The following is a 60498-nucleotide window of genomic DNA, read 5'->3' as shown; positions in this document are numbered from 1 at the left end:
AAGGACATAAGAGGACTTAGGAAAATAAACTTTACATGAATAATTAAAAAAAAAAAAAAAAAAGGAAAGGAAACTATGTCCACTCCAGACATCCATTTGCATCCTGTTCTGGGCACTTAGAGCTGGGCATGATGGCACATGCCTGTAATTCCAGCGGCCTGAGGCGGGAGGATCATTGAGTTCAAAGCTAGCCTCAGCAACTCAGAGAGGCCCTAAGCAACTTGGTGAAACCCTGTCTCAAAATATAAGAAAGGGCTAAGGATGTGGCTCAGTGATTGAGGCCCCTGGGTTCAATCCAGTACCAAAAAATAATGATGACTACTTAGGAAGTACTTACCCTCAAGCCATTTGCTGGCACTTCCAGTTTATAAAGAAGGAAGCAGAGTCTTGGGCCAGGAATCCTGAGTTCTGGTCTCCTGTGCTGTGGATTTCCTCACATCAATCTGGAATTCCTATCTCTGTGTGTCTTGGCCCAGATAGCGAACCCAGTGGATGGGAGCACTTGGGGTTTGACTCTCCTATCACCAGGGCTCTTCTGGTACTCTGCCTTATGGGGATTGTGACCTTCTTGTGGGAGGGCTCGACTTTGCTGACGCCACCACAGATTCAGTAGAACAGCTATTACCACATGGAGCTTGTGCCTCAATGCACAGGGTCCTAAAATCCAAAACCCTGAGTCTAATTATCCAGTGCTGTGTAACAAACACCCCCGAATTTGCACCTCAATCATTTATTTAGCTCACAAAATTAAAGTCTGGACTTAGCAACTTAGCTCAAAAAAATAAAAAGGGCTGGGGATGCAGCTCAGTGGGAGAGCTCCAATCCTCAGATTAGCAAAACAAAAAGGTATACTCTGACCAGAGTTTAGCCAGGAGGATTTCCTCTCGGTTTCCACTCTCCTACTTCTGAGTAGCCTCTGTTGCACAGTGGCCCATTTATGTTCATAAACATAAAAGTTTGCTTCTGTTTTTGTTTTTTGCCACTTCATTCCTCCCAGAGCCTCATATTTTAGCTTGACTGGAGAAAGGTTTGAGGGCAAAAGTTATTAGTGATCCTACAACACTTTGAGAAATGGGGGAACAGAGGAGAAGTCTTGGGGCTGCTTCGCACTGGATCCCAGTACGTTCTGTTGTGGGGTCACCATACTGAGCAAACCCTAGGGCTGAGCACAAAACCCAGAGGACAACCAGGTAAACCATTTGAAGGCCTAAGCCCTGCAACAGGGGTTAACTTGATTAATAGCATATTTTCTGGCTTCTTTCCTGTTTCCTTCATCTCAGCATCTGCTGCTGTGGAACACCAACCCCAGGCAGTGGTGCAAAGTGGAACAGTCCTGGGCATCTGTGTCAAGGGCTATTCTCTGATCCTCTGCATGCTGAGATGGTCCAGTTGGTCCCTCAGCCCTGCCAGCTGGACCTCCTCTGTTGCTCCCAAGTTATCACCTTCTTCGCACCCCTGCCACCTCCACCAGGATCCACGCCACAGAGCTTCCCAGACTCCCTTGCACCTGTAGCAGCCTCCTTCTCTGGTCTCCCTGCCTCCTCCAGTCATTCCCTGCCTAGAAGGTTTTTTTGTTGTTGTTTTGTTTTTTTACTTTTACTTTACTGGAAATTGAATCCTGGGGTGTTCCACCACAGAGCTACACTCCCAGTCCTTATTTTTAAAATTTGAGATGGGATCTCACTAAGTTGCCCAGGCTGATCTCGAATTTGCAATCCTCCTTCCTGAGCCTCCAGAGTCAGAATTACATGTGTGCACCACCACACCTGGCTGGAAAATCTTTTTCAAAATACAATCTGGGCACCCCATTCTCCACTGGAAAACATTCCAGGGCTCCTCATGGGTCTTGGGATGAAATCCTAAATTCATAATACAGCCTGAAAGACTGTACCCAATCTACCCTGCCAGCTTCTTCAGTCTCAGGGTTTGGCACTAATAATGTCCATCATAGTGCCCCTGCATGAGCCAGTCTCTTCCCTCATCACCTGGCTAGCACCTACTCATAGGTCTTGTCCTGATTGTAGTTATTTTTACTAGGAGACATTTCTAATGCCTGGCATATGCCTGGTACACAGTAGGTACTTAATAATTAGTGAATGGCTGAATGAGCAAATTTATCCTTTTTCTAATGCCATCCATGACTCCTAGAACTATGTATGACCTTACCTAACTATCCTCCTCCCATTCCCAAGCCTACTTCTCCCCTTTCTGAGGTTCCCAAAGCACCAGTACTTTCCGTCCACATTCATTCATTTTTTTTCAGGGGTGTGGTAAGGGCAGATATCTCTACTAGAAGTGCTGCTCACAGGCAATAAGCCAGAGGTAACTCATAGCTCAAGTGATCCTCCTGCCTCAGCCTTCTGGGCAGCTAGGACTATAGGCATGTACCGCCATCCAGCTACAAGTAATTTTTAAGTGCCTATTCTGTATTATAGGTTCCAGGGGATGGATATAGCAGGGAACAAATACAGTTTTCTCTGTTTGGAATATTTGTCCCTCTTCCTTCCAGCTATTCTTTTTTTTTTTTTTTTGGTACTGGGGATTGAACCCAGGGGTGCTTAACCACTGAGCAACATCCCCAGCCCTTTTTTTATATCTTATTTGGAGACAGGTTCTCACTAAGTTGCTTAGGAACTTGCTGAGACTGATTTTGAACTCTTGATCCTCCTGCCTCAGTCTCCCTAGCTGCTGGGATTGCAGGCATGTGCCACCATGCCCAGCACCTCTTCTTAACAAACTCCTACTCTTCCGTCAAAACCCAACCCTAACACATCATTCCCTGGAAAGTGCTTTTCCAAATTCTCCCTCTCCGCTACATCACTTGTGAACCTTGTGTGGCTCATCTAGTGACAGGGTCCTAGGCTTGGGGCTACCCAAGAGGTGCAGAATGGGGAGATAGGGTCTGTGAAGAGAGATAAGTGCAGATATCTCTGCAAGAAATGCTGCTCACAGGCATGTAAGCCAGGGGCAAAGCTATGCTTTCAACTCTAGCCTCCTCCCTCAAGCTTGTTTTCTAATCCCTTAGCAACTCTGTGGAGGAAATAGCTACCAGGCACGCCTTTTATTTGCACAGAAACGACCAAGGTCACAAATCCAGGCTGAGGCAGTGCAAGGTGGGGGCATCTGAGGAGGACGTGTAGAGGGCTGGGATGTAGAGCTGGAACAGATTCAAATATCCAACCAAAGGCAACCACATCTAGGCCACTGGAGAGGGCCTTCCTTGCCATAGGTGGGAACCAGGAGCAGGGTCTGTAGCAGGCACATGGCAGGAGGTTGCATGGTTTTGCCTTCTACTTCACTGCGGCCAGCCTTCGAAAGTTCCTCCTGCTAGCTGATCCAAGTCTGTATGCTGTACTTCTGTCCCAACTCTGGATCAGTCTTCATGGGTTCTTGGGGACTTAAGTCTCACCTCCTGTCTCCCTTGATCTCCCCTAAGGTTCTGGGGAGATCACTGGTCCAGAGAGGTCCAATGGCTCTTTTGAGGCCACGTGGCAAGTCTTCTGATGGTAAGGCAGCTGGAGAGCTGGGGGCCGAGTTAGAGGAGGGTGATTTCACTGGGGGGCAGCGTGAGTCGCTTCTCCCGGGCACTGAGCAGGTTCTCCACGTGCACGGCTACCACTCGACACAGCTCCAGACCCTGCAGGGGACACAGCGAGAGTCCTGCATCCACTAACCCTTTCCCAGCTTGGTGTGGGACATGCATAACAGATGTGGTTTGGAAAGAGGTGGGGACCACCATCTGCATAGGGACCCTCATCCCCACCTCCCTGGGTGCTGGGAGGTGGCTGGAAGATGGAGTGAAGGGCTGCGGGTCATAAGAGACAAGCAAGTAGGGGACAAGATACATCTGGTGATGCTGCTGTGTGTGATCTGCATGACCCAGGGATGCTTGTTTTACCTCTCTGAGCCTCTCACAGCCTCACCTATAATAAGGTCTCTGTTCTTTTTTTTTTTTTTGGCAGTACTTAGAATTAAACCCAGGGGGACTTTGCCACTGAATTATATCCCCAAACCCCTTTCTATTTCTTTTCTTTTCTTTTTTTTTTTTTTTTTTTTTTGTTACTGGGGATTGAATCCAGGGGCACTTAACCACTGAGCCACATCCCCAGCCCTTTTTAATATTCTACTTAGAGACAGGGTCTTGCTGAGATGCTCAGGGCTGCGCTAAGTTGCTGAGGCTGTCTTTGAATTTTCAATCCTCCTGCCTTAGCCTCCTGTGTTGTTGGGATTACAGACGTGCACCACCACACCTGGTGAAGGTCTCATATACCAGGGCCTTCCTCACAAGCAGTGGTTAGGGAATCAAATCAGTGAAATTTGATTTCACATGAATCCTTTACATTTAAAAAATATTGGTCCAAGGGGCTGAGGGGTAACTCAGTGTTACAGCGCTTGCCTAGCATGTACCAGATCTCAGGTTCCATTCCTAGTACCACACCCTTCTGGTCAATAAATGGGAACAGTTTCTAATGATGGGTTGCCATGGTTACCCCTGGCACCCCAGCCTAGAACAAACCGTGACCTAGACTCAGGTCTCCCAAGTGGAGCAGGGCAGGAGAGGGCACAAGGGAATTGTGGAAAATTGACCTGGGAGTGTGGTGCACAGACCAAAGCCAATATCAAAAGCCCACCCCACCCTGCCCTGGGATTCCTAGAGTGATAGGAGCTGAGAGTGATAAAATAATAGCAGCACTTACTAAGTGTGGACTGTGCCAGGCCTTGTCTAGAGAGCTTTCTATTTAATCCCTGAAGTATCCACCTCCCTGCTTTTTTTTTTTTTTTTTTTGCATTAGAGGGTCTTCTGCATCCTAGTCAGGCAAGCACTCTACAACTGAGCTATATCTCTGGCCCTTTCTATTTTTTACTTTGAGACAGGATCTTGCTAAATTGCAGAGGCTTGCCTCAACCTTGCAACCTTCCTGCCTCAGCCCCCTGCCACCATACAGGGCTCCTGCAGTGTCCCTAAGGGGCAGTATTTAGAATTAAACCCAGGGACACTTTACCAGGGAGCTACATACCCAACCCCCTTTTTATTTATTTCTTTGGTTTTTTTTTTTTTTTTTTTTTTGATTACTGGGGATTGAACTCAGGGGTGCTTAACCACTGAGCCACATCCCCAGCCCTTTTAAATACTTTATTTAGAAACAGGGTCTCACTGAGATGCTCAGGGCCATTTGTACAAGTGCAGAAACTGAGGCCTCAAGCCATGGAATTGCTGATTCCCAGACCTCTTAGTGATAGGATTTAAACCTGGGTGGTAGGGGCCTGTAGTCACCCTGAAGTGCTCTCTGTGAAGGTTATCTGCCACCCTGGAGGCCACCTCAGCTAATGAAATGAGTGTGTGCAAGATGGGAGTCCTCCCTGTGGTCAGTCTTTTGCCTGCCCACATGCTGCTGTGTTCTAGGTTTTGCTGGAACTGTAGCCCAGCTGGACAGGTATGGAAACTGGGGTTCAAAGATAAACAGGACTGTCTTGAGATGCCCTCATGCTGCTTGTCAGAGGTAGGTGGGAAGGGGACCAGGTCTGTTGGCTGCACTCAGAAATCACCTACTCCTTGGAGCCTTTACCTCCTGTGTAGTTTGGGTCCCCTGCACATGCTCCTAGTACTGCTTATGACCTACGGAGAGATTCCTTCATATCTGAGACTCCAGGGTCTGTGAGGGCTACTACAGGGGTCTCAGTCACATCAGTATTTTCAGGGCTCATATAGAAACTGCTATACAGAGATGCTCAATGATTATGTGTTGAATGAATGAATGAATGAACCCCCCACATGTACAGGAGGGAGGTAGAGGTAGCAGCTTCCTTGCAGAGAGGGCTACAAGGAAATGGAGAAGCCAAAAAGGTCTTCAGCCAGCCAGCCAACAAACATGCATTGAGCATCTACTATATGTTAGACACTGTGCTGTGGACACAGTGTGAAGGAGACAGCCATAGCTCTGTCCTTGTATCTTGGAGGGCAAGACAGACAGTAAGTAAACAAATACCTAACTGATCTGTAAGCCATCATGAGGGCCAATGAAGTAGAGGTGGTGATTCATCACAGAGGGTCAGGGAAGTCTTCTAAGAAGAGGGGCTCTTTGTGCTGAAACCTGAGCAAAGGGAAGGAAGGAGCCCTAGGACAAATAAGGGAATAGCATTCTTGGTAGAGGGAACAGTGAGTGCAAAGGGCCTGGGGCAGAGAGTGGGAAGGCAAATATACAGGTGGTCTGGGGAGGAGATGGTAGAAAACGAGCCAAAGAAAAGGTGCTGGGGCAGGTGCGAGGAGACAGAAGGACACAACAGCTTAGAGGGCAGGTTCTGGGAAGCAATGCAGGCCCAGAGGCCAAGGCTGTCAGAGGGAGGCTCAGAGTGACCCTGGGAGCAGACAGAGCATGGGAGAGGGACAGGGAGCCTGGTCCTGAGTCACAGATTTCCAAGGGGTTTTTTTTCTGGTCCTGTTCCTCAGAGGCAGGGCTGGTGCAGTGGAAGCCCCTCTCTCTTTCCTGGGAAATCAGCCCCTCCAAGATAGGCCTGTCGTAGAGGTTGACGTTGGACCCAGATCTCCATGGGGGATGTGGCAGGCTTGACACAGCAGACGTGTGGGCCCCATCTCCAGCTCTGCCCCTTCTCTGAGCCTCCATCCTGTCTCTCTGGTAGAGTGGAAACTCTGGTCCTGCCCTGAGGGCTGTGGAACTTGGACAGGAGCCTAGAAGTCACCCATGCCTTTTTAAGAAGCAGCCACAGTTGAGAAGGCCCAGGGCAGACAGGCCTCCGTTTCCCCTATCACAGGGGAGCCCCCTTTCTCCAACCACCATCCTGGGTCCCATGATTCAGCTTCCATGCCTCAGCCTGGGTCAGCTTCCTCAAACCTCCCATGACCCTGACCATTCACCAAACTCCTATGGCTCCCTCGTACCCTCAGAAACAAGCCCCCAATTTTTCGCTTAATATTTGAAGAACTCCAGGACTTCCCTTTCCCTGGATCTATCTCCCCAGTGCCCCACCAAACTCTTCACCTTTCTGCAGAAGCCTGAGTCCTATTCCATGGTCCCACTACTGAGCTGCTTCCCTGGAAGACCACCAAAATGACCTGCAGTTCTGTTCCCTGAGCTGGGCTGGATGCTACTTTGGCCATGGCCAGGATCTAACCTGTCCTGGAGAGAAGAACCTGGTGAGTGGAACACGAGAGTGAGAGCCTGTGCGACAGAGCCAGGACCCACCTGCTCCAGCTGCAGCTGCATGGTACGCTGGGCTGCCACATCCCCCAGCGCAATCTCCACATAGGGGTAGCTGGAGTTGGCTGTGGGCCGCTGGGTCCGTGTAGACTGGATCTCCTTCAGGGGGAATTTCACAATCAGCTCCTGGGAGTGCAGGAGGAAGACAGGGACAGTCTCAATCACTGTTATCACCTCCCCCTGAAAATCAGATCAGTGGAACACAGGAGGCCCCAGTCCAAGTGTTGAATCTCTAGTGATTTCCTGTGCAACCTCAAGCATGTCACTATTCTTCTCTGGACCTCGGTTTCCTCATCTGTGAAACTAATTCAGCAAGTACAAATGATGCATCTGCTGGCACTGTTCAAAATGCTGGAGATATGGGATGTCATGGATGCTGTTGGTGTCCTGACCTTCACATCAAAGCTGCTTTCATGAACATCTGTATCCCTTTGTCTGGGGCTTGATTTCCGGCCCAAGAAACAAAGGGACCACATTCAGGGAAAGGAACAGTGATGGAGACTTAATGCAGCAGGAGGAAGCCCTGGACTAATGATTGACAGGGAGTGGTAAGTAACAAGGGCTCCCCCCAGCTGGACCGACTTCCAGTTACCCTCCAGTTACCCACATTGGCAATTCGTGTGGTAACGGGGCCTTTATTGTCTCCACCCCTTCCCTGTCCTAATTCCACCCTCCAGTGTTCCTAAAATCTCCTCCAAATAAGCCACCTGCCTTGGAATCCTCATCTCACACTCTATTTCTAGGAGCAAGCCTAAGAAAGGAGCTCTCAGGTTCTATTTGTGATGGGCTGCACTGTGACCTCTGCAAATACCCAGTGAAGCCCAAAGTCCCAATACCTTGAATGTGACTCTATTTAGGGACAGGGACTTTAAAATGGTGATTAAGGGTCTGGAGAGGTTCTTCAGTGGCAGAGTGTTTGCCTAGGATGTGCAAAACCCTGAATCCCATCCCCAGTACTACCAAAAAAAAAATGAAGTTGTTGTTATGGTTGGATCTGGAATGTCCCCCAAAGGCTCTTGTATCAAAGGTTTGGTTCCCAATGCAGCAAAGTTCAAAGGTGGCGCTTTTGGTAAATTGGATCAAGAAGGCTCTGACCTCATCAGTGGATTAATCCATTGACAGCTGAATGGACTACCAGGAGGTGGTGGAAACTGCAGGAGGTGGGAATGCATGGAAAGGAATGGATCCCTAAGGATGTGGCCTTGGGGACTACATCTCATCCCCAGTCCTTGCTCTCGTTCTGGTTCCTGACTGCCACACTTTCCTCTGCCATGCTCTTCCATTATGATGTCCTGCCTCATCTCAGCACCAAAGTAATGGAGCCAATTGACCATGGACTGAGAACTCTGAAACTATAAGCCAAAATAAATATTCCTTTTTTTAAGTTTCTTTTTTTTCCAGGTATTTTGTTACAGCAATGAAAGACTGTAACAAAAGGTGAAAAAGTTAAAATGAGGCTATTAGGGTGAGTTCTAATCCATTGTTTTTTCTTTTCTTTTCTTTTCTTTCTTTCTTTTTTTTTTTTTTTTGATACCAGGGATTGAACTCAGGGGCACTCAACCACCAAGCCACATCCCCAACCGTAGTTTGTATTTTATTTAAAGACAGGGTCTCACTGAATTGCTTAGCACCTCATCATTGCTGAGGCTGGCTTTGCACTCATGATCTTCCTGCCTCAGCCTCCTGAGCCACTTGGATTACAGGTGCACAACACCTGTATAAGAAGAGGAGATCTGAGGGCTGGGGATGTGGCTCAGTGGTAGAGCAAGGTATGCACAAGGCCCTGGGTCTGATCCCTAGCACCACAAAACAACAACAAAAGAATAAATCTGATCCCAGTTACTCTGGAGGCTGAGGCAGAAGGATCACAAGTTCAAGGCCTGCCTTCACAATTTAGTGAGACCTGGTCTCAAAACAAAACAGAAAGGATTACTCAGTAGTAAAGTGTAAAAAAAAAAGTGGGAAGAGAGAAACTCTAGATACAGAGACACTGGGAATGTGCACACACTGAGGAAAGGCCATGTGGGGACACAGCCATCTGCAGGACAAGGAAGAGACCAGAGTAGCAGACACCTTGATCTTAGACTTTCAGCCTCTGCACATGGCAGAGCAACACCCTCAGCCTGTGGTGTGTTGTTAAGGCAGCCTGAGCAAGCCTTAGAGTGTGTCACCTCACCCCCCTTCACCTCCACTCTCTGGAGTGGGTTCTGCCATTACTCCCATTTTCCAGATGGGAAGCAAGGCTCTGAGAGGAGAAGAGGATGGCTGGAGGTTATGCAGACAGGAAATGGTGGAGCTGGGCTCCCACAGCTGGCAATCTTGGCTCCCGGGGTGGGTGGGGGACCCGAGGACAGAGGGGATGGGGGAAGATGGGCAGAGCCAGGCAGAGGCCACTTACATGGGTCTCGATGCTGAGGAAGTTCAGGCCATTATGGTTGACAGCAAGGATGCAGGGGGCTGGCACGGAAACGTTGCTGCAGCTCTGGATGAAGAAGAAGGAGGAGCCAAACATAGGAAAGGCACTGAGCAGGCCTGCAGTGGGGGAGAGCGGGTGTTACCGTGTTAGGCCGGGCCCATCCATGATAGCCCTGCCCCTAAAATGCATGGCTGGCCTGAAGAACATCCTTACCTTCCTTCTCTCACCTCTCTGGCCTCTTCCTCTATCCCTTCTTCCTCACTTCCCACTCTCAGTTTGCCCAAGGTCACCCACAGTCCCACCCCAATGATGTCTTTGAGAAAAAAAAAGTCTCCTTTTGCCAGGCGTGGTGGCACATGCCTGTAATCCCAGCAGCTTGGGAGGCTGAAGCATGAGGATCACAACTTTGAGGCCAGCCTCAGCAACTTAGCAAGGCCCTAAGCAAGTGAGACCCTGTCTCAGAATAAAAAATAAAAAGGGCTGGGGATGTGGTTCAGTGCCCCTGAGTTCAATCCCTAGTACCATTAAAAAAAAAAAAGGCTCTCCTAGCAGCGTGGGAGGCTGAGGCAGGGGGATCGTGAGTTCACAACTAGGCTCAGCAAAAGTGAGGTGCTAAGCAACTCAATGAGACCCTGTCTTTAAATTAAAAAAAAAAAAGTCTCCTCTCCCAATAGGTAGGCAGCTCACCTGCCACTGAAAAGCCTTTGTGCAAAAGGAAAAACTATGTCTCCCCCTCCTCCCGGATCCCCCCTTAGTAAAGCCCCTCATGACAATACCCCCTGCATCCCCAGCTCTTACCCAAGAACTGGGCACGGGCCTGGTGGGGGCTGAGTGCCTGTGTCTGTGGCCGGTGCTGGCTGACCAGGTTGAGCCAGGCTGAGCCGGCTGTTGTGTGGTAGAGCTGAGCCGGGATGTACTCCTGGACCTCCCGCCTGCGTGTGGAGGGGACAGCGGCCCTGAGCACCTTACACTTAATCCCCACTGCACGGCAGGTGTGATGCAAAGTGGAAACGAGTGTTATGTGTCCCAGGGAGACTAAACGCTGGGGAAAGTAGAAGGGGAAGATAGGAGTGCAAGGACTCGCATGGTGCCTTGGTACACGGCAGGTGGGTGGCCCCGCCAGGGCTGGTACCACCAAGATCCCTGCTTGCAGAAGAGGAAACTGAGGCTCTTAGAAGTCCACAGAGCAGTCCAAGGCCACACAGCAACCGTGAACTAGTATGTGTGGTGGGGAGACTTGAACCCACGGCAGGTTCATCCTTTGTAGCTGCCGTCCCCAAAGAGGAGCCCAAGCCAGAGAGGTTTAGAGAGACACAGGGGTGGGGGAGACACAAGAGAGGGCAAAGCAACCACCAAGGGGCTGGTCAGAGCAGGAGGCAGAAGAATGCTGGGAGGCTGAAGAATGAGGATCACAACTTTGCCTCAAGGCAGGCTCTTTGCCTCTTGGCACATGTGAAAATATCAACATCAGTCCCAGTCCATCCCAGCTGCCCTGGGCTGCTGACAGGGCAAGATTGGAAGAAAGTCAGGGGAGCCCTCTCTCCCTGGGAGTTCCCACCCCTGGGAGCTCCCACTCCTTGGTAACATCTGGCCTTCTTTGCACCGCTGTGGTAAGAACCTCGCATCTGGACCTAGCATCCCCAGATTTAACCATTCCTGGTTCCTTCACCTACTAGCTGGCTAAACCTCAGTAAGCCATAATCTCTCCAGGCCTCAGCTTTCTCATCTGTGATCACAGCAACTCAGGAGACTAAGGCAGGAGGATCCCAAGTTTGACGCCAACCTTGGTGACTTAGCGAGATCCTCAGACTCTCTCAATATAAAAAGGGCTAGGAATGTAGCTCAGTGGTAGAGTACCCCTGGGTTCAATCCCCCCCTCAAAAAAAAAAAAAAAAAAGAAAAAGGAAAGAATAGTTGGAAAAGAAGTTAAGACAAAACATATGCAGAAAATATTTTTTTATCACTAAATTGGCTCTGAGTTATTAATGCCAATTGTCCCAGCATCTATGGTGAGCCAGAGGACTTTGGCCCCAGGGCCAGGACAGCCCCTTCTCAGACAGCCTTACTGTACAAGAGAGGATCCTGGGGGCCCGGGATGGGCAACTCTGAGGAAGGTGGGGTGCGCTGAGGGTGCCAGGGTGCCTGTCTGCTCTGGCTGATAGGCAGGTGCTTACACACTAGGCAGGTAGAAGTGGTCCTTGGCACAGTGTTGCAGTGAAGCTAGTTTGGACACCTGCTGCAGCTGTTGCTCACTGGGCCGGCTGGCTGGCACGCTGCTGAAGAGGCCCTTCAGGTAGTCAGGCAGGACCTGTGGGGAACAGATGCATGAGGGGCTGCCAGGCAGGTGCACACCCAGGTGTTCACCTACAGGGAGTGTGGAGACCGGCAGTTATTATTCTAGCTTATCCTCCACTGGTTTTGGGGGAATGACGACAGAGGCATTTGAGGGGGAGCTGTGAAAATGGTGTCCTTGGAGTTTATGAGGGAGTCCCCACAGTGAGGTAAGAAGAGTGTGGGCTAGTAAAGGCGGAGTATCCACAATGTGATGCACATACGTATCCATCAGATCCATGCTTCTCAAAACTGAGCATGCTCCAGAGTCTCTGGGAGGCTTGCAAAAACACAAGGCAGGGCTGAACCCCTGAGATTCTGATGCGATAGATCTGGGGTGGGACTTGAGGATCTGTATCAGGTTTTCCCATTCCACTAGTCAAGATGGGAAGCTTGAGTACCAGATTGTGCAGGGCAGGGCTTCAACAGCGACACTGTGTGGCCACAAATGCTAAGTGTTTGTATTTTGTACACGGGATTGCATTAGCATTGGCACCAGTTCTGCAAAAACAGGCTGCAGCCTCTAACCTCACAGACTCTCTGAAGCCCACGAGGTTCCAGAGCCATAGAGGGGCCCATGTGTGCTGACCTGGTTGTAGTGCATGGTCACATACAGCTCATTCTCAAACTTGAGTGGCTGATCCCAGAGCACACGCCGGAACCAGAGCATGTAGCCGCCATCTACCTGTTCCATCTCTGAGGCCACATCCAGGATATAGGCACGGCGGCTGAGAGGGCACACATGCTGGCCTGAAGAGAGCAGGGAGGCAGGGCTGGGTGGGGGCACACTTGTACACGCATGTAACTGTATGGAGCAAGGGCACAGACTCCAACCTATCATTCAGGTGAGATGTCCCCTCCATTAAGCCACCTCCCCTCGCTGGGACACACTTTCTTCATTAAAGGGGAGTATATTTATACAATAGGGTGCCCCGTGTTTCACTGAAACACTGATGACTAAAGAGGGGAATAACTCCAATTCAAAGGTACAAACTATATTCCATTTCTCCCAAGGAAAGGGCCTGAAGGTCACCTTAAAGAGTGGCCTGCCTGGGTCTGGGAAAACACCCTGGGTTATGCTTAAAGAAATCCCAGGCACTTTCCAGAGGAGGTTGGGGACAAGGACATGCACAACAGGACGCAGCCCATGAACACCAGTGGGTATCTTTCTGAAGACCGTCCTCAGGAAAGACCCTTGCTGGCACGTGGTATAAGTGGGAGATAGGATGGCCTGGGGTCTAAGCCTGGAAAAGAGATGTGAGTTTTTCTCCCTGAATGGACTTTTATTTTACCAAAGATGAGGGGTCTGACATGATAAGAGTCCAGAATCCTCAGGTCAAACTGACTGGGTTCAAATCCCCACTGTGTGCCCTTGGTTAAATCACTGAACTTCTATGATTGGCTGATAATGGTCCCTCCAAAAATGTCCACATCCTAATCCCTGGAACTTGGAATATGACATCTTCATGGCAAAGGGACTTTGCAGACATGATTAAGTTTAAGGGTCTCAAGAAGGGGGAGATTATCTGGCTTGTCCAATGTAAGCACAAGGTCCTTCCTAGAGGAGGGTCAGAGTCATAGAAGGAGATGTGAGGATGGAATCAGAGGTTGGTGGCCAGGACAGAGAACAATGTGAAGACTCTACACTGCTGGCTTTGGAGTTAGAAGAAGGGGCCAGGAGTTAAGGAATGTGGTTTCCTCTACAAGGTAGAAAATGAATGGTCCCCTAGAGTTTCCAGAAGGAACACAGCCCTGACTGCACTCTTTTTTTTTTTGTTTGTTTGTTTTTTCTTTTTTTGTTTTTTTTTTTCTTTTTTTTAATTGTTAGTTGTTCAAAACATTACAAAGCTCTTGACATATCATATTTCATACATTTGATTCACGAGGATTATGAACTCCCATTTTTGCCCTGTATACAGATTGCAGCATCACATCAGTTACACATCCACGTTTTTACATACTGTCATACTAGCGTCTGTTGTATTCTGCTCCCCTCCCCCCCCTTTTTTTAAAAAAGAGAGAGAGAGAATTTTTTAATATTTATTTTTCAGTTTTTCGGTGGACACAACATCTTTATTTTATTTTTATGTGGTGCTGAGGATCGAACCCAGCACCCCGCGTATGCCAGGTAAGCACGTTACCGCTTGAGCCACATCCCCAGCCCCAAACAATACATTCTTTTTTTTTTGGTGCTGAGGATCAAACCCAGGGCCTTGTGCATGCAAGGCAAGCACTCTACCAACTGAGCTATATCCCCAGCCCCCTGACTGCCCTCTCAATTCAGGACTTTTCAGAACTGTAAGATAACAATCTGTGTTGTTATGAGCCACTGAGTTTTGCTCACTTGTTACAACAGTCACAGGAAACTAATACAGCCTCCCTCAGCCTCATTTCCCCCTTTGCAAATGGCTTGTTGAGGGGGGATTAAAAGAATTTATAGCTGGGTGCCGGGGAGCATGCCTGTAATCCTAGCTACTCAGGAGGCTGAAGTAGGAGGATCATGAGTTTGAGATCAGCCTGGGCAACTTAGCAAGACATTCTCAAAATAAAAAAAATAAAATAAAAAAGGAGGGCATATTGCTCAGTGGTAGAGTGCCCTGATTCAATCTCTAGAACTTGTTGGGGAGGAGGGGAGAGGAGTTTATAGCATTAGGAGGTTTGGGGTATGTCTTACTGGTAGAGAGCTTGCCTAGCATGCATTAGGCCCTGGGTTTTATCCCCAGTACTGAAAAAATAAAAAAGAAAAGAAAAGGATTTTATGGCCTTAAATGCTTTGAACTGTGCATGGGACATAGTATCTGTCATCCCCTCTTCCTATAGGCAGGGGTAGGGAACATGGTTCAGGGCCAAACATGCAGCACATGGAAGGGGCTTTGGGTTGCATGAAAGTCCCCTAAGGGTCCTAGGCCTGGGAGGAGCCTCCTATGGCAAGAAGCAAGAATAAATTCTTGCACCTTTAGGCTCCTTCCCACAATAAAAGCTCCCTGAGAGTTGGATCTTCCTATTGAAAAGGTCCCAAGGGGCAATGAGAAGACTCAAGAGAGGTCCCTGCACTCCATGAACCCCCAATCTTATAGCAGGGGGAGACAAACTTAGGCAAAACAAAGCACAGTGGGACAGATGAAGGGCTGGGGGTGTTCAGAACACACACAGGTCCTTCCAAACTTAGGGGAGAAAGTGGCCCCAGACCCTGGGCTTTCAAGGCTGGGTGGAGGTCCCACGTGGGTAAAGGCCTAGCAATGGGAAAGAGTCTAGCATGCTCAGTTCTCTTGGCCACTCACCTCGATTGGTGACAACAAAGATCACATACTCATTGAAGGCTTCCGGGCGTGTCAGGGCCATCTCAGAACAGATCTCCTCCACCACGTCCAGGGCCACCTGGGGCAGGGCAGGAACACTGAGACTGTGCTATCTGGGCCCCACCTCTGTCCTCCCAGCTCCACCCAGGCCCCAGAAGCTGAGCAGATTTCCTTAGTCTCTCTGCATGGAGATGCAGGATCCTTTCAGGTCTCTGAGGAACATCATCATGCAGGGAGTGAATTCAGTTTTTGGAGTCTGAGACTTAGGTTCAATTTTTGCCTTTGTCCCTTATTTACAGTATGACCCTGAGCTGGAAGCTCAGTTTGTTCTGACAAATAGAGTCATCACTTAATGTCCATAGGGAATGGGCTCCAGGACCCCAACAGATACTACAATCCAAGGATGCTCAAGTTTCTTCTATAAAAGGGCACGGTATTTGCATCTACCCTATTCATATCCTCTTGAATATTTTAAATCAATTCTAGATTACTTATAATACCCCAAAAGATGCAAATGCATATAAATAGTTGTCATACTGTCTAGGGAATAATGACAAGAAAAAAGTCTGGATCTGTGAGGGACTCAGTACCCTTGGGGGCTCACTCCATACACACACACACACACACACACACACACAGGGACTTGGCTGTCCCTGACTTTCTAGCACCTGTTTACCAGAGACAATCCCTCACTTACAGTGCACGTTTTGATTTTGAGATGCCGTTCAAGCCCTCCGGGAAGAAGAAAGAGCTGTCTCTTGGAACTGCGGCCTGCCTGGTGGTGGGAGTGGTAAGCAAGAGAAGGATAAGAGGCTAGGCCCTGGGATCTGGGATAGTGCTTGTTCCCTGCCATGGGAGTCCACAGGCCAGGAGATCTGGCGCATGAATGTATAGGAAGCCTTATGCACCTGGACTTAACAGGGCCCATCTGTGCACCATGGCACATTAGCACCCAACAGAAGAGACTCTGGGCTGGGTTCCTGTCTCCTATTCATCATGACTGCCTCCCCCATCATCGGCCCCTGCCCAGGCTCACCAACATGGCCCGAAGCTCCATGCTGCTGGGGAGCTCCAGACGGCCCCCAAAACGCAAGGTTTTCTTCAGATTCTGCTCACAGGCTTTGGCAATCCCTGCAGAGGCAGGGAGACAGGGTTTGCCCAAGGTCAACAGTAGGAGAAAGGGTCTCCTCTGGTCATCAGCTTTGAACTGGCTGTATTTTATTTTATTTTTTTATTATTATCATTTTTTTTAGGTGGACACAATATCTTTATTGTATTTTTATGTGGTGCTGAGGATCGAACCCAGTGCTTCATGCATGCTAGGCAAGCACTCTACCACTGAGCTACAACTCCAGCCCTGAACTGGCTGTATTTTATTTTTTATGTACTGGCGGTTGAACCCAAGAGCATATTACCACAGAGCTATATCCTCAATGCTCTTTTTTTTTTTTTTTTTTTTTTTTTGAGACAGGGTCTTGTTAAGTTGCCCGGGCTAGCCTCAAACTTGTGACCCTCCCATCTCAATTTCCAGAGTTCCTGGGATTACAGGTGTGTGCCACTGTGATGGACTTACTGTGTTCTTTCCACAACCTGTGTGGCAAGCATTTATACCTCCATTTGACAGCTGAGAAAACTGAGCCCTGCAAGGAACAGTGACTTGCCCTTGGTCAAGAGCTAGAGGTTAGGAACTGTATTCGAACTCACAGCCCAAGGCCTTCTGTCTTGCCCTTGACTATCTATGAGTCTAGAAACAGCTGTGACCCTGAGCTGTTTCTTGAGGAGCTCACCCCCTAATAGGCTCTGTGGCTAGGAAACAGTGGTGCTCTGATTCTGCCAGCAGGAACCACCATGTCAATCATCCTGTCTCATCCAGGCATCCCAGTGTAGAAGACCCCAGCATCACTGCTCCATGTCTCTAGATTAATCAATGTCCACACCTTGCCCTCGGGAGGGCATCAAGAGTTCTAGGACATTCTGCTGTCTTCTCCTATTTGGGAGCCCTTCCCTGGGAAGCTAGGTCTATTTATCTCTGGGTCAGGGAATATTTGTTAATTGAAGCAAACAGAAAGCTTCAGAGGCAGAGAGGGTGAGAAGCCCTGTCTCCAGCATGGCTGCCTCTTTCTTAGGGCCCCTGGGGTTGCTATGGAAGCACAGTGAGGAGGAGGCTACTTCTCCTTACTGCAAGGGGCTAAGGCCAAGACCTCGCCACCAACTTTGGGCCCAGCAGCTGGAGAAGCAGGACCTTACCTGAGTACTCTGGCTTCTTGCCTGCCTCCTCCTCTCCATCTCCCATGTGCCACCCATTCCCATCTTTGCTCCTGCTAACTCAGTCCACCAGAAAATTCCTTCCACCTGCTCATTTCCCAGGGTAATACCTCCTGGAAACTTTCCCTGACATTCTCATCCTGAGGTCATATTTTGGGACCTCTCAAAATGTTTGGGGGAGTAAATTAACATTAGTTAACATTTCCTGGGTACATGAAAAAAAGGGTCAGGTCCTCTAGGTTTCCCCTCCCACAGGCTGCCTGCCCTGTCCCCCATGTGAGAGGTGCAACCCTAGGTCCCCCATGCACTGGCTCCTTACCCTGGAAAGGCAGGCCTGGGGTCCTGCTCACGTGTTGGAGGAAGTGATGGAGGTGTGGGTAGAGGACATCTGAGCAGCTGTGGTAGGCAGCCATGATGTAGAGCAACCTCCAGCCTCGCTGGCAGCTGTCCCTGCAAGGACACACATGTGGGGCCGCATCACAGGTGGCCACTGTACTAATGTGTGTGCCAGGAGTCTCCTGGATGGAGCCAAAGACTTCCAGATCTCAGGAAAGATTCGTACTCTGAGGATATGTACCCTGTTGCTCAGTGAGAGCAGGGCAGAGGGGCTCCCAAAGCTGTCCAGAAAGTATATTCTTTCTGGGAAGTCAAGGTGGGAGTAGGAGAGGAAGGGGATGAGGGTCTGGGATGGCTTCTCCTGGTAGGGGATGTCTGGGGAGGATTCTGGGCACAGGGAACCTCCTGGGGCTGTGCAGAACCCCAGCAGGGTTCACAGTAGGTAAGGCCTAGGGACAGTCAGGTGAGTCCAAGGGTCATAAGAGAACCCCAGCAGGGTTCACAGTAGGAAGGCCTAGGGACAGGCAGGTGTGTCCAAGGGTCATAAGGTCAGCACATATACTGTGCGCCTAATGTGCACTGTCCCTGCATGAGTGAAATGTAGACATTTCATCCTGTCCTGGTGTGGTGGTTTCAATTGTGGAGATCTCTGATGCCTGGGGACAGCACTTAGGCTTCCTTTGGGAAACCACCCACTCCTCTCTAGATACCTGAGGTTTGGAGATGGGCTTGAGAGTCAGGTCTGGCAGTTAGAGAGCACTGCAGCCTCCCACCCTTGCCACCGTGCTTAGCTTAGGATGGGCATTTGATCCAGGACCAGCCAATGAGAGTTCAGACTCCCTCTGGCTTTGGTGATTGGTTTTGGGACAAGCATGGGACCCAGGCATAGGTAATCTGCACTCTGTATTCTCCAGCCATTGTGGTTGGTTGAGGGATGAGCTTGTTATGTACCTGGGCCAATAAATCTGTTTGGGAATTTTTGCAACAAATATTGAGTTACTGTTGCTTTCCTTGGGATTGCTGAGCTGGGAAAATGTTGCAGATCTGAGAGGCTGCTTGGAAATGACATAGGAAGGCGGAAAGCCTTCTTTCTAACGACACCTGGATCTATTCCTGAAGCCATATACTCACTGACTTTTCAGCTGTCTTAACCAGTAAGTTCCCTCTTTTGATTGAACCAATTTTAGTTGGGTCTCTGGACTTGTACATTACAGATGAGGAAACTGAGCAGAAACAGGAAATCCCAGACAAACTAACCCCCAAAACAATGTGAGTGAGGAAGAAGGTGAGGGAAGAGAATCTAGGGTGGGGTAGGGGGGGTAGGCCCAGGGAGACAGGAGGCTGAGCTGGTACATCCAGGAACAGGGACACAGTGTGGGGATCAGGGGGTAAAGGCTCAAGTGACTCACTGCTTAGAGCTGGTGTTATCTGTGATCTGCTTCACAATTTGGCAGTAACACTCATCCCGCATGACCTCATGGTCTTCACAAAGCTGAAAGAGAGCAAACTAGGTCACAGGTCAAAGATACTATATACCAGGTACAGAAGAATAGGGTGGGCACTTGGAAGGAGTCCTGGTGTCCCTTTCCCAACTCCCTCCCCACATGCAGGTTGCATTTGGCTTTGGGCTAAGGGGGAAGCTTCCCAATCCAATGTCCTCCAACTCAGGGTGATAGATAGGGAAACTGTGTCACAGAGCAGAAAGGGAGCATGGGGCAGAGTTGTCTGTACTGACCTTCAGGAGGGTGCAGAGCATGTCCAGTTCATTCTGGCCCTTCAGTGGGGCATCCCCCATGAACCTCATCACAGCTGTGGGGGAAGACCTACCCTGCTCAGGCCTAGCAAGATCCCCAGCTGCCCATCCCCAAGGGGCCTTAAGAATTGAGTCCCTCCCTGGGTGACTGTGTCCACAGACCTCTGGGGGCTTCCATTTTCTTCAAAGTGTCCCATGTCTGAGTTGGGGGGTGGGGAGAGGAGTTGGGACAGGCAGGAATCACACAGTGCTACCTCCCACCAAGTGGTGGCTGCCGTCCCACCCCCACACCTAGGAACATGTCGGTGGCCATCTTGTTGAGGCTGGTGTCACTGAGTTCAATAAGGGATTCCTGGAGCGGGGTCTGTGAGAGGAGGGAAGGACCAGGTCACCATGAAGGGATATGTCAGAACAGAAGAGGACCATATTATACTTCCAGATCATACGATGACAATGTAGAGGGCTGACATTACAAAAGGGGAGCCAGGCCTGACACTGGGGACAGATGCTGCCGCTGCGGGGGGGTGGGGGGGGGTGGGGGGGTGTCCTGGAGGGTTTTAGAGCTGTAGGGTCTTACTCTGGACAATCTGTTTGTCCTGGGGATGGGGAGGGGGCCCCCCTGCACCAACATTTTACAGATGGAGAAAATGGACACCTTGGTGAAGCAGAGCATGTCCTCCAAGGTTCTGGACTCCCGGCTCTCCTTGGATTTCAGCCTGAGGCCATCCCTGTAACAGGAGGTGGGCACTGCTGACCAGCTCTGCCTCCCAGCCTTTGGCTACATCCTTTTCCCACTTAGGAATGTTCTTGATCCAGAGGCTGAGACATAAGGTGGGCCTCGAACCTTGGTGGCAGCCTGTCAACCAGAAGGGGGACAGCCAACATCCACTGCAAGAAGCCCTCCTTTGTGTTAGGAATAGGGCTGGGGCCACCACTCACTGAGGTTGCCTCCGAGGGTCCCGGAAATACTTCTGGGCAAATTCAAGCATTGTATATGGTGGGAGCGCCAGGGTGTCTTCTCCACGGTCAGAGCGGGCCCTGACTGAGGGACCCTTTAAGAGAAGGGAGAGAGAGAAAGAAAGAGGAGGGGAGGGGAGGGGGGAGGGAGTAAGCAGATATGAGCTAGAGCTAGCAAGGCCTGTCCAGCCACTCCCCACTTGTCCTCCTGTCACAGCCCATTCAAGGCAACGCCTGGATGATAGAACCCAGACAACCCAGACGGCCTCCTCTGCCCATGCATCTGAACCCACCTGAACCCAGTGGACTTCTCTCCAGTTTGCCACACCCACCTCCTGCCGGGCTGACCCCGCCTTTGACACACTAGGCCACGCCCCCACGAACTAGGCTAGTTCTTGCATAGCATTGGCTGATCCTGCCCCTCACTCCTAAGTTTGACCTGACTCTCCCTAATTCCATTCGGTAGCTAGACCCCCGTCCCACGAGCCTGGCCCCATCCCACTCCAGGTTGACTTTACCTACCGGCCAGCCCAAGGCTGGTCCCCTGCCTTTGGTTCAGGTCGCATTCAACTGACCCCCACCCTTCCCTACTCCATTTGGTCACAATTCCAACCATCTCTGGTCATATTCTCGCTCGCCCTACTCCAGGGCTGGCCACGCCTCAAGGGACTGACCACGCCCCTAGCTAACCTTGCTAGCATTCACCACCGGCTGCAGTCTGACTCATCCTGGCCCCTGCTGTCTCTGCCCCCCGCCGGGCTCACCTCTCTCCTGCGGCCCACCTCCTGAGCTGCAGCTGTAGAGGCGACAGCTGCGGCCACCGCGGCAGCCCGGCTCCTGCCAGGCTCTGCTGGTAGCTGCAGGAAATCTGGGGCTGCGGCGGGCTGCACCAGCTCCGAAGGGAAGCGACCCACGCGCCCGTGGATCGTCCCAAACCGCCAGCCTAGGGGTCATGGAAAGGGTCAGAGACAAACTGGAAGATCTTGTCTTGGGATGAAGGAGCCCCTTTAGGGATATTTGGGTACTTCGTTGACCTCTCCCTAGAGCTCTGTAGGGGAGGCCAAGCCATCGAACCCCCACCCGGTTTTTTCTTTTGTTTTTGTGATGCTGGGGATGGAACCCAGGACAAGTTAGGCAAGTGCTCTACCACTGAGCCACACCCCCGTTTTACATGGGAAGAAACAGGAAGGGATTCCCTTAGGGCCACTGGACTATAGTGAGAGGTGCAGCAAAAGATTGTGGAATCGCAGGGCATGTGAAGACACAAAGAGTCTGGCTACAAACCCCGTGGTCATCTATTTAGGCAGAGGGCTGGGCTATATGGCTGCCAGCAGGTCCTGCCAGGCCATGGCAGAGACCTTTGAAAACACTGCCAGGCCAGACAGCTTGGGGGCACCAATAAACCCTCATCCAGCTGGGTGTGGTGGTGTTCTCTTGTCATCCCAGTGACTCAGGAGGCTGAGGCAGAAGGATCACAAGTTCAAGGCCAGCCTCAGCAACTTAGTGAGACCCTGTCTCAACATAAAAAATAAAAAGGCTAGGGGACATAGCTCAGTGTTAGAGCACCCCGGGGTTCAATCCCCAGTACTAATAAAAGAAAGAGAGAAGGAGAAAAGAAACCCTCACAGTACATCTATATTGTGAATGTATGGAGCTAGCATGAACCCTCTTTAGAGTTTCCACATGGTGGGGCACCCCTGGGGTACCCACCAAAGTCAGGGCCTCTATGGCGCAGTTCCTCCAGGTATACCACCTTCTTGCGCACCACACAGCCAGCGCTGTAGCCTGTGGGCCAGGTTTGTGTCAGCACTCACCAGGGAGGCCTCCCTTCTACCTACCCCACCCCCATGACACTGACCTGTTCTAGGTGGCTCCAGGGGCTGCAGGTGGATAATGTCACCCTTGTGGAAGGCCAGCAGTGCTGGATCCTCAGGCAGGAAGTTTCTCACAGCAACAACATAGTCAGAGTCCTGGGGTGGCCAGGGGCAGGGTAAGGGGCTACAGTCCCCCACCCCACCCTCCCCAGAGAGGCCTAAGGGCTCCTATCTCCCCAGCACACCAGGGAAGGGAGCCTTCTCTAGGTGAGAAGGGAGAAAGTCATGCCAGGTGAAAGGAGGAGCCTTGCCTGAATCTGATGAACACCCATCACCAACCCACTCAATCCCTCTCCAGAGCTTCCCATCGAAGCCTTCCCCAGCAGGTACTGGGCCTGGGGGCTGCCCAGTCACAGGTGGGGAGACGGGCAGGGGCCGGGCATTGGGGAGAGCCTTGTTCTTGGGCCCTCAGCCCTGGGCAGTATTATCTGTGGGAGGATCCTGACCTCCTTAATATATATATATATATATATATATATATATATATATATATATATATATATATATATGGTTGTAGTTGGACACAATGCCTTTATTTTATTTATTTTTATGTGGTGCTGAGGATCAAACCCAGGGCCTCGCATGTGCTAGGCGAGTGCTCTACCGCTGAGCCACAACCCCAGCCCTGATCCTGACCTTCTTCAACTCCAGAATGAAGTCATCCACCATGGTCTTGACATGGTGAGCACGGGCTGAAAAGAGGATGACCTTCTCACTAGCCAGGTTGAACTCCAGCATGTTCTGTGACGGCATGGTCACAAAGAGGATATCTGCAAAGCTGGAGGATGGGAAGGTGGCATGAGGGCAGGATCCCAAGGCCACAAGGATGCTCTCCCCAGACCCTTATAGTCCTTCTGTTCCTGTAGCCCCATCACATTCCTGTAGCCTCACCCGACACTAGACTCCTGGGACCCAAGGACTCCTGCCTCTGACTCCCAACAGTAGATTCTGCTCATCTCCTACTACCTTTTAAACCAGTGCTCTGGCACCCTCCCTTGGTCCCTCAGTCCAACCTCCCAGATTTTGAACACACTAATCTTTTTCATGCACCGACCAAATTCTTCCCATCCTTCAAAGCAGGGAGCTTTTACCCAACTAGTGATTAAGACTCTTTCCTGATCTCATGTTGAAAGGGATAAGTGAGACAGGGAAAGAGTTGGAGCCCTCAGGTAGGTCTCAGGGCTGGACTACCATTTCTCTTTTCAGCTGCCTCAAGACTTGGTGGCTTGCAGCACCATTTGCCCCACTGCAGGGAGTCTTGGAGTGGAGGCGGGGCTGCTGTGTGGCCCCAGAGGCAGAACGAAATGGGCTCCTAGCTCAACCATTTCCTGCGCACCTGAACTGAGGCAGGTAACTTCTATCTCCAAGACCCAGTTTCTCCATCTCTTATATGGGCATGGTATAGAGCCTGGCACATCATAGGTATTTAGAAAGCAGAAGATGCCAGTCCGGAGACTGGCCCCACATCTGCCTGTCAGTCACCTGTATGTACGTAGGACCTGCAGCTGCCCACTGGCCTCCTGGCTGCCCTTGACCATCCGCAGGAGTTTGATGCCTGTGTGGGACACCGCTAGGATCTGCACACCAGTGCCCACACTGCCCTGGATTAAGGATGAGGGGCATGTGAGGGTCTTTTACCCTCTGTCCTGAACGCTCTGGGCAGGTAGGGAGCAGGCAGACAGGGGTTCGCACCGTGGCGGGGAAGAGACGGGAGAAGTAGACCTCCCAGCTGTCTCGGGCAGTGCTGATCACCGCCCGCTTCACACTCTCCGTTACCAGAGGCCGCTGTGTATCCAGCTGGTTCTGGGCTAAAGGAGGCCAAATCTGATCAAGACTCCCCTTTTCACCCTTCCCTTGCCAGCCCACATCTGGGAGATCAGGAAGGAAGACCGACATCTGGCAAGAAGATAACTCGCCAGGGGACTGGGGATGTGGCTCAAGCGGTAGCGCGCTCGCCTGGCATGCGTGCGGCCCGGGTTCAATCCTCAGCACCACATACAAACAAAGATGTTGTGTCCGCCAAATACTAAAAAGTAAATATTAAAATTCTCTCTCTCCCTCTCTCTCCTTCTCTCTCCCTCTCTCTTAAAAAAAAAAGATAACTGGCCAGTATGGAGAATGAGAAACTGAAACCCAGAGATGGACACGATGTGTCGGATATTGCCAACCCTGAACTTGCAGCCTAGCCATGTAAGAGGCCATAGCAGAGCAAGGAGGGGCGTGTCTGGAGGCAAATTGGGGCTGGGCTTGTTAGCCTTGGCCTCCCTCTGGGAAAGGGCTGGCCAGTGGCTCTGGCTGGCAGCCCATCAACAATTTCCCCCCTCCCCCTGCAATACCAAACAGGGCCTTCATTCTGAGCCGCTCGTCCTCAGTGATGCGCATGCAGGCCTCAGAGAACGTGTCATGCAGGATCTATGGGAAGAAGCCATGATGCAGGTGATACCAGGGACTTCCCCAGCCCGCTGTTCTGTTCGAGGTGCATGGGAATGGAGAAGTCCAATTTTGTAGTCGTGGGGTCATCGGTAAGCTGGATCGTCTTCATAAATCAGAGCTCACTTACAGGAACCCTCTCTCCTCAACTTTGCCATCTATTGGGGGGGCTGGGTCTTCCTAGACCTCAGTCTCCTTACCTATCTTGTGTGTGTGTGGAGGGGATGACTTAGATTTGACCTCTGAGTCCTTCCTACCTTAGACCCACTGACCTTATCCATGGGAGAGGGAGATTGTGTAGAACAGCTTCCCAACCTCTAGGACCCCAAATCCCAGAGTGCAGGCTGCTAGTCTATGGGCCCATTACCTTGCTGAGTATACTGGGACAGAGGGGAAGAGGGGACATCACCTGGCGGAACAGGAGATCTAGCTGCACAGGATGGTTGTAGCTGTCCTTGGGGTAAAACACCTGTGGGGGTAGGGCTTCAGTGAGTAACGACAGACTGTTCCCTCCCTTGCTTTGCACACGGCCCCCCCAACCCTAGCCACAGCCGGACTCTCCCCCAGCCTCACCCCTGGTTCTAACTCTGACTCCTAGCTTCAACTCTGCCCATCAGATTCTCTCTCCTGGGCCAACTCCCCGACTCCCTCCACTCTCCCATTCAGCCCTTTCCCTGGCTCAGGTCTCCTGAGCCTGGCCAGGTACCTCTTTGCGCAGGAAGATCCGCCAGGGGGCATCCTGGTAGCCGTAGAAATTGGGGTTGATTAGGCAATGCAGCCGCGTTTGCATAGGTTCCTCGGGGGGCTCCAGGGATCTTGAAGGCTGCACTGGAGAGTGCAGGGGAGCAGGGGAGACACCTCTCAGGACCAAGTGGGAGAGTCAGGGTGGAGTAGGGGACATGGTGGCAACCTCATGCCAAGAAAGGGGCCAGGGCAGATTCAGTAGGCACAACTGCTCACATGGGCACACTTTACAACCCAATCCTTTATTCCACAGATATAGAGAGCACCCAGAAGCCTGCACTAGGGGCCTTGGATGCCCTAGTGAACAAGACAGGCAGGCACCTGCCCTTGACTTCAGTCTCATGGCAGGTTTGGGTGGAACAGAAAGAACAAAGCTCTTACTGCTAGGAGCTGGGGTGGAAGTGGAGCAGCGTGATTTAGGAAAGTCTGGGGAGCTGAATTTTGAGGGTCTTTCAGTCCAAGTCCTCTCTGAGGACATTTGAGCTGAGCCCTGAATGACAAGAGGGGGCCAGATATGCAAAGATCGCAGGGAAGAGCATTCTAGGCAGAGGGGAGAGCAAGTGTAAAGGCACTGAGGTAGGAGGGGCCTTGGTGTTTTCAGGAACAGAATGTACAAGGCTCTGGTGGGAGGAGATGAGGCTACGGAGGTGGGCAGATAGATCATTCAGGAGAACCTCAAAGAGCACAGTGAAGAGCTTGGAGTTCATTGCAGGATCCATTTGGAAGTCTTTGTTTGTGGGTTTTTTGCTTTGTTTTGCAGTACTAGGGATTGAACCCACTCCTGTGCATGCAGGGCAAGTGCTCTATCACTGAGACACATCCCCAAACCCATTGGAGCGGTTTCTTAAAGTCAGGGACACAGTGTGAGTTGATCTGTAGATTTTTTCAGGTCACTGTGGCTGCTATGAGACGGGGCTAGTAAAGATCAGGGTTCCCGGTTGTGGTGGCAGGAGGCCTGCATTGATAGCCCTGTTCTGACACTTTCTTGAGCTGTGTGACCTTGGCAAACAATTGAAATTCTTTTTGCCTCCATTTCCCCATCTATACCATGTAGGAACAAATGGTACTGCCTTGATGGGTTTTAGTAGGATTAAATGAGACCAGGATGGGCCTGAACTAAAGTTAGGGTGATTTAAATGCTAACACATACAACGCTCAGGGACACAGACACACATGACTCCAACATACAGAGACTCACCTGTGCTCACAGAACCACTCACACACTTGGACACCCCGCCTGCTTGCCCCCCCCTCCATCCTGGCCCTCTCACCTGGAGTGGGTCCCATGGATGGCCTCGGTGCACTGGTCACTGGCTTCACTAGGGCCACCGTCTCTCTGGACACCTGTTCTACCCCAAAGAGAGTGCTCAGGGGACAACCAGCAAACCCCACGGAGCGGGTAGAGGCAGGGCCATGGCTTGTAGGAGTAGCTGGTTTCTGAAGTTCCCCTGGAGGCTCCTCTTTGTCTCTCTCCCTGCTGGGCGCAGCCCCCCACCCTGCCTCTCACCTGGGTGCCAGGTGCTGTCCCTAGGTGAGTCATCTGGCCCTTCAGGAGCATCAGGGCCTCCTCATGGGGGTCTGGCCGCTTCACAAACACCCTTCCATCCTTCCTGCTAGGAAGAGACGAACCAAGCAGGGGTGGACATTGAATCTCCCCTCTCCTCACCACATTTTTACAATTTGGTGGAGAGGACTTCCTCTTCCACCAACCTCATAATTATGAATAACAACCCAGAGAGGATCAGAGACTGGCCTAAGGTCGCATAACCTCGCTGAGAACAGCAGTCTGGGCTTCCCTTGGCTCCCGGGGCTCATCTGGACCCATTGGCATGAAGAAACTCCCTCTGTGGAGGGAGCTGGGGGGGGCACTGTGGAGGCTGCAGGCAGGTGCACGGGAGAGTAGACATTCAGGCACAGTGGGTGACCAGGTCCCCTGGGTTTGGGGGCAGCGCTGACCTTAGGGCCTCGGGACGGCCTCCTCCGTGCGGCTGCTGGCACTGCCTGATGATGCTTCTGATCTGCTGGGTGGGCTGCGGGAAGTGCTCTGAGTTGAGCGTGGAGTAACGGACCAAGTCCCGGGAGGGTGAGGCTGTGGATTGGGGGGGAGGGTGGGGGAGAGGATGAGCCTACAGCAGACAGTCACAATCCCACCCCTTTCCCGGAAAGGCCCCCAAACTGAGGTGGACACTCACGGATTTGTGGAGAAGCCAGGCCCTGAGCTAGAATGGGGACAGCCACGGGCTTGGTGGGGAGCCTTGGGGCCTTGGCTGAAGGGGCTGGGGCCGGGGACTTTGGAGTGGAGCGCAGGAGTACAGGTTTGGCAGGGGGACCAGTGCCCACAGACTTCGGCTGTGCCTCTGGTGCTAAGGGTTTCTGCAGAGAACAGGGCATGAGATGGACCAGACTACTCTCAGGGACCCTGTCTCTGCCCCACATGGGCCATGGGGCTTCTGGGCTCAGAGAGGTACAATGATGTCCTGGAGCAGCACAGCACTCCTCTTTCCAGCTGGTGACTCTAAGCAGCCCCCTTACCCTGCATGGGCCAGGCTCACCTCTGGGGGTAAGTGTCTCAGGGCAGGACTAAGAGGCTGCTGCTGGAGTGCCATGGCCTGCAGGGTCATTTCCCGGGCCTGGGAAAGAGCCGTGGTGGTGACTAGGCAGGTCCCTAGTCTGCCACCCACCCCGGGAAGTCTGTCCCTCACTCACCAGCAACACGGCCTGCTTGTGGATGAAGGCCTGCTGCAGAGCCAGCGTGGAGGCATCCAGGCCTGGTACTGGAGGAGCCGAGAGGGGGCACGGGTAGACATGGGCAATGCACCCTGTCCTCCCACTCCCACCTGTGGCTGCCTAGCACATAAAGGTGCTTGTAGGCCAGTGAGTGGCCCCAGCCCTGCCCCACCCTGGAACCACCCTAGTGAGAGGCACTGACTTGGCTTTGGCTTTGGCTCTGGGGGTCTCCTGAGGGTGTCTTCAGGACCACTACCGCTGCCTCCGCCAGGCTGGCCTCCCCCTTTCATGCGGTAAGCAATGGCTGTTGGCTTCTCCAGGTCCTGGGGACAGCGGGTGGCTCGAGTGACTGCCTCTGTGCTGTATTCCTGAGGCTCCATGGCAACCGGCACCTGACACCAGTCATTTCCTCCCCCCAGGGGGACCTCCCACTGGCCAAGTGTCTGTATGACTCCTGGGTCTCTGCCAGTGCAGTCCCCAACCCGTCCTCCCCACAACCATCTCTCTAAACTGAGGCTCAAAGAGGAGCTAGGCCCTGCTCAGGGCTGTGTATCATCCAGGGACTGCTGTGGTGCTCCGGAAGTCCCCAGGGTGAGGGGACCTGGGGGACCCAGGGATCAAGGTCATTCACTCCCACCGGGAGCTGGCTTCCACCGGAGGTGGTGGCATCTCCAGACACCCTCATATTTTCCTCCCATGGCCAACACAGACCCAGAGAGGACACAGCACCGCATGACCCTGGCTGTGAGAAGCTCCCGTGTCATTCTGGGCACAGATGTGACTCAGGGGTACACTCTGAGCCTGCTGTCTATCTGCAAATGCTCCCTCTGTCCCTACCGCATCCCCGTAGGACAGCACAGGGTTGAAGAGGCTGTCCAGGTAGCAGTCAAGCCCCTTATGGGGCACAGTGGGCTCTCCAAGGCTGTCCGAGTCTGGATGGGGGGATATACAAAAAGGGCAAGTTCATTCTTCCTGTTGGTCTCCACCTCCCCACGGTCTCCCGGGTTCCCTCCCCACCAGTGATGGTGGCCATTGCTGATTGACCTTGGTGGGTGGCTGTCTCTCTCTGGGCCTCAGTTTCCCCACTTGTACCATCCTCATTGTGGCTGCTGTACCCATCAGAGTCAGGTACTTCAGGCATGGGATGCTGAGGCTGAGGTCTGGGGGGTGTATCCTCATCTGAGTCCCAGCTATTCCCAAAAACCCTGTTAAGGGGGAGAGGGGAATACACAGCAGCTAAGAGAACCACAGCTCTACCAGAAGCCCCCCGACATTTTCTGTTCCCAGAATTGGATGACTTTCTTCATTTAAAAAGCAGAACAGCAGCCAGGTAAACCCAGAGACTCAAGAGGCTGAGGCAAGAGAATCACAAGTTCAAGACCAGCTTGGGTGACTCAGTGAGACCATCGGAAAATAAAAATAAAAACGGCTGGGTTCAGTGGTAGTGTTTGCCTAGAATGTGCAAGGCCTTGGGTTCCATCCCCAGCACTTACAGAAAAGAGAAAGAGAGAGACAGACAGACAGACACAGAGAAAGAGAACACCACTGGGCACTGCGGCATGCACCCATAGTCCCAGTTACTCAGAGGCTGAGGCAGGAGGATCACTTGAGCCCAGGAGCTCGAGGCCAGCCAGGGAGGAGAACACAGTGAGACTCCATCTCAAAATCAAATACAAACCACCACAAACCCCTCTAAACTCAGTCTCTCCCAAGAGTTAGGCAAGCAGAACCTGCTGCCCAGGAGAGGCCATCTGTGTGAAGGTGGCCCACATAGCTACCCACATTCTTGGGCATCCCCTGCCAGCCATGGGCCCTTCCGTGCCCACAATGAAGTAGGACTTCTGCCGAGGGAAGTCCCTGAGCAGCTCCAGGTCTGACACTAGGTCCAGCACGTAGTCATGGCCAGCCAGCTCTGCCCACTGGACACCATTCTTCATGGCCACTGTCCATCCTCTCCAGCCTTCAGCCAGGCCCCTGGTGACAGTATGTGGAGAGATGGAAACGGGGCACCTACCTAGGGGAGACCCTTGGATATGAATCAAACCCCAAGCATGACCATGGTGACCCTCAGGACCCTGGGGGACCTGGCCTCTTCCCCCTCCCTCCCTCCCTTCTTCCCAGGTACAGAGATGTGCTGGGTGGGGTATTCCAGGATCCCACCTGTGCCTGAGAATGTCTCCTGCCACCTCTTCCCCAGTACTCCAGGAGTGCACTGGACAGGAGAACTGGTCACCTGGGGTGGTAGCAAGCGCTGGACTCAGCCTGGGACATCTGCAATTAAGTCTCACAGGGCTGCCTTGCTTTGCCTTCTCCTCCCAAGCCTCCCAGCTCTTTCCCTGAGTCCCTGTATCCGGGCTCTCCCTCCCTGCCCATACGGGTTCAGTTCCTGTACCCCGTATATCTTTCCTGCAGAGGCATCTCTGAGCAGGCTCTCTGCCAGCTCCAGAGCCTCTCAGGACAACTGTTGACCCCAGAATGGGTGACTAAGCCCAGCGGACTCCAGCGGCCCCTCCATGAGGGACCGAGGGTGGATGGGCAGAATGAGGGGTAGGGACAAAGCAGCTTACCATTGAAGCAGCTCACATCCAGTGCCATGTTGGCCTTCTCATGGGTGGTGATCCACTCAAGCTGGGTCGGTGGGAAGGTGCGGGCAGCCCCTGAGCCCTGCTGTTGGGCCCGGCCCATGGCCTGCATGAGACGGTGCTGACACACTGCCTGGAAGCCATTCTGCCCATAATCAGACACAAACCTGATGGATGGGAGGGAGTCAGAGCCTAAGGGAGGTCCAGGCTGGCCCAGAGCCCTAAGGTGAGGTTGAAAGGGTCCTAGGTTTTAGTCCAAGGTCTGCCCAAGTCCCTTCTCTTGCAAATCATGCTTTGCACCCAGCATGACAACATCCAGAACCCTTGTCATGGTTGCGTCCACACAGCACTCACCACCTGCCTGCCTCTGTTCTAAGAACTTCATCCTCACAACAGCCTATGAAGTATGCACTGCTGTTATCCCTCTTTAACAGGTGAGCCAATGGAGGCCCAGAGAGGTGAAATAACTTGGCCTAGGTCACAAAGCTCACCCATGACTGAGCTGGGATTTGAACTCAGGCCTCTCAAGTCTACTTTTCATGCTTCTAAAGCGCCCCCATTCTTCCCCATGACCCGAGAGGTCCATGCTCTTTTCCAAATTCGCCATGCCCTCGTCTTGCCTACTTCTGGGTCCTGGAAGTCCCTTATCCAGTCTGACCTGACTCTTACCCTCTGCAGTGAAATCTGTCCTTCCTCTTGCACTGGGCCCAGTGGAGACTGAGCCCAGCCCAGTGGAGACTGGACCACATCAGTGCCCGTGCCTCCCCGCACAAAGATGCTGCTCCTGGTCTGCCCTTTACCACAGTCCCATCCACCCTGGCCCCTCCGGGTCCCACTCACTTGAGGAGGAACTTGTCGAGGCGTGAGGAAGGTGCGAAGCCACTGAGACAGGCAGCCAGGAGCAGCCAGCCCCGCTCCGCATTGTGGGCATTGTGATTGTGCCACACCTGATTGGCCAGCTGGGCCAGGATCTCATCCCGTAGTTCAGGCATCGTCAGCCCCTTCTGCACGATGTAGTTCCCCAGGACGTCCTCCTGGGCACCGTGCAGGTGGGGGTCGCCCATGAAACGCAGGATCTGGCCACAGAAAGACTCTCCTGGGCCTCTCAGAAGGTTATTCCTGCCACACCCCCATCCCTCCACGTGCACCTCTCCCTTGGGTCCTCTGACCATAGGAAAGTACCTCATAGTACAACGTTAACTGCCATATTCTGTGCCGAATGACAGGGCAGTTCACCCCGACTACGGGAAAGGTTAAGATTCAAAGCACACCCGGGTGCAGCCTGTAATGCTAGTGGCTCAGGAGGCTGAGGCAGGAGGATTTCGAATTCAAAGCCAGCTTCAGCAATTTAGCGAGGCCCTAAGCAACTGAGCGAGACCCTGTCTCTACATAAAATATAAAAAGGGCTGGGGATGTGACTTGGTGGTTAAGCACCTCTGGGTTTAATCCCCAGTACAAAAAAAAAAAAAAGATCCAAAATACATATTGACTTCCTATTCTGCTCAGGAACCTTCTAGGCGCCCCACACAGCCCCAGTAACCCACCTGTTCTCCTGGCTTCCGGATGGCTCCATACCTCCTGCTAGGCCTCAAAGGGTTCTTTATTTTTTTTTTAATTTTAATTAATTCATTCACGGATTTATTTATTTTTATTGATGTTGGTGTGTGGGGGGGTTAAACCCAGGGGCACTTAACCACTGGGCCATATCCCTAACCTTTTTAAATATTTTATTTAGAGACAGGGTCTCACTGAGTTGTGAGAGCTTCGCTAAGTTGCTGAGGCTGGCTTTGAACTTGTGATCCTCCTGCCTCAGCCTCCAGAGCCTCTGGGATTACAGGCATGTGCCACTGCCCCAACCTCAAAGGGTTCTTTATAATACTTGGATCTGACCATATTGGGTTCTTTCTACCACTCAGATTGACCACATCACTCCCAGGGAGCATCTTCCTGGACTCCTGTGGTCCTTGGGATGAAATGCAAGCTCTGGCTCAGCAATCAGGTCCTCAGGAAACACCTCCTCCCTCACCCTCTTAACTCTCTGTTCTGACCACAATAATTTCCTCCTCTCTTTGTGCCTGTTGCACTCTCCCTGCAAACTCCCTCCAGCTCCAATGCCATCTCCTGCAGGAGGCCTTCTCTGACCTTGCCTGGGGCTAAATTAGAGCCGTGCATTCCTCTATTCCTGATGTTGGTCACTGGCAAGGCTCAGGATCTGCCTCCCCGCTCAGACTAGGAAACCCCTGAGGAGAAGAGTCATTGGTAACCCTGGGAGGCCCCAGTCTAAGGCAGCCTTTCTGTCAGGAAGCCCAGGCCCCATACCAGCTTGAAGATGCTCACGGCTTCTGCATGGTACTCGGCTGGCAGCTGCGTGAGGGGCATCCTCAAGGGCACTGTCAGCATCCCAAAGGCAGGTTCCTGGGGGGCATGGGGAAGGAACAGAAGGAGGCAGAGCTGGGGCTGACAGGCACAACTGGACCCACTGCCCCCATGCCAGGTGGGGTCACAGGAGCCCCTGAGGCAGGGCACCTGTCTCCAACACCCGGATGGGGAAATGGGGAGCTGTCAGGGTGCCGATGGTGGCTCTTGGTGAGCTGGATGAGGTCTTATCTGGTTCCTTCCCAGGAACTCAGAGCAGCACTGATATGTAGTAGTTACTCAGTTTCTAGAATATTCCAAGACTGGTTGGTCAATATCTCTGCCTTGAGCTCTAGAGGACCCTCACTATCCCAGCCTGTCCCAGGGTGAGGACAATGTCAGATCTGATTGGTCAGTGTCCACTTGACCTATGCCAGCCCTTACCTTGAAGTGGCACCGGACAAACTTGGCCATGGGGTAATTGTTGATATCCAGGGGCAATTTGACTCGGGGCTCGGCCTGGAGCCGGGGAGTCCTCACAGGGGCCACACAGGGCACTCTGGCCAGCCTGAGGCCTATGGAAAGTGGAGAGTGTGAAGTGGCTATTCCCTTGTCCCCATACCTTCTGCCCCCTGCCCAGTGTAAACACACCTGCCACAGCTTGCATGAGCCCAGCCAGCTCTGCTGGCACCTCCAGGTGCCCCACAGCCACCACCTCCCGCTTGCTCAGCTCCTAGAGGGACAGACAGCAAGTGGTGAGGGCACCGCCTGCCACACCCCCGCCTGCCAGCCTCCCTCCCTGTCCCCTGCGGCCACCCAGACCCCACACCCACCTCCTGCTCCCGAAGCCGTGCCTCCTCCACCCGGCGCCTCTGCTCTGCCCTCAGCTGCAGGACAGCAGATGGTCAAGGCAGGGAACGGCAGGCAGAGGCGACGGTGGGCCCCAAGGCCCGGGCCAGGTTCGGGCCAGCATGCACAAGGCAGCGTCTGGCCTGAGAAGCAGGGGGCAGCTTCCCATAGCCTGGAGGCTACTGCTCCCCTTTCACAGAGGGTCAAGAGAAGACCGAGGTGTGGCCAGAGAAACAGAAGAGACAGGAGGACAGCCAGAGACCGTCAACAGCGAAGGGCAAGGGGAGAAAACCTTCGGGGAGACCCGCGAAGAAGGATTTCTGGAAAGTGTCCAAGCAGTGCGCAGTGGCATCTCTCCTCTGCTTGGCCACAAGACCTTCAGTAAAGGCCACGCGGTTTTCCCATGCTTCGGGAATGAATGACGTTGATCTTTCCGGTTGGTTTAATCAAAGTTTAAGAGCCAGACCGTATTCAGGGATGTTCAGGTCAACAAATTCTAACCGCGATGCATTATTTGAAGACCCCATTGTGAACCCAGCACCAGGCCAAATCCTTCACATACAATATCTCATTTAAACTTCTGCACAACCCCAAGAGGTAGATGGGAAATTGAGGCTGCAGAGGGGGCTGCTCAGGAGCGGCAGAGCAGGGATTTGAGCCCAAGACTGAGGCTAAAGGTCAGGGACCCCCAGAGAGGGCTGGCACCTGTACCTTGAGGTAGCGGCTGCGGTTCATGTAGGCGTGAACCAAGGACCGGAACTTCATCAGACTCCTCCTCATCTGCTGATAGCCCTGCCTGGCAGAGAGGGTCATAGATTGGGGTGACAGGGTGACCAAGAAGTAGAAATGCCCCTATCAGTCTTGCCTAGCGGACAGTGCCTCCATTACACTTTGAGGTCCTTTGGCACAAAGGGAAACTGGAGCTCAGACAGGGGCAGTGATTTAACCAAGGTCACACAGGAAAAATAAAAGTGTTTTTTTTTTTTAATTTAGTTGTAGTTGGACACAATATCTTTATTTTGTTTATTTTTATGTGGTGCTGAGGATCGAACCCAGGGCCCTGCACGTGCCAGGCGAGTGCTCTACCACTGAGCCACAACCCCAGCCCCAAAATAAAAGTTCTTTTTTGTACTTGGGATTGAACCCCGGGACACTTTACCACTGAACTATATCCCTGTCCATTTTTATTTCTTCTCTTGAGATAGGGTTTCACGTACCCAGTGTGGTGGCACACACCTGTAATCCCAGCAACTTGAGATAGGGTTTCACTAAGTTACCTAGGCTGGCTTCAAACTTATGATCCTGAGGCCTCAGCCTTCCAAATCGCTGGGATTACCGGTGGGGGCCACCAAGTCTATCCCACAGCAAATTAAGTGGCAGGGCCTGGATTTAACCTTCTCATTATGTTATAGTCCCAGAGTCCCTGAGATGCAGGGTGGGGCCCCTCTCTGCTGGATGGGTTCTCCCACTTGCCAATCAAGAGGGCCTGGGCATGGGTGGGAAGGGTCTCCCCCAAACAGGGACACAGAGACTCTGATCATCCTTCCTTCGGAGGCCTGGCTTGCACAACTCCACAGCTTACTACTATGTGGGTTCAGGCACAGCCTCTCCCAGCCCTGAGTACAGTCCTGCAGGCAGTCCTCCCTCCCCGGGGACATACCTGGCAAGGTAGCCTCGTGCCCGGCTTTGCAGGAGGATGATCTTACGGCGCAAGGAGCGGAAACGCCTCTGGACAAGGAAGCCCCGGAAGCAGCGCTGCAGCGTGAGGGCTGCCAGGTGCAGAACGTGCTCCCGCATGCTCTCCAGCAGCTGGTGCAGATGCTCCTTAAGGAACAGCTAAGAAGAAGACACAGAGGAAGGTGAGAGCCAGGAAGCCGGAACCCCACCCCCACCCTGCAAGTCCAAGGACACAGAGGGACAGGGCAGACGCCAGAAGCAGGGCCAAGTTCAGGGAGGTGAAAGAGAGAACTGCCCGAGCACAGGTCCAGCAGCGGGACCAGCATTCTGTACGTCCAGCCCATCTGGACTGACTCTGGGACAGGACTCTTTAGCTTGGACATGAAACTTGAGGTCACTAAGGGCTGAGCATGGGCGGCACTCACCTTGCTGACCCCGACGCGATACATGTTGGGCATGACTGTGCACAGACGGCTTAGCACTGACACGCACAGGTCCCCGTTAGCTGGCAGGTCGGGCTTGAGGGCCACCAAGCAGCGGTACCTGCAAGACCCACACTCAGACTGAGGTTGAGACCTACCCCAGATGCCTGATTGACCCAGGCTTACGACCCTCAACCCCTGGGTCCAGAAGCCCCAGTCCCAGCGGTAGCTCTACTCAGGTCATCTGATCATCGGCGAGTGGTACTCTGGCCTCAAGGCTACTTCTAGATATCAGAAAATCGGGATAGAGATCTCAGTAGAACAAGACGTTCTACTGCCATCTGCTGGAAGCTTGTCAAAATAACTTAAAATCACACCTCTGTGGAATCAACACAGAGACAACTGTGAAAAAAGGCAAAACTAAAAATACATTTACCATATAACAGCTAGCAAAAGTCTTGTGTAGTGTACAACGTGAGCGACTGTGAATGTCAAAGTCTTATGCTCTCCGGGCTGTGGATTTCCAGGGCCACAGGGGTTTGGGTAAGGGTCTGTGGAGCTTAGGAACTATTCTGATGGAGGTACCTGTCAACGAACATCTGGAAGGGAAGCCGCACAGGAAAGCCTTCTTTGCGGATCCGCACAGTCTCCAGGACCCCTGAATAACGTAACTGCGCCATTACCACGTCTGGCTCAAAGAGACCTGGTTCCTGTAGAGACGCCCAGAGAGGGACTCTGCTCACTCGTGTGCAAAGGCACTGTCCATGGTGAACTGAGCAGGTAGACTGAGCAGGTGGTGGAAGAGGCCAAGCCATTTGCTCAGGGTCCTCTAGCACAGGTAGGAAGATTTGGTTCTCCCAGGTGCTCAGTGCTCACTTACCTTCTTGTGGTTGGGCTTCAGGCAACGCACGAACAAGGGGTTGCACCTGGACAGAAGCCAGAAGGAAGGTGCTCAGTCACTGAGGGTCATGGGGTGGGTTAAAGGTGAGGCTGGGTCCTCTGCCCACCTGTCCCTACCCACCTCTCCATCTTTTCCACCAGATCCAAGAGCGACTGCTGGAACTTGGCAGCCACAGTGTGCGCCTTGTAGAGTCGGGTGACAGAGCTACTCTTGCCCAGGCGTTGAGGGGCAGCCTGAGGGGCATGGCTGGAGAAGAGGTGTGCTACCACCTAGATTGGGGGGTGGCCAGTCAAGGCAGGGGTCAAGGCGTTGAAAGACAAGGTGACAGGCAGGGAAACAGAGACAGAAAGGTAGGGGCCAAAAGAGAGAAATGAAGAAAAAGATAGGGGGAAAAAAAAAAGTTAATTCCCCAAACTGAAGGAATCCAGAAAACAAGTAGACTCCTACCCTCTCCACCATCCTGGCTTATAAACAGCTCAAAACAGGACCTTCATCAGTTTCTTGGAGACCCCTCCCATAATTAGGCTGGCTTTCCCTTTTCACTCTGGGGAACATACAGTCCTGGACTGTGTGTATGGCCTCCACCTGTGACATGCATGATCATGAACTCTGGTTGATGTTCAGCCGGGGCTGAACCCAGACCTAAAGAAGAAGGTGCCAATCTGACAGAGAAGGAAGTGGAGGGCCACAGGGGAGGTGATGGGGTCAGAGTGGGGCTGGGGCTGGGGACCTCTCTAAGCCTTCAAGGAACCCAAATCGAGCCACCAGGCTCTGACAGGGCCTCATGGGTCTGGGGCCCAGGGAACTATCTGGTGCAGGCAAGAATGGGCACATGGGGCTAGGGTTGTAGCTCAGCAGAAGAGCTCATGCCTAGCATGTGTGAGGTCCTGGGTTCGAGTCTCAGCACCTCAGGTAAATAAGAAATTTTGGAGGGAGAGGGGGAGGAGGAGGGGAAGGGGGAGGGGGAAAGTGAAGGATTGGGGCGGGGCCGGCAGACAGGGTAGGCGGGGCAAAAAGCAGAGCCAGGGGCCTGGGGACCATTCAGGAGGCGGGGCCAGTGTGGTGGAAAATACAGGGCAAGGTCCAGGTGGGGTTAGGGCTGATATCCAGCGGCCAGGCTGGCGGTGGGCGGGGCTGGCTTGTGGGCGGGGCTGGATTGTGGGCGGGGCCATGCTAGGGGCGGGACAAGGGCAGCGGCCAGGCTGGAGGCCAGGCTCGCTCACCCGCGTCCGGCTCCGCACAAAGAGGTCCAGCACGTCCTGGCGCACCTGGTCATGATTCTTGTCCAGGAACTTGTGCACCTAAAAGAGGGAGCCAGGAGTGCAGCAGGGGCCAAACCCAGTTCATCCCCATCCCGACCCGGGGAAATCCGGGGCAAGGTAGACGGATAGCCCGCCCAGCAGGCATTCAGAGGCTTATTTCCTCCCTCTGGGCTGGTTCACATCCCCTGGATGGCCGTGGCCTTGCCCTCCCCGGCCTCTGTCTTGCTGTCCACCCTAGGAGGGATTGGCTCTTTCTGTCTGCTAGGGCCTCCCTCCCATCCAGCCCCCACCACCCGCCTCACTTCTGGGGAGGAGACATTAAGCCTGGCTTTGCACACCACCAGTCTGCGGTTCACCCTGCTCTCACTGCCCATTCTACAGATGAGGAAAATAAGACCCAGATGAAGACAGAGGTTTGCAAACCTAGCCTGTGACACCTCTTGTGTCACAGAAAATAGGACGGTGACTACAGTGAAATCACTACTGATAGTTATTATTTATTCGGTAAAATCCAGGGGCATTTGACCACTGAGGTATATCCCCAGTCCTTTTTTTTTTTTTTTTGAAATAGGGTTTCTTTAAGTTGCCGAGGCTGGCCTTGAACTTGCAAGCCTTCTGCCTCAGCCTCCCCAGTCCCTGAAATTGCAGGCATGGTGTCACTGTGCCCAGCTAATAATAGCTATTCTTTACCATATCCCATTCTAGGCTTCTCACATCCTCATCCGGACATGGGCACTGTGATCCCATTTCCAGATGAGGAAACTAAGGCTCAAAAGGGGTAAGAAATTTGCCCAAGGTCACACATCTGGGGAGCTGAAGGACCAGGACTAGAACCAGGGGAGTGTGGCTGGTCCCACATTGTGCTCCTGTGTCTAACACGCAGGGCAGCCACGGCACCATGCTGGCTGTCACAGGTCTTACCTGGTAGGTGACCTTGCCGGCATAGTGCTTGATGGTGAACTCAGGCAGCGGCATCTTGGGTTTGGAATAGAGTGGGTTGGCGCCATGATGGTAGTGGCACTTCTGCAGAAATGTGTGGTCTGTGGCCTGGTGACAGATGGGATAGTGGGTGGGCAGAGGTCCTGGGACCCTGTTGGCAAATTCTCCAGCCCTGACTGATCCCCAAAGGACACTGCAGGGAACAACTCACAACTTTTCATGGCTGCCTGGGGCTCTGGGGGTGGGGACAGTGCATCAGCCAGATACTGGGGGCCTAAGTGGACCCCTGCAGATAGATGTGGCTGAATCAATTCCCAGCTTGCCTCTCTCCCAGCCCCGTTGCCTGTGCACCCTGCCTGCACAATCAGGATCTGAGGCTCAACTCCAAGGTTAGCTCCTCCAGGAAGCCCTCTGGGACTTCCCAGGCTGATGCAGCCCCCTCCTCTGGACACTCACATCCCCCTCTCCATCCTAAATCACCCCAGGTTGTGAATGGTAGGTTGGGTTTCCTGATGCTCCACTCCCACCCCCAGTCAGAGCAGAGAGCAATGAAAGACTCAGGGTAGGATGCGGATGTGGGACTCAGAGATCTCAGCGCCCTGGCTAGGCTCACACAACCCCCGTGGTCACCTGGGGAAAGCAGCACTGGTCATCGAGGATGCGTAGGATGCCATAGGGCTTCAGCGAGATGAGGTTGATGCAGGGCTGATTGTCAGCAAAGGTGATCTCCCGCCAGTCGATCTGCTCTCGGATGTATTCCTCCTGGGGGCAGCAGATGACAGAGGCTCAACCCCCTAGCCCTTCCCAGGGCACATTCACTCTACTCTCTGGGCTACGTTTGTCTGAAGGAGGATGGCTGGGACACCTCTGCTTGCATACCTCCTGAAACAGGGAGCTCACCCCCTAATAGTGCAACATGAAGCATCTCAGGGCCCTGCTGTTCCCTCTGCTTGGAATAGCCCAGCAGGGGATAGGAAGCCCCCCTGCTGAGAGGACTCCTCTCTGCGCTCAGCACCCCAGCACTTTCCACCCCCAGCACACAGGTCTTCACCTGTGCTGATCCCAGCTTAGAATGCCTTTCCCTCCACTGTCTCCTGACAACCTGGGAATTGCCCTTCAAGAAAAAGAACCAATCTCCAAGGAGGCCCATTGGCCAGCGAGGATGGAAGGAAACAGGAGAGTTGATGCACCCCACCCCACACCCACCTGCTCTTCCTGAAAGATGATCTTGTTGAAGAGATACTGAAGGTTCTCATTAGCATAATTAATACACAGTTGCTCAAAGCTGTTGAAACTCAGGTCCTGCCGGGGAAATGGGGAGGCTGGGTTGGCCCCTCCTTGGCCAGCAACCCAGCCATCCCCACCTCCACAGCCCAGGCCCAGGGTTCTCTCTGCCTGTCATGGCTGAAGCTTCAAATAGCTCACTGCACAGAACCCTGTATGGCTCCGCCACCCTTGGGATGGCGCCTGAAGCTGTAGGTCCTATAGCCTAGGTAGAGGCTAAAAGCCCCGGCCACAGAGCCTTCTGCCTGGGTTTGAATCCTGGTGCTGCCACTTTGGAATTGTGTGACTTGGAGCATTCACCTCATGCCTTAGTTTCCCCGTCTGCAAAATGGGGAATACCTGCCTCACTGGGGTATCGTAATGGGGAAGTGAATGAGTGAAGTGCCTGGTACCTTATGGGTCTGATCACATGAGCCTGTCAAAGTCTGTCCCTCACTGAGCACCACTGGGAAGCTTCCCCAGGGCAAAGTTCTGGTCTGGGCCTTTTTGGGGTCCCTATCCAGCCCGATAGGCAGGGGCCTCTGTGTTCAGGGGACCAACCAGGAATGCCTGAGGGAGATGAGGCCTTGCCTGTGTCCCCTGCTCCTCACCCATTCACACCATCCTACCTCGAAGCCATAGATATCCAGGATGGCGATGGACAGGGTGTCCTGCTGCGGGGACACCAGCGCATTGACCCTGGCGATGAGCCAACCAAACAGCAGAGCATACAAAACCTTGGCAATGGCATCCCTGGGGCAGAGGAGGCACTGGGTTGGTGGGCAGAGGGACGGGGTGTTGGGGGTCTCTGGGCCCAGGCAGGGAGGGACGCGGCCTCACCTGGCATCCACAGCGCTCTCTACAGTCAGAGGGGTGAAGATCTTCTCTCGCATTGTCTCCTGGGGAGGGACAGGACCTTTGAGTGACAGTAGGCTGGTTACCACCTCCGGGATGCCCCTACTCCCACCCAGGGATTAAAGGGCTGGGGAAGGGAGGCTAGAGAGATGGTGGGATTGGCCTCAGGCATGAAGCTGACCAGAGGGCAGGGTGCCCGCTCCCTCTGCCTGGCAATGCTGGGGTCGGGGAGGCTGCTGTTCTAGTAAGGGAGACAGGCACTGGGGGGGAGGCTGTTGTTGTAATGGGGGAGACAGGCGCTGGGGGGAGGCTTTGTTAGAGTCTCCAGTGCCCACAGACTCACGGTCACTTTGAAGGTGATGGCCTTCTGTAGGCCCTCTGGGGAGATCTGCAGCAGCTCAGCCACAGCCTGGATCTCCCGGGCGCTTACCACTGAGGCCACCTCCTGTGCATCCGTCTATGCAAAACACCAAGGGCAGCATGTTGTGGACTAGACAAACCGAGTTTAACATTTATATGAAAGACAGAAACTGCAGGCGTGAGGGTGCGCCTTCATCCCAGTGACTTGGGAGGCTGAGGCAGGAGGATCACAAGTTCAAGGCTGGCCTCAGCAACTCAGCAAGACCCTCAGCAATTTCTCAAGGCCCTGTCTCAAAATGAAAAATAAAAAGGGCGAGGGGTGTGACTCAGTGGTAAAGTGCCCCTGGTTTCAATCCCTGGTACCAAATACATGAATAAAAGATTAAAAATAATAAAAGAATAAAAAGGACTGTGGGTTTAGTTTGAACGTAGCACACCCCCGGTTTCAATCCCTAGTACTGCAAACAAACAAAACAAAAAAATGGAAACAAGCTAGAATTTCCAGGAAGATTCTGAAAAAAGGAAAGAGCGAAAGAGGCTATACAATATAGTGAAGACATTATAGTTGCAGTAATTAAAACAGTGCGTCAGGCTAGGGATGTAACTGGGTGGCAGAGCACTCGCCTAGCATGCTGGGTTCGTCCCCAGCACCACAGGGGAAAAACACTGAGCGTGGTCATAGGCAAATGGTACATAAATAGATTAATGAAGTCCATTAGAAAGTCTGGGATTAGATATAAGTGCGCATGGTAATTCAGGATATGATAAATATCTATTTTTCAAATGAGGGGAAAATTGAGTAATTACCTGGAAGACAAGTTAATTGGATTCCTACCTCAAACCTTACTAGGATAAATTTTTGAATCAAATATCTAAATGTTTTTTTAAAAATTTCAAAAATCCATGAAACCATGAAAGTTCTTTTAAAAAATTATGGGAGATGGGTGTGGTGGGAGGCTGAGGAAGGAGGATCACAAGTTCGAGACCAGCCTCAGCAACTTACCCTAAGTAACTTAGAAAGGCCTTTTCTCAAAATAAAAAATAAAAGGGGCTGGGAAGGTAGCTCAGTGGTAATAAAACACCCATGAGTTCTCAATCCCTGGCATCGAAAAAAAAAAATTATGGGAGAAAGTTGTTATAGTTTTAGAGAGGTTTCTTCTAAAATGATAAAAAGTCCCACATTTATGCAAGAAAAAAAATTCATAGATGAACTGCCTAAAATATTTTAAAAATAATTTGGGGGCTGGGATTATGGCTTAGTGGTTGAGGGCTTGCCTTGTATGCATGAGGCACTGGGTTCGATCCTCAGCACCACATAAAAATAAAATAAAGATATTGTGTCTACCTATAACTAAAAAATAAATATTAAAAAATAATTTGGTTTGCAGATTCCTGCAAAACAAAACAAAACAAAACAAAAAAATGATCTACAAGACATAGAAAACAACACAAAAATACTCAAACACTTGTGAATAAAATAAAAATACGAATTGAAACTGGAAAATCTATTTGTAATTCATAACAGAAACAAAGGACTGACTTCCTTAACATATGTAAAAAGCCCTTATAGATCAATAAAAATAAAAAAGAACAACCCCAAAGCAGAGAATAAAAAAAAAAAAGAACACAAATATGTACACAGTATAACCTGGAAGGGAAATATAGCTCTCAAGTCTCTGAATAGATGGCCACGATGTCCCCTTACCTCATACTTCTCAAAGTAGACGTTGCCCAGGTGCAGGATGGAGGCCAGGATGCGGAAGATGCTGTCCTGGTCTTCACCGCTGAAGCCCAACACCTCCATGGCAGCTAGGAGCCGGCGGAAGTCATCTGCATCACTCTTGCCAGTGATCTCACAGTTCCCTCCCTGAGCCAGGGCACAGGCTGGAGGTCAAGGGCCCTGGGTGGGCACCGGGAGCCCTCAAAGTCCCCACCCTGCCCTGACGGGGAAGTGTAGCCTGAGCTGGTCCCTCAAGTGGTCATTCTACTCTCAAGGTCCAGGAAGCTCTGAGATGGCTCAGGGTGGGCTTCATAGACTTTAAGTGTGGTGCATAGTGAGGATTGGTCTCCTGTTAACCTTTGCTGCAGCCACTGATAATGACAATTAAAACAGTGGCCCATGTCTATGGAGCATGGGCCACAGGCCAATGCTAAATTCAGCACATGCATGAATTTCCGTAACTAAAACCTCATTCTATTTCCCCATGTCCCAGGTGAGGAAACTGAGGCACAGAGAGGGCCATATAGTCGCCCCAGGCTGGTTAGTTGTTCTAGGCTCCAGAGAAATGAAGAGGAAGGAAGGTTTTCTCTTCCTCTGCTTTGACCCTGAAGATTCCCATCCTCCTCGACGTGATGAGCTCCCTTGAATCCAAACCCATGCTCCCCAAACCTCCGTTACTTTCATCGGCCATTAGGACACCACAGCCGCTCCATTGGCCCACCCTGGAGTGATAGGATGGGAGGATTAGGCCTGGGGGCTCCGGGGAGCCTGCTGGTGCTCACCTGGTTCAGGTAGTAGTAGGTCTCCGCCTCCTGTAGGCTGAAGGCCTGCCGCAGCTGGGCAGGCAGTCCAGCCAGCAGCTCATAGAAAATGTGGTAATTCCTCTCATTTTTGGCCTACAGAGTAGGGCGAATGGATGCAGAGGAGGGAGACTGCCATTTCGGTGACCCCCACCCAGACAGGCCCAGGCATGCCCACTAACACACACACACAAGGTCCTGGGTGGAGCACCTCTGATGAGCGAGACCCCAGCCTGGCACCAGCTGGGGGTTGGGGGTAGATGCAGGGAAGCCTTGGTAAGAGTGGCTATGGGATTTTCTTTTGTTGGGAGAAATAAAAAGACAGCCCATCTTCCTTGTGTGCACTGGCCACCCGTGCCTGCACGTGTGTTTATAACCCAGACGTGCAGTCGTGATGCATTCTGATGGTCGACTCAGCCAATCTGGCTGGGCGCTTCCTGTGACCCAGGCCCTGTACTAGGCCCTTGGCACACAGCGGAGAACAAAGCAACAGAATCCCCTGACCTCACGGAACCCAGCTGCTAGCGGGGGAGACAGATACTCAGCAAATCACTGGTTAAAATATAAAACATGGGCTGGGGCTGGGGCTCAGCGGTACAGCACTCGCCTAGCGTGTGTGAGGCCCTGGGTTCGATCCTCAGCACCACATATAAATAAATAAAATAAAGGTATTGTGTCCACCTACAACTAAAAAATTAATAAGAATTTAAAAATATATATAAAACATGTCCGATGGTGAAAAGCACTATGGAGAGAAATAAAGCATTACAGGGAGTGAGAGTTTTGATGAGGTGGAGAGGGACTGAAGTTTTATTCCTTTTTATTTTTGCAGTACCAGAGGGTGGGCCAGGTCCCCATGAATGCTAGGCAAGCTCCCTACCCCTGAACTACATTCCCAGCCCAGGGCTGTGGTTTTAAATGGGTAACTTCACTGAGAAGGGAGAACTGCAGGAAGACTTGGAGTTGGTGAGGGGTTTGGCCTAGCAGGCATTTTGGGTTTGGGTACTCTTGGGAGGGAAACAGTAGGTGCAAAGGCCCTGAGGCAAGAGAATGCTTTGTGCTCTGGGACAGCGAGGAGCCCATGACTAGAGGGCTGGGTCACAAAGGTGAAATGGTCACTGTCTCACAGTACACCCGTACAACCCATATGCCATTTGTGTTCATTAACCCGGTATCTACTCAGCACTTCCGAGGACCCACAGGTGTGGGAAGGGCTGGCTCACCTGAAACACAATCCTGGATTTCTCGAGCAGGTACTGAGAGGTTATGGCACCAGAGATCACGCCCCTGGGGTGGGGAGTACAGTCAGCTCCCAGGGAAGGAGCAAGGAGGGAGGGGAACAGTGGTGGGTATGTCGGGGGTGGGGGGGCTGGTGTGGGACACGGAGGGTACTGCTAGCCCCACAATGGTCCCACTCACCCTTCTAGAAAGATCTCCACGAACTTCCCGAAGCGGCTCGAGTTATCGTTCCTGACGGTTTTGGCATTGCCGAAGGACTCCAGGAGGGGTGTTGCCTCCAGGATCTGAGCCCAGGGAGAAGAGGTGGGAGCAGGGGGGTGGGCCACTGTCTTGGGGGTCTGGGTGAGGGGCATGACTGGGGACAACCAGGCACCGGCCTCCCCAGGCACCCTGCTCTGTAAGGCGCGACCAGAGGTGGAGTTCCTATAGGATCCCAGGGTCTCCCCAGTGCCACCAGCTCCACGCAGTTGACTCCCACAGGCAAGCCCTGGGCTACCCTCCTCCATTCCCGGGGCCCTCGCACCGCAGCCCCTGACCAGTCCCCCAGCCCAGCTCAGGATAGGCCTTTGAATGCTTCTTCCTGCCCGTTCTGCCTGTTGTCCATGAGGAGCGTACACACACACACACACACATTCCAAGTACCTTGATCTTCAGGAGTGCCGGTGACGGAGGGAACAAGGGACAAAAACAGAAGCTGGTCACTAACAGAACTGGCCACCTCTGCCCCCAGCCCTCATGTCATTTTGCCTGTTTTCCTGGGTATCATCTATCTCCAGACAGGAATCTACTTGTGTATTATTTTTTTTTGCAGGGGGAGGGATACAGGGGTTGAACTCAGGGACATTCAACCACTGAGCCACATCCCCAGCCCTTTTTTGTATTCTATTTAGAGACAGGGTCTCACTGAGTTGCTTAATGCCTCACTGTTGCTGAGGCTGGCTTTGAACTCGAGATCCTCCTGCCTCAGACTCCTGAGCTGCTGGGATTACAGGCATGCACCACCTCACTTGGCTTATTTGTGCACTTGAGTCCCTGTGTTTGTTTGTTTATTTTTCTTGGTGGTGTTGGGGATTGAACCCAGGGCCTTGTGCATGCAAGGCAAGCACTCTACCACTGAGCTATATCCCCAGCCCAGGAGGAGTCCCAGTGTTTGCGTAAGACTGATGCATGTCCTTTGCAGATACTGGGACTTCAAAAAAAAATCTGCTGAGCTGGAGGTGGTGGCACATGCCTATAACCCCAGCAGCTCTGGAGGCTGAGGCAGGAGGATCGCGAATTCAAAGACAGCCTCAGCAACTTAGGGAGGCCCCAAGAAACTTAGTGAGACACAAGATCCTGTCTCAAGATAAAAAAAAATAGAAAGGGCTGGGGATGTTGCTCAGTGGTTAAACACCCCTGCGTTCAATCACCAGTACCACCTTCCCCCCACTCCCGGAAAAAAAAAAAAAAACGGTACTAATATCACTGCTATTTTGCAGATTAGGGAACTGAATATTATATGATGTGTCTAGGAACTCCAGAGTCCCTGAGAGTCCCCAGCAGCACTATGACAAACCCATATTCAGGGCATTCATATGGCATTTTCTTTGGCTAAGTTGCTTCCTCAGGAAGAATTCTTAGAGAAGAAGCAGAGAAAGCTGAGTCACCACAGAAAATAACACCTGTAGTCTTGGTGGTGGGGGTTTGCCAGATCCCCAGCACTGTTTAGTCCAGGACCTGCTGTGCCCGTTGTATGGAAGAGCAGTCTGAGTTCCAGAGAGGGTCAGGGACGCCCTCAGTGAGTCAAAGTCCAGCTGAGCATTGCTTTACATTATCTCTAAGTCTAGGAGTCCCTTGGAAATATCAGAAGATTCTCCAATTCTCTGTGTGCCCAGCCCAGCCTAGGGAGCGGGCTCAGCTAGAGGGAGTGAATATTGGAGGGATGAAGACTGTGTGGTCCAAACCCTGGCCGATCTGGGCACAGCACTGCCCAGGCTACATGATTGGGTCCAGTGAGGACACATGACCAAAACCGTTCCGATGAGAAGGAGCCCCGAGACTTCTGAAATCTTTGGAGGTGTGAATGTAGTATTATGGCATCCTCTTGCTGACCAATGGGAGAGAGATTGGGGATGATGCCCATCATCATTTGGGGTGGAGCCAAAATAAGGACATTGCTTAAGACTCAGAATATAGCCATGCATAAAACTGACCTAGATCTGGGTGATGTGAGCAGGGCAGAGCCACGGCTGGGAAAAGAGCCCTGTAGTCACACAGCAGGCAGGCATGTTGTGGGTGCCCAGTATAGAAACTCCCAGACCCAGTCAGGTCCCATCCCCCCATTTATTTTCCCTGTAGTTCTCTGCCAAGGACAGCAAATCCCAGCTCTTTTACCACCTTGCTTTGGGACCCTGGTAAGTCCATTCCCCTCCCAGGTCTCTGTTTTCTCTTGTGCAAATGGACACAGTTGTACCTATTTCCCAGGGCTTCGAGAGGCTGTGGCATGATCACAGACCTGGCACGGTGCCTGGCCCACCTAGCCTGCTCTCCTAGAAGTCTGACCCAAAGAGGCTTTGAAAACCCTGCCTGAAACAAAGAGATGATCCGATTGTCCACCAGGAGGCCCAGGGCCGGGTGGGAGGCCAAGGCATGCATCTGAATGGGTGGAGCCAGGCTGGACTGCACAGCTTGGGTCCACCCACTCCCCACTGAGGACTGAGGAGCTCCAATCCGCTGCCCCAAGATCACCCTGCTGAGATCATGCTGCCATGGGCTGGGACACTGTGGTCACCTGCAAACCTGGGTGGGCTCCAGAGTTGGGGGAAGTCTGAGAGACTGTGGTGCTGGAGTCTGAGCTGCTGGGCCAGACATCTTCTCCGGAGCCCCAAATTCCCACCTTCTCTCTGAGGATGCCCCAGTGAGCCCTTGTTCTTGGCAAACCTGCTCCAGTGCAGACCGACTACCTTGGTGCTGCCTGGGCCCAGGCCAGACACCTGGGGCCACTCTTACACTATCTCCCTCTCTCAGGTCCTTCTCAGCGTGGCTGACTGGCTTTTACCTGCACCTGGACCCAGCCTTCCACACCACCCCATTGCCACCTGCTGGGCTCAAGCCCCTTTCCTCCCTCACCTGTACTCCATGATGGTGATTTGCTGTCCCTTGAGCACGGACCTCTGGGCTCTTGTACATGCTCCTCCCGTGACCTCTTCACTCTTCCCCCAGACACGTTCAGGGCTACTCTGTGACCACCATGCTCACAATGACAACCCCTAGCACTCCTCACCCTCTTCCTTACCGTTTTTCTCCCCAACACGCTGCCTTTACACATGTACATAATTTACATATATACATACATATATGTATATATATATGTTCTATTTTTTTCTTTCCCTCTACTAGAATGGAATTCACATGAGCATGTGAACATTTGTCTGAGTTGCTTCTGCCTCCTCCCCAGCACCCAGCACACAGTAGGTCCTCTATAAACCTTTATGGAGGGAATGGATGAGCTTCTTAGATTCTCAGGTTCAGAGCACAGCATTTTCCTGGTAAGTAAGACTCTAACATGGGGTTGGAGTTTTGGCTCAGTGGTAGAGCACTCGCCTAGCATGCATGAGGCACTGGGTTCGATCCTCAGCACCACATAAATGTAGAGTAAAAATATTGTGTCCACCTAAAACTAAAAAATAAATATTAAAAAAAAAAAAGACTCTAACATGACACAGGCCCATGCCCAGAGTCTGACACCCACTCCCTGGTATCTACTGCCTCCCTGACCCCATGCCCATCCCTACACTTGAACCTGTCCTGTTTCTTCACCATTGGGGTCCGAACAGCCTCTGGATGGGAGAAAATGGTGGCCATGGAACCTCAAAGGAAGGTGAGGCCAGGCCACCGTGCAGCCTCTACTCTGACCCAGGCTGCCCCAACCTCCAGTTGCCATGGAAACACAGAAGTGTGGGGTGGGAGGAAACTTTCCCTTCCCCAAGCCTCCCCTGAAGAGCAGCCCTCGAAATGGCCCCAATGCCTCTGGAACTCAGCCTCCCCATGGCCCAAGTAGGGTGAGGAGCCTTGCCTCTTGGGGAGCACTCGGGCATGCTCAGCAAGGAGTGCTCAGCTGGGGAGGCCAGGAAGACAGACCACCAAGAGATGGACAGACAGACTCACCTGCTGCATGACATCCCGTTTCTGGTTCATGGCGGCCAGGTAGCGCAGAATCAGCTTGGTCGCCTCAGTTTTGCCAGAGCCGCTCTCTCCACTGACCGGGCAAAGGGAGCAGAGCAGTTGCGACAGTTTGCTGTCTCCTCTGGGTCCTTCCCCATCCCACCGTGAAGAAGGGGATATGGACAGAAGCCAGCTCAGAGGTGCCTACTGATCTTCCCAGGTCCTACGGCAGGTCGGGCTGGATGCAGACCTGTTGCTCGGAGTCCCCCCCATCGGTCCCCTGTGTGATTACAGCCCAGCTCACCTGATGATTATGCACTGGTTCTGTTTGGCATCAAGCATTTTGGCGAAGGCGAGATTTGCAATCGCAAAGAGGTGCCTGGGGAGACAGACCACTAGGTGTCCCTGGGGCCAGCCCATGCCTCCCACATTCCCAAATTTCCCAGGGGTTGGGTGCGTGGGGGCATCTCTGTCCAGGCAAGCCGTCAATTCTGTCCATCCTTCACCCACTGGGGGACATGCACCCACCCCCATCCTGAGCCTCAGTGGCTTCCAAAGAGGACCGTGGTCAGGCCTGGGGAGAAACTGTGAGCTGAGCAGGTGGCCTTCCAATCCTGTGAGCCACCACCCAGGGCTGAGGGGAGGCCAGTGACTTGCAACCCCAGGACAGCCCCTCTCCCCAGGTCCTGCAGACACTCACGGAGGATTCTCTCCCAGGGCCCGCCCGTGGTACTGCTGCACCTGGTCTGGACCGTAGATCCCGAACATTCGGTATGGGTTCACTGAAACCAGGATGCTGCCGATGTACGTCTGCTGACAGATGTTGGCCTCAGGGCATGGCTCTTTGTGGCCCTCTATGGCCGTCCCTCCCCCGCTCTGGGAGCCTGGGACCCCTTTCCAGTTGAGCAGATGTCTGGTTGCCTGGCTTTAGTATTGCCATCTAGAACCCTCTAAAGGTCTGTTTTAATACTGGAAGCTCAAGCACACCACACAGGCTTAGGCTGAGGAGCATGGAACGAGCCAAGCCCTGTAGCCACCATCCCACTAGGGTGGCCGTGTTGACCACCGCCCACTTCACGGTCCCACCAGGCTTCGGGAGGTTCTGCTTCATACTGGGGAATGGGGAAGGATCTGAGGTGGCCAAAGCACTCTGGGTGTCCCTGCCTTTCTGCACTGTGGTTTAAGTTCTCTGGTCAACTTCTGGGATCCAGGTTTAGAGATTCTAGAACTTTGGAGGCTTGGTCCATCGGGTCCCTGGATCCACTGGGGTAGGGGTCACCAGTTTCTGGATTCCCTATCTCCAGGCCTCTGCTCCCGGGGTTCACTCTTTTAATACCATTTTAGGACTTTCGATTTTAGAATTCCGGCTTCTAGCATTCTCTTCTAGCTGAAACCAGAGGTCACAAGTCCAACAGGAGACACCTGTCCTTCCCACCTGGTCCCCAGAAGACATCTGCCTTCCCAACTGGGGACCTGGGGCAGCCTCAGCCCCAGGACTTACGTAGATGAGGTTCCGTTCAAATCTGGTCTTGAGATTGGACAGCACCGTGGTTTCCTGGAGGTCTCTAGAAGGAGACATGGAGGAAAGCTGTCAATGTTCCTGGGACCCGAACTAGCAAGGGCCCCCTCCCCACTCAGTCCTGGTCAGGCAGGCCTGAGTTCAAGTCCTGTCTCTGACATTAACCAGCTTTGAGACCCAGGGAAAGTCACTTCACTTTGCTGTGCCTCAATTCAATGGGTATTGCTAATCGTCTGCATCACGGGGGTTTGAGAGACACTCTAAGGCAGCAGCCAGGAGGACTGAATTCCTGTGATTAAATAATAACATTATGATTTAATCCATGCATCAGGCACCCCCAACATACCACCGCTCTCACGACTGCCATCCCACCCCGCTCCTGTGGATGAGAAACTGAGTGACTTGCCCAAGGGCCGCCCCCAGCTGGTAAGTGATGGGGCTGGGATTTGAACTGAGGCCTGTCTGACTTCACAGAGCTCCGACGTGCACCCATTGGCCTTTGCGGACACTTCATTGCAGATGGGGAAACAGAGGCTCTGAGAATGTTCTGGGAGATGGATATCAGGCACTCTGGTTGAGAGTGTGGGGATCCCACAGTGACCCCTAGCTGGCCCTGCCCACTCACTCTAGCTGGGTCATGTCCTCCACTCCGTCCTCCCTGCGCTGCTCGTTGGACCGCATGGAAGGCAGGTTTCGGATGGAGTGCATCTGTGAGAAAGAGAGGGGATGGGGTCGGCAGGTTATAGGGCGTCCCGTGGGTGCCCTGGCTTGGACAGACCTTGCACCTGCTCGCACTGTCAGAGACGTAATCTCAGGGCCGGGCCAGGGGCTCCTGAAAGCCTCCTTGCCACCAAATGCAGTGGCTCAGGGAACCTGTGTGCAACACAGGGATATGTGCTTGACCTCAGTGCCCACGTATTTCTCCCACTAGTGCTCCTGTGAGCTCCAAGCGTCCTGCCCCACGGAGTGAGCACATACACGTCCAAGGACACAAACACACCCACACTCTCCTATTCCCCTCCCAAACTCAGCCCTCTCAGTGCCAGCACCCTTCTTGCTGGAAGACCCTGTGTGTTGACTTGTGTGACAACTTCATGGTCATGTATCCTGATGCAGTGTCCTGAGGCAGGGAGCCTCTGGGACAGCCAAGATGGGGACTGTCTCAGGATCATGCCCTGGCACCCATCCTGTGTAATTCAAACACAGTGGTCTTTGCATCTGTCATGTCTCCCATGAGCACCTGTGGTCTTGTGGGATGCGGAGGAGTTCAGCTGGGGGCACCCACCATACATGCAGGGACCGGTTCTCAACATCCACTTGTCATGAACATGTAGGTGGATCACTGGGACAGTTCCCAACCTTGGGTCTTTTATTTTATTTTTTTTTATTAAATATTTTTTTAGTTGTTGATAGGCTTTTATTTTATTTATTTCTATGCGGTGCTGAGAATTGAACCCAGTGCCTCACACATGCCAGGCAAGGGCACTACCACTAAGCCCCAGCCCCAGCCCCCCAACCTTGGGTTTTTTTTTTTTTTCATTTTTTATTTTTGGCACTGGGGATCGAATCCAGGGGCACTTAACCACTGAGCCACATTCCCAATGTCTCACTGAGTTGCTTAGGGCCTTGCTAAGTTGCCAAGTCTGGCTTTGAATTCTCGATCCTCCTGCCACCCAGCCAGCCTCCCACCAACCTTGGGGTCTTGAGAATGAAAGTCCCAGTACCACATTTGGGCTGCAGGATCTCTGTTTATGTGTAGGTGCACACATGCCGAGAGTAAGCAAATAACCCAGCCCCCATGGATACCACATCTGCTCAGACCTCCACATACACTTGCTTTCCTCCATTGGCTGCACAGATGCCCACACATGTCACAGGACTGCAAGGCTCTGCAGAACTGTGAGCGAACACGTGCGCATACTCTGCAATTCTGATCCCAGTTGTACCCGTCCCTGGGCAGGTGAGGAAAGAGGACACCGGGACGGGCTCTGTGTGCTGCGTGACCACTGCTGGGCTGCTAAGTAGGGCACAGTATCACCCTTTCAGCCCTGGCCTCCAGCCCACCCATCTGCCCATGTGCTCGCCAGCAGTCACAGACCCTGAATAATTCAGTCACTCACGTATTCCAGGGTGAGGAGGGCCCAGGCATCCTTGCCCCTCACCCCCAGGCGCCCTGTGCCTCGCTCCCGCAACGCTGCAGCCCACACGGTACGGGGAACCCGTCGCCGGGGCCAGGGCCCCCCCAGCAGCCAGGCTGCCCCCGTTGCCATTGCCTGACCCAGCTGGCTGCCCGCTCCACTAGGCACCGTCTGCAGAGGCCGAGAAGCACCTGCTGTCCCTGCTTGCCCCGCCTATACTGTCCCGGGGGAGGCTCCAGTGACCACCCGCCCCCCTGAGGGCCACCCAGCTTCAGGCTCGTGTTCTGCCATGAGTGTGGTAGCCAAACTCAGGCCGGGTACTCTTCAGAGAGGCTGCCTGCTTGGCACCCCACCCCGGGCCCAGACAGTCTCCTGGCTCATCTCCCTATCCACCGTGTGGCCTCTGTAATAAGAAGGCTAGAAGTTTGTGTCCTGAGTCCCCACCTTCTCTTAGTCCAGAATCCTGCAGCCCAGGGGACCATCAAAGGACAACAGGAGCCCCAAGGAGAAAGATGACTCCAATCTGGGGGACAGGAGGGTCAGTGGGAGGTGGGAAGACATGTGCGTGGCCATGGGGGTGGAACAGGGTTCTGCAGTTTTGCACCCAGCTTGGCCCAAACCTCTGAGGGATGGCTGGGAGCCAGATGTGCCATTCACATTGAGCCAAGACAGGGACACCCAGGTCCCAGGCAGAAATTGACAGAAAAGCTCCCGTCCCCAAATCCACCGAGGAACAGTGTCCTGCATCTCTACGCTGTGCGTGCCTGTGCTGGGCCTCCCCTTGTTTCATTCTGCAGAGGCTTTGGGAGGCCCAGGCTCCTCTCCCCAACTGCAGATGGAGATGACCGAGAGGCCCAAGCAAGCAGCAGCTTGCCAAGGACGTACTGGACTCTGGCTGCCTCCCTAGGTCACTTCCTATCCCACTTCCCAGGCCAGAACTACCATGCCCTCCCTTTGACTTGTACTCCATACCTTGTTCTGACAGTTTTGAGGGCCATTTTCTTTCCAGGGGCCCCTGAGAGACAGGCAAGCAGCTCCAAGGCCCAGGCGGTGACACTGGGGTTGGGCCTGTACTCGTGGCCAGGGCCGGCGGGCATCTGCTGGCAGCCAGAGGCAGGACCAGCGCAGACCACAGGCTCGGAGCTCTGGGCCATGCTGGGGGTCCTGGGCCAGTTGTTCAGGTGGATGCAGGGCAGCAGGCCTACCTTGCTGGAAGGAGCTCAGTTTCCGCACCTGAGGTAAGACGACGGCAAAACGCCCAGATCGAGGCTGGGGTCGCTCACCCTCCTTGGGCAGGGGTTCTGGGGCCCCAGTAGGGGCCAAGGGAGCCAGGGGTCTGGGCAGTGTCCTCGAGCGGTGCCATAGTGACCCTGTAGCCCTTGTCTGGTCACACATAGCCAGTGGATATGAGAGGCTGAGCCGTAATGCCTTGTGCTCTGCGGGGGCATCCTTTGGAGGTGTTAGGGTTAGGGTCTTGGACTCTGCTGATGGTTGGGGTTCTCCTGGGGTGGCCGCTTCTTCAGGATTCTCAGGGCAAGGGCCAGCGGATTTGGTGAGATGTCCAGGTCCTGGGTCATGGTGTCTGCCCAGGAAGATGCTGGTTGCGTTAGAGGCTGGGCCTTCAGGCTGGGCAGCAGTGGATGATACCAGGCCCACATACTGCAGGAAGGGATTTTCAGGCACAGGAGGTGGCCTGGAAAAGCCGCGAAGGCTGCCCACACTTCCTGGCCAGGGCGAAGGTGGGCGCTGGGTGGGAGGCATATCTATGTCCCAGCTGGGGTCCAGCGGGGGCACTATCCAGGGCGTCTCGGAGTCCTCAGGTTCATGCTGACTCTCCTGGTGCTCCTGGGACCCTGCAGCAGCTCTCCAAGACCTGGCCCTTGGTGGCAGGTGGAACGGCCCGCGCACCTGTGGCTTTACAGCCCGGGTGGGCGGCTCGCTGAGGCGCCGCCATGAGTGAGAGAGGCGTGAAGGCAGGTTGAGGGACCGGTGCCGGGGGCCATGGCCCAGCAGAGGGGGCAGTGGGGGTAGTCGGGGTGAACCCAGCACTGGTGAATGGGGTGGGCCCAGGCGCCCGGAGGCTTGTCGTTGTCGTGGCTTTGGGGGCTCTCGCAGAGATCCAGGCCGGTGAGGTGGAGGTGGGAAGGGCGGCTGGAAGGGGCCCCTACGGAGAGACAGCTGAGGGGACAAGGGCCCCAAGGGTGAGCGGTAGCCTGGACCTGGCAGGTTCCTCAGGGAGGGCTGAGGTGAAGGCAGGGGACTCCAGGCCCACCTTCTCGGTGCCACTGGGGAGGTCCCAGGAAAGCCAAAGGCTGACCCTCTGTGGCGGGAACCCCTGAATGAGGGTCGGGGCACAGGGAAGGCTAGCAGGTCAGGGGGCACCTCTCGGCTTACAGGAGGGGGCTCCACAAAGGCCCACCAGTTTGCCTGGGGTGCTAGGGGCACGTGAGCTGGGGCGGCCCAGGGTGGTGGGTGTTGCCGGAGGGAGCCATAGGGGGAGGCTGGCCGGGGCAGGCCTGAGAGTGTTGGGGAGAAGGGTGGGGCAGGCGGTGGGCCAGGGCTGGGGGGCCTCCGGGAAGTTGGAGGGGAGACGAGCTTGCTCCAGTGGGAAAGTATCCGGGGCGTGGGTGCCGGCGAGGGTGGGCGGTGGGAATTGTTGTTGTTTTGGGCCCGTGGCTGGGTCCTCCTCAGCACGATGGGCGTGTTGGGCCGGTCAGGGTCCATGCCGGCCAGCTTGTAGCCAAAGCGTTTGTAAGCCGCCTCCCGGACTGCAGGGCTGGCCCCTCGTGCCTTCTGGCTACCCCTGAGCCGCGGAATGGGCTTCTTCTCTGATAGTGTCTTTTTGAGAAAACGTGCCAGTGAGGTGGCGGGGCGGGGTGGCGGGCGACCCAAATCAGGGCTGATGCTCAGGCCGCGGTGGGCACCAAAGGCCGACAGGGCCCGTTGGAGGTTGCGCTGACGAGGTGTAAGGAAGCCCCAGTAAGGGTGGGCATAGGGCACGGTGGGCACTGGGGGTATCTCCTCCTCCTCCTCCTCTTCATCTGCATCTCCCAGTGGAATGTCCAGGGATGGGGGCAGGGGCACCTCCAGCTTCTCCTTTCCAAACAGCTTCACCTGCGGCCGTGGGAAGAGGCGGAACTTGCGGATGAAGGACAGCTTGGACCTGGCCTGCTTGTCCATTCCTTGCTGCTCAAAGAAGGCTGCACTGGGTAGGCGGAAGGAGGTGCTCTGCCGCTCCCCGCCTGCTTCCTCTGGCTCCTCCAGCTCCACGATGTCATCCATGGGGTGGGCATATGGATTGTGGGGTGACAGTATAGGTGGCGGGACCCAGGGGTAGGCAAAGGACGGCTCCTCTGGATAAAGATAGGGCACTTCGGGGGCATAGATGGCTTCATCTCCACCTCCATAGATGTCTTCAGCATCGGGGACGGTGTAGGGGACCCCATACGGATCAAAGTAGGGTGCAGGATATGGGGTATCGTACGGAAGGTCATAGGGTGGGTATGGCATGTCATAAGGTGCATAGGGATCTAGGTAGTGGCTATATGGGTAGGCCTCACCCTCAAACCCATCATGGTAGCTATAAGGAGATGAATACCCAGATGGGGGTGCGTAGGGGGGTTCATAGTCGTCATAGCCATAGCCGTACCCTGGGTAGAAGGAGCCACCATAGTAGTCAGGGTGGTAGTAGTCATAGGGGTCCTCAGGTGGGTACCCATAGAAATGCTCGCCATAGGGCTGCCAGGTTGGGCTGTAGGGCCTGTAGCCGGCCAGGTAGGGCTCCTGTTCCTCATATTGGTACAGCGATTGCTGGTCATAGTAGTCGTCGCCCTCGCGGTGGTAGTCATAATACTCGCCCAGGTCCTGGAAGCCCTCGAGCCCATACAGCGACTTGCGGGAGCCCGAGCCCCGGAACGGAGCCTCGTCCTCGAAGGGCAGGAAGCCCACGGGCTCCCCAGATGAGTAGATGCTGTGGCTGCGGGGGAATCTGCGGAGCCGGCCCCCGGGCCGCAGGATCTCTGCGCCCGATGGGAAGGGCAGCTTGCGGGAGCCCACGCGGGAGCCCGAGCGCTGCAGCCAGGCGTCCAGCGTGGCTTGCTCACTGCCCGACTCCTCAGCCTTCTTGAGGAGGAACTTCTTGGTGAGCCAGTTGATGGCCGTGGATGCCTTGCTGAGTGACCGGGCCCGGGGCCGGAGACGGCCGTACCCACGACGTCCGGGGAAGCGGATCACCATGAAAGAGGGCTTCTTCCCCTTCATCGCCCGCTTCTTTTTGCCCATGCGCATCTGCGTCATGAGCTTGGACGTGGACTTGAGCACCGTGCGGGCCTTCTTCTTGCGTTTGGTCTTCTGGGGGCCAGTGTGGAGGACCCAGAAGAAAGCTGATGCGCTCCGGAACTGGCCCTTCTTGGAGATCTTGGGCGTTCGATCTCGGAAGCCCATGAATAGACGGGAGGTCCCCTTAAGGCTCCGTTTGGGCTTCTCCGGCTCCGGGGCCTTCTTACCCTTCTTTCCTTTCTTGGCTTTCTTCTCCTCATCTTCCTCCTTTGCCATGGTCGCTTCCTGCTCCTACCACGCCTGGGGCCGGGTATCACAGGTTCAGGGGTTTGGAGACACAAGGATCTGCTAGGTTTCCTGCTGGCAGCTGGACACCCGGCCTCCTCTGTCTCTGGGCAGCCGGGACTGGCGGATGGTTTGGGGAGGGATGGGCCAGCATTCGGGGAGGGTGGATCCATAATTCATCTCCTCTAGAGACGCCTTGGGTTTCACCCTCCAGTGGCAGTGGAAAGTGCGTGGGTGTAGTTTACTGGACAGGGGAAACCTGGGGAGGCCTGTGCTGGGGGGAGGGGGGTCATCCTGGCTTTGGCATTGCCATGGCAACAACCGTGCTGACCCAGGTCAGGCCTCCCTGTGACTCAGCTGACTAAACCCCCAAAGCAGAGTGCTTTGGTCTCTGAGCCCTAAGAGAGGATGCTACCTGCCTTGGACCACCCAGCCCACCTGCATTGAGCCAGAGTGAAACCAGATCTCCTTAGCCCATGATGGGGGTGGTCAAAGCCCACCAAGCCACCCTGGAAGGGAACCTTGGATCTTTCAGGTCTTATGCAAGAAAGGAGGGGAGTGGGCAAGGCAGCTGCCCCAGGGCAGCGGTCAACGTAATGGGAGCTAGCTGGCTCTCAGCAGTTGAATAATGCATTGGGGAGAGCTGGGCTGCTGCCTCACAGAGAAGGGAAAGGTGGAGTGTCTCAACAGTCCATGGAGAAGGGAGTGGTGCAGAGGAATAGAAATAGAAGATGACTAGGCCTGTTTCCCAGCCCTGTCACTGATGGGCTGTGTGACCTCAGGAGAGCCCTTTGCCCTCTTTGGGCCATGGTTTCCTCATCTGTAGATTGGGAATGATAAACTGTATCAGGAAGAAGCAAGATTCAGTGGAACTGCTCGGTAGCTCAAGAGGTGGAAGGGGCTTTGTGGTGGTTCCTTGCTGATGTCCCTAACTAGTTCTATCCATTCTTCTCTGTTCCTTCTCTAGCTGAGTAGCTGTAGTCATGGGACCCCTGCCCTCTCTGACAGTTGGGGCATCTGACCCAAGGCCATGTGCCAACCATCTTGGGTGGTGACCAGTTAGGCTTGATTTTGAAAATTTGCCCTAAAAGGGGCAGAAGCTGGGCAGGGGTGTGGCTTAGTAGTAAAACCCATGTTTAGCATGTGCAAGGCTCTGGACTCCAACCCTGGCACCAAAAAAGGGAGGTAGGAGTTGTGGATTGTTAGAAGAAGAAGATGGGAAAGAACTTGGGATGTTGTGGATAGCAGTTCTGGAGTCCAAAGCCTCAGAACTGTTTCTTCACAACTGGGTATGGTGGTACATGCCTGAAATCCCACCCACTCAGAGGCCTAAGGCAGGAGGATCACAAATTCAAAGCCAGCCTCAGCAACTTATGGAGGCCCTAAACAACATAGCAAGACCTGTCTCAAAATAGGAAAAAAAAAAAAAAAAAAAAAAGGACCGGGGATGTGGTTAAGTGGTTAAATGCCCATGGGTTCAATCCCTGGTACCTCTTCCTCCCGATCCTCATCTTCTCTTCCTCCCGTTCCTCATCTCTCTTCCTTCTCTCACTCCTCCTTCTGCCCACGGATCAGGACATCCAGGATCCAGAATGATTGATGACAGACTCTAGTCAATTCCAGGCTGCCTATTTACTGAACTTGGTTTTAGCTGTTAGGCCCCAATGCTAATGCTTTGGTTGCTTAAAAGGCAGCATGGGAGACAGCTAAGCAGTGAGGTCGTGGCCCTCATTCTGCCCCTTGTCACCTTCATGCCTCCAGGGAGTGGCTTCAGAGCCTTAGCCTGCTCAACTGTGACTTCAGGGTTGACAAGAGGTCTTCCTGGATGCAGGCAAGGAGCAGGGAGACCTTCCTCTGTCCTTGTCTGCCTCTCCTCCTCTGCTCACTGTCTCCATCTCTTCACCTTCCTCCTCTGGTTCCTGCTGTTCTTCCCGGAGACTCTCAAGAGCCCATTAGGGTACCAGCCATTGAGAGAGATGGTGCCAGAGGCTGATGGCTCCTGCTTCAGGTAACCATCCAGAGGGGACAGGACAGTGGATGGAAACCAGAGCGACTGAGCAGCTTCCTGAGCAAGGGCATGCAGGGAGTCAGCTTTCTGCAGTATGGATTTTGAGGGGATAGAGGGACAGCCATTCTCTGTCACCTCCTTCCAAGCTGCTTGCTTTCCCACCACTCTCTGGGCTGTGGCCACTGCTCACTTGAAGGAGAACAAGGACAGAGAAGTTGGTTTTTCTGAGCCCGAATATGACACTCCCCAATGCCCCCTGCCCACCCCCCAGCCCTCCTGGCCCTAAAGCCCTGGCCAGGTATATTAGCACAGTGATCTCATGGGACTCACTGAACAGGCCTTGAGACAGGAACTATTATCACCTCCATTGTCAAGATGAGGAAACTCAAGCCTGGCATGGTGGCACAGGCCTGTAATCCCAGTGATTTGGGAGGCTAAGGCAGAAGGATCATAAGTTCAAAGCCAGCCTCAGCAACTTACGGAGACCATAGACAAAATAAATAAATAAAAAGGGCTGGGGATGTGGTTTGATAGTTAAGCACCCCTAGGTTCAA

At 53.3% G+C, this 60498-nt stretch overlaps 1 protein-coding gene across 1 annotated transcript; it reads right to left on the bottom strand.

Moving 5' to 3' along the window:
* Positions 1–3036: 3036 nt before the first annotated feature.
* On the bottom strand, positions 3037–57927 carry Myo15a (myosin XVA). Its single transcript, XM_046456656.2, has 65 exons — positions 54346–57927; positions 51861–51943; positions 51218–51281; positions 50417–50526; positions 50021–50095; positions 49720–49810; positions 46216–46221; positions 45754–45857; positions 45558–45621; positions 44317–44430; positions 43520–43681; positions 41798–41911; positions 41440–41498; positions 41229–41352; positions 40543–40638; positions 39967–40098; positions 39319–39444; positions 38359–38436; positions 37256–37404; positions 37115–37160; positions 36820–36944; positions 36238–36355; positions 35796–35971; positions 34847–34931; positions 34120–34173; positions 33938–34019; positions 33731–33861; positions 33251–33346; positions 31772–32007; positions 30917–31098; positions 30510–30582; positions 30132–30323; positions 29394–29554; positions 29187–29281; positions 28552–28672; positions 28329–28396; positions 28175–28252; positions 27815–27995; positions 27579–27711; positions 27130–27232; positions 26894–26966; positions 25585–25706; positions 25288–25347; positions 24785–24860; positions 24141–24256; positions 23931–24049; positions 23085–23226; positions 22433–22544; positions 22285–22359; positions 21339–21517; positions 20557–20669; positions 20273–20345; positions 19909–19981; positions 19600–19673; positions 19274–19356; positions 17848–17978; positions 16300–16394; positions 15961–16038; positions 15246–15342; positions 12554–12714; positions 11808–11941; positions 10432–10565; positions 9616–9749; positions 7203–7343; positions 3037–3637 (listed from the first exon to the last, which is right to left on the bottom strand). Exons 1-65 carry the CDS (start codon positions 57925–57927, stop codon positions 3536–3538), a joined length of 10566 nt encoding a protein of 3521 aa, XP_046312612.1. The 3' UTR covers positions 3037–3535.
* Positions 57928–60498: the final 2571 nt, after the last annotated feature.

This window comes from Marmota monax, unplaced genomic scaffold (genome assembly GCF_021218885.2).
Source record: "Marmota monax isolate L192 unplaced genomic scaffold, Marmota_monax_Labrador192_F-V1.1 WCK01_AAM20220418_F8-fsc00501, whole genome shotgun sequence".
Lineage (NCBI taxonomy): Eukaryota > Metazoa > Chordata > Mammalia > Rodentia > Sciuridae > Marmota > Marmota monax.
Note: the sequence above shows the minus strand (reverse complement) of the source record. Positions and strands in the feature narration are given on the sequence as shown.

What these genes read in the sequence shown, in the direction of transcription:
- Myo15a (XM_046456656.2), bottom strand. Translation starts at nt 57,927, where the DNA reads ATGGCAAAGGAGGAAGATGAGGAGAAGAAAGCCAAGAAAGGAAAGAAG. An exon ending in CTCGACAAGTTCCTCCTCAA is followed by an intron (nt 31,099 to 31,771) that starts GTGAGTGGGACC and finishes CCCATCCATCAG; the next exon opens with GTTTGTGTCTGATTATGGGC. An exon ending in CCATAGAGGCCCTGACTTTG is followed by an intron (nt 21,518 to 22,284) that starts GTGGGTACCCCA and finishes CATGACCCCTAG; the next exon opens with GCTGGCGGTTTGGGACGATC.